Source organism: Mauremys reevesii, linkage group 13 (assembly GCF_016161935.1).
Source record: "Mauremys reevesii isolate NIE-2019 linkage group 13, ASM1616193v1, whole genome shotgun sequence".
Taxonomy (NCBI): Eukaryota; Metazoa; Chordata; order Testudines; family Geoemydidae; genus Mauremys; species Mauremys reevesii.
The window spans coordinates 12,278,310-12,347,615 of NC_052635.1; the positions used below are offsets into that span (position 1 = coordinate 12,278,310).

General features: G+C 45.7%; 2 protein-coding genes, 1 long non-coding RNA gene and 2 pseudogenes across 3 annotated transcripts; 4 read left to right on the forward strand and 1 right to left on the reverse strand.

The window, feature by feature from the left end:
* The first annotated feature begins 18,047 nt into the window (after positions 1-18,047).
* LOC120380644 lies at positions 18,048-18,979 on the forward strand (annotated as a pseudogene).
* A 2,955-nt stretch (positions 18,980-21,934) lies between these two features.
* LOC120380648 lies at positions 21,935-45,020 on the reverse strand. Its single transcript, XR_005587851.1, has 3 exons — positions 44,899-45,020; positions 42,927-42,979; positions 21,935-22,001 (listed from the first exon to the last, which is right to left on the reverse strand). It is a non-coding gene; the product is annotated as an uncharacterized LOC120380648 (long non-coding RNA).
* LOC120380647 (olfactory receptor 10AG1-like) lies at positions 22,011-26,320 on the forward strand. Its single transcript, XM_039498563.1, has 2 exons — positions 22,011-22,093; positions 25,385-26,320. Exon 2 carries the CDS (start codon positions 25,403-25,405, stop codon positions 26,318-26,320), a length of 918 nt encoding a protein of 305 aa, XP_039354497.1. The 5' UTR covers positions 22,011-22,093; positions 25,385-25,402.
* Positions 37,018-37,947, forward strand: LOC120380645 (annotated as a pseudogene).
* Positions 45,021-46,317: 1,297 nt separating the features above from the next.
* LOC120381003 (olfactory receptor 10AG1-like) lies at positions 46,318-47,244 on the forward strand. The gene has a single exon (XM_039499003.1). The coding sequence runs from the start codon at positions 46,318-46,320 to the stop codon at positions 47,242-47,244; it is 927 nt and encodes a 308-aa protein (XP_039354937.1).
* The last annotated feature ends 22,062 nt before the right edge of the window (positions 47,245-69,306 follow it).

The following is a 69,306-nucleotide window of genomic DNA, read 5'->3' on the forward strand; positions in this document are numbered from 1 at the left end:
ATTGCATCATTCATTGTTTTGCCTAAAAAGCAAGTACTGTCCAAACCCAGTCATAGATTTATTCATAGATCCAGTCAAAGATGTATTTTAGTCATTTCTGGTTTAAATTGAGATCCCTCCCCTTTATAACTCACTTATCCTCCGCTATTCCCAAGTCAAGGGTCGTTTAATTGACCCAATAGCATATCTTGAAAACTAGAGCCAGTGAACAATTTTAAGCATCATTTTCGTTCTCAGTGACCCAGAATTAGTAAAGTTTGACTACATTTATTTCAGAAGCATTTTGGCTGTAGAGCAGTGTATCAGTGATTTCAGCTGCAGTGGTCACTTAACAGAACAAAAGACTCTCTATGGAGCCTAATCAGCTCTGTCTTTAAACAGTGGTGAGGGACAGGTCCCCACCCTCTCTCTTGATGCCCTCAATCAGCACAGGATAAGTACAGTTCTACTGACCTTTACTCATACAATAAGAACAACATTTCATCCCCCTCCCCCCAGCACATTCATGTGATTTGTAACCCAACCCCAGCCAAAATCTATCACTTGGGCAACACAGCTCGGTTTGATGGATACCTAGGTAAATTAGGTGTGAATGTAAATACAATCTAGTCCTGAAGCCTTTTCCCCCAGCTCATCACTAGCTCTCAGGGAGAGCTCATTTAGACTTTGCTTACAAATCATCATTTGAAAGTATTAGGTTGGCCAACATCACCGAAATGAATGCACTGACATTGTCATAAAAAACAACAGCTGTATAAGGAAGCTAGTCTATGTTCATACTTTTCAAATCTATTATACTTTTTCAGATACATATATTTTATCATACACTGTATATGCTTTCAAAGTGTGCATTAATGTTTCAATTTCAATTCAAATTTCCAAACAGTCACTAAATTGGCATGTTTCAGAGTAGCAGCCATGTTAGTCTGTATCCACAAAAAGAACAGGAGTACTTCTGGCACCTTAGAGACCAACAAATTTATTTGAGCATAAGCTTTTGTGGGCTTCAGCCCACTTCATCGGCTGCATAGAATGGAACATATAGTGAGGAGATAAATATACAGATATAAAGAACATGAAAAGCGGGGAGTTGCGCAACCAACTCTAAAAGGCTAATTAATTAAGATGAACTGTTGTCAGCAGGAGAAAAAAAACTTTTAGAGTAATAATCAAGATGGCCCATTTAAGACAGTTTGACAAGAAGGTGTGAGGATACTTAACATGGGGAAATAGATTCAATGTGTGTAATAGCTCAGCCATTCCCAGTCTCTATTTAAGCCTAAATTGATTGTATCTAGTTTGCATATTAATTCAAGTTCAGCAGTTTCTCATTGGAGTCTGTTTTTGAAGCTTTTCTGTTGCAAAATTGCCACCTTTAAATCTGTCACTGAATGGCCAGAGAGGTTGAAGTGTTCTCCTACTGGTTTTTGAATGTTATGATTCCTGATGTCAGATTTGTGTCCATTTATTCTTTTGCATAGAGACTGTCCGGTTTTGCCAATGTACATGGCAGAGGGGCATTGCTGGCACATGATGGCATATATCACTTTGGTAGATGTGCAGGTGAACGAGCCCCTGATGGTGTGGCTGATGTGATTAGGTCCTATTATGGTGTCACTTGAATAGATATGTGGACAGAATTGGCATCAGGCTTTGTTGCAAGGATAGGTCCTGGGTTAGTGTTTTTGTTGTGTGGTTACTGGTGAGTATTTGCTTCAGGTTGGGGGGGCTGTCTGTAAGCGAGGACAGGTCTGTCTCCCAAGATCTGTGAGAGTGAGGGATCATCTCTCAGGATAGGTTGTAGATCTTTGATGATGCGCTGGAGAGGTTTTAGTTGGGGGCTGAAGCTAACAGCTAGTGGTGTTCTGTTATTTTCTATGTTGGGCCTGTCTTGTAGTAGGTGACTTCTGGGTACTCTTCTGGTTCTGTCAATCTGTTTTTTCACTTCAGCAGGTGGGTATTGCAGTTTTAAGAATGCTTGATAGAGATCTTGTAGGTGTTTGTCTCTGTCTGAGGGATTGGAGCAAATGCGGTTGTATCTTAGAGCTTGGCTGAAGACAGTGGATTGTGTAGTGTGTCCTGGATGGAAGCTGGAGGCATGTAGATAAGTACAGCTGTCAGTCGGTTTCTGGTATAGGGTGGTGTTTATATGACCATTGTTTATTAGCACAGCCGTGTCAATGAAATGGACCGCTTGTGTGGATTGGTCTAGGCTGAGGTTGATAGTGGTAGGGAAATTGTTGAAATCATGGTGGAATTCCTCAAGGGCTTCTTTTCCATGGGTCCAGATGATGAAGATGTCATCAATGTAGAGCGGGGCATTAGGGGACAAGAGCTAAGGAAGCGTTGTTCTAAGTCAGCCATAAAAATGTTGGCATACTATGGGGCCATGCGGGTACCCATAGCAGTGCCGCTGACTTGAAGGTATATATTGCCCCTAAATGTGAAATAGTTGTGGGTGAGGACAAAGTCGCAAAGTTCAGCCACCAGGTTTGGCATGTAACTAGTTCACAAAACTGGGGGGAGTGGTGTTGGAGAAATTCGGTGGGGTGTAGGGAAATCGCTGATTGTGGGATGGCTTCTGAAAGACAGCAAAAGTTGATGTAAGAATGCAGTGTCTACATCAACTCTGCATCGAGCTGACACCAGGGAAGTGGGAATGAGAGGCCAGGTAGGTAGATTTTTGTTCTCCCTATGTAGTGTGCGCAGAGGACTCCACAGCCAACAAAACAGAATCTTTAGCCAAGTTCTTTGAATAAGTAACATGTAATGTAGTATTGATCCTGAATGGGACTATGTAATGTACATTAGTATGTTAACATTTTATTGTAACGTTGCCTTAATAAAAAGTTTTAAAAATAAATAAATAAATCAAGTACCGACCAGGGTCTCCAGCCTGCACTGAAGCCTGTTCCACCCCATCCACACCACTGGTTTTAGCTGTGCTAGTGCGGATGTCTCAATCCATGCTGCAGTCACACCTCAGACTGCAATGTAGATGTTCCCTCACTGGAGTGAGGCTAGCTCCAGTGAGGGTATGTGTACACAGTATTTCAAGGCTGGCTAGGCTCGCCTGAGTGGAGTAACCTGAGTGCACTAACTCAAGCTAACCCTTGCAATGAAGACAAGCCCTTTCCCATATTCATTGTCACAACATTCTGTGAGGTAGAGAAATGCTATTAACCCCATTTTACAGCTGGGTAACTAGGTCACTGAGAGACTAAAGGAAAAAATTTCAAAAGTGCCTAAAGGTCAGATTGTTACAGGTATTTAGGTGCCTAAAAATGCACATAGACACCTACTGAGATTTTCAAAAGCACCTAAGCAAGTCTGGTGACTAACTCCCATTGACGTAAGGCCAGCTTAGTCGTTTGTAAATAAATTATGATGTCTGGGGCTTTGAAAGGGGATTAAATGGGATAGGCACCCAAATGTCTTTGAATGTGAATTGAGCACCTCCCATAGACTATTTTGAAAATTCCAGATGCAATATGCTGGCCATTTCCAAAATCTGCTCTCTTCCCATTTCATGAGTGTCGTTTGCTGGTTTATGATTACTTTATAGGAGACTTGTTGATCCTCAATATTTTTTTTAAATGCTTCATTTATTTATTTATTTATTTTTGCAATTTTGGATGAGACTATGTTTTAAAATCTCTGTACCCGTCAGTGTATTAGGATAATGTGAAAATGTGGTCTAAACTGGCAATTTCCATACCATGGGAAAGTCTGACTCATTTGTTTTCATTTTAAATCAGAACACTTTCCCCCATAAGTATCAAAATGCAAAATGTTCAAAACATTTGGTTTGGGTCAATCAAAATGAAGTTGTATTGAATCAAAACAGCTACAAGCATGGTTGAGAGCTCCTTTTGTTCAAAATATCACAAGGTGCAATCATCACTCAGATTCAGATAACTCAGAAAAGCAGACTTCGACTCCCTCAGGGAACTGATGGGCAAGGTCCCCTGGGAGAATAACATGATGGGGAAAGGAGTCGAGGAAAGCTGGCTGTATTTTAAAGAAACCTTATTGAGGTTGCAGGAACAAACCATCCCGATGTGTAGGAAGAAAAGTAAATATGGCAGGCGACCAGCTTGGCTTAACAGTGAAATCCTTGCTCGTCTTAAACACAAAAAAACAGCTTACAAGAAGTGGAAGATTGGACAAATAACCAGGGAGGAGTATAAAAGTAGTGCTCAGGCATGCAGGAGTGAAATTAGGAAGGCCAAATCACGCTTGGAGTTGCAGCTAGCCGGAGATGTTAGGAGTAACAAGAAGGGTTTCTTCAGGTATGTTAGCAAGAAGAAGAAAGTCAAGGAAAGTGTGGGCCCCTTGATGAATGAGGGAGGGAACCTAGTGACAGAGGATGTGGAGAAAGCTAGTGTACTCAATGCTTTTTTTCCTCTGTCTTCACAGACAAGGTCAGCTCCCAGACAGCTGCACTCTGCAGCACGGTATGGGGAGGAGGTGACCAGCTCTCTGTGGAGAAAGAAGTAGTTCGGGACTATTTAGAAAAGCTGGACGAGCACAATTCCATGGGGCCGGATGCACTGCATCCGAGGGTGCTAAAGGAGTTGGCCGATGAGATTGCAGAGCCATTGGCCATTATCTTTGAAAAATCATGGCAATCAGGGGAGGTCCCGGATGACTGGAAAAAAAGCTAATGTAGTGCCCATCTTTAAAGAAGGGAAGAAGGAAGATCCAGGGAAGTACAGGCCAGTCAGTCTCACCTCAGTCCCTAGAAAAATCATGGAACAGGTCCTTAAGGAATCAATTCTGAACCACTTAAAGGAGGGGAAAGTGATCAGGAACAGTCAGCATGGATTTACCAAGGGCAAGTCATGCCTGACTAACTTAATTGGTAATAAGGTAATAATTGGAGATATACCAATCTCCTAGAACTGGAAGGGACCTTGAAAGGTAATCGAGTCCAGCCCCCTGCCTTCACTAGCAGGACCATGATGAGATAACCGGCTCTGTGGATGAGGGGAAAGCAGTGGATGTGCTATTTCTGGACTTTAGCAAAGCTTTTGATACAGTCTCCCACAGTATTCTTGCCAGCAAGTTAAAGAAGCATGGGCTGGATGAATGGACGGTATGGTGGATAGAAAACTGGCTAGATGGTCTGGCTCAATGGGTAGTGATCAATGGTTCCATGTCCAGTTGGCAGCCGGTATCAAGTGGAGTGCCTCAGGGGTCGGTGCTGGGGCCGGTTTTATTCAATATCTTCATTAACGATCTGGAGGATGGTGTGGACTGCACCCTTAGCAAGTTTGCAGATGACACTAAACTGGGAGGAGTGGTTGATACGCTGGAGGGTAGAGATAGGATACAGAGGGACCTAGACAAATTAGAGGATTGGGCCAAAAGAAATATGATGAGGTTCAAAAAGGACAAGTGCAGAGTCCTGCACTTAGGTCGGAAAAATCCCATGCACTGCTACAGACTAGGGACCGAATGGCTGGGCAGCAGTTCTGCAGAAAAGGACCTAGGGGTTACGGTGGATGAAAAGCTGAATATGAGTCAACAGTGTGCCCTCGTTGCCAAGAAGGCTAATGGCATTTTGGGTTGTATAAGTAGGGGCATTTCCAGCAGATCGAGGGATGTGATCATTCCCCTCTACTCAGCACTGGTGAGGCCTCATTTGGAGTACTGTGTCCAGTTTTGGGCCCCACACTACAAGCAGGATGTGGATAAATTGGAGAGAGTCCAGTGGAGGGCAACAAAAATGATTAGAGGGCTGGAGCACATGACTTATGAGGAGAGGCTGAGGGAACTGGGATTGTTTAGTCTGCAGAAGAGAAGAATGAGGGGGGATTTGATAGCTGCTTTCAACTACCTGAAAGGGGGTTCCAAAGAGGATGGATCTAGACTGTTCTCAGTGGTAGAAGATGACAGAACAAGGAGTAATGGTCTCAAGTTGCAGAGGGGGAGGTTTAGGCTGGATATTAGGAAAAACTTTTTCACTAGCAGGGTGGTGAATCACTGGAATGGGTTACCTAGGGAGATGGTGGAATCTCCATCCTTAGAGGTTTAAGGTCAGGCTTGACAAAGCCCTGGCTGGGATGATTTAGTTGGGGTTGGTCCTGCTTTGAGAAGGGGGTTGGACTAGATGACCTCCTGAGGTCCCTTCCAACCCTGAGATTCTATGATTCTATGATTCACGATCAGTTACTGTTCAATTTTTCAGTTCTCAGACATTTTGACTTTACAAATGACACTCTGTTAACCAACAAGGCATGTACCTATGCCATGCCCAGAGTCCTATACCATATTAGAGGGTAACTCAACCAATCACCACCCTTCCTCGCCAGATAATTTGCATGCAACAATTTCATTGGTTGTATGAGGGAGATTGGATAGATAGTGGATTACTTGGCCCATGTACCACAGGACTTTGAAACCACCCACACAACAACCCAACCAGCACTCACAATAATCCCAAACACATATATCCCCTCACTGTAGCACACACCCCTCGTTCACCACTCACACAAGTCCACAGTCCATTGCAAGAATGACTATGACTCTATAGTTTGGTGATCAAGGCATTCATCCCGGAGGTAAGAGATGCAGATCTTCTCTATGACTAATTCAAATGGGTACCTTGATCACCAGACTATAGAGTCATTCTCTTTCTTTTGCCTAATGTCCATTTAATTTTTTTGTGCAAAGCTCAACAACCTCAGTAGGAAAGATTGTGGGCAAAATAACCATTTTTTCTTGGCTAAACCAAAAAATCAATTATTTCCCCAGTTCTACTTTAGGTCCCTAAATATCATTGTCATTCAATGTGAGTTAGATGAGTAACTCCCTCAGTCTCCTTTGAAAATCCAAAGCATGTTTGTTAAGCACCAAACATGGGATTCTGCCTTCAATTACACCAATTTTACACCATTGTAATTTGGCTGGAGCAATTCCATTTATTTCTGTGGTGGTACCTTGGAGAAACACTAGGGTAAGTGTGACAAGAAATTGTTGTTTGGACATGTATGTATTGGGTTTCCGGGAAACAGGGCGGGCGAAGCCCGCCCCATGCTAACGGATCCTCCCCCCAGCCTAAGGGGAGGTTCCACAGGGCCTCAGAAACCCACTAATTGCGGGGGACAACTAATAAAATAACAGGGACAGGAGTGCGGTCAAAGGGTCATAAGAAGGGAGCCTGACGGGGACACCGAGCAGAGAACCCCGGACAGCGCTCACTGCTCCTCGAAGGCGTCAAGGGAGCCAGCGGACGCCGCCCAGAGGAACTCCGCCCGGAGACGTGAACGGACTAAGGATCGGAAACAAGCCCCACAGTCGCAGGAGTCTCCATTGGCCAACCGCCTCTCCCTGGTCACGTAGATGGCCATTTTAGCCAGGGCGAGGAGGAGGTTGACCAGGAGGTCCCGCGACTTCGTGGGGCCACGGATAGGGAGTGCGTGGAGAAGGAGGTGGGGGGAAAAGTGCAGCCAGAAACGCAACAGGATGTTGGTGAGGAGCCGGTATAGGGGCTGCAGCCTGGCGCACGCTACGTAAACGTGTGCCAGGGTCTCCCTCATGCCGCAGAAGGGGCAGGTGTCTGGGACAGGGGTAAACCATGCCAAGTACACGCCCGTGCTCACGGCCCCATGGAGGAGCCGCCAACTGATATCCCCGATGGGCCTCGGGACCAGGGTGGAGTACAGGCTGGCCCACCGGGGCTCCTCACCCTCCAGAGGTGGCAAGAGATCCCGCCACTTGGTGTCGGGGCGGGACGCGAGGGTGAGGAAGTGCAGAGTGTGGAGCACGAGCACGTAGAGATGCTTCCTTAGCGCGGTTTGGAAACGGACCGGCTGCAGATTGTGCAGCCGGCTTGCGGAGAAGGGGCGGGGGGGCGGTCGGGTCCACGGGGCAGGGGCCCGATGAAGAGGTCCGGAGGGCTCGGGGTGGGGGGTGGGCGGGGCGTGCCCTCACGCAGGACCCGGTTGAGGTAGCTGGGGGTTGTGTAGCAGGGGCTCCGCGAGGAGATCCGCCCCCTCGGTGGCCGCCACGGACCTGGTTGCAGAGAACAGCTTCCAGGTCCGGAGGAGGTCCTGGTAGAAGACCGGCAGCCCAGAGAGGTCTCGCGGAAGACCCCTCAGATCGAGGTAAAGGAGCTGCCGGTCGTATCGGAGCCCTCGGAAGCGGCACAGGAAGGCATGCGCCAGGGCTCTCCATGCTGGACTACCCGCACCATAAAGGAGCCTCTGCAGTGCCTGGAGGCGGAAGACGTGGACCTGAGTGTGCAGGCACTTCAGGCCCTGCCCTCCCTCCTCCAGGGGCAGGTGGAGCACCCCTGCAGGGACCCAGTGCAGACCTAGCCAAAAGAACTCCAGAACCACCCTCTGGAGGTCGGTCAGGAACACCGGGGCTGGGACCAGGGTGTTGAGCCAGTACCAGAGCATGGACAGGACCAGTTGATTGAGCACCAGTGCCCTCCCTCGGAGGGAAAGGCACCAGAGGAGTCCTGTCCATTTCCAGAGCCGCTCCGCCACCCTGCCCTGCAAACCTTGCCAGTTCTCCAGCGGAGAGGGATGCGTGGCAGAAAGGTAAACGCCGAGATAGAGCAGCGGACCCGTGCTCCACCGGATGGCCTGAAGCGCGGGTGGGAGGGAGCTCGCCTGCCACCCGTCCCTGACCACCAGGCCAGAGGTATTGACCCAGTTGACCCGGGCGGAGGAGGCCGCCGAGTACACAGCCTGGCAGGCCTCCACCCGCGCCAAGTCGCCCGGGTCCTGGACCACGAGGAGCACATCGTTGGCGTATGCCAACAGGACCAGCCGCAGCTCCGTCTCCCAAAGCACCAACCCCGTCAACCTCCTGCGGAGGAGACAGAGGAAGGGCTCGATCGCCAGGGCGTACAGCTGGCCCAGGAGGGGGCACCCCTGCCGCACTCCCCGCCCAAAGCTGACCGGCTCGGTCAGGGTCCAGGTGAGCCTGACCAGACACTCTGCGGAAGCGTACAGCACCTGGAGAAACCCCACAAACTGAGACCCGAAGCCTAATGCCTGCAGCGAGATGGCCTTGGCTACGATCTTGTAGTCCGTGCTGAGGAGCAAGACGGGACGCCAATTCCGTAAGTCGCAGAGGTCCCCCTTCTTTGCCTGCACGAGAGAGGGAGGACCCCGCTCCACAAGGACTCGGCCCAGACGGCGACCAGGTCCGGGCCGAGGACGTCCCAGAACACGCGGTAGAACTCCACGGTCAGCCCGTCCATGCCCGGAGACTTGTTGGTTGGCATGCGGCGGAGGGCTTCCGAGAACTCGGCCAGAGAGAGAGGCATCTCTAGCCGGTCCCGGGCGCCCGCGCTGACCGTCGGGAGCCCATCCCAGAGCACTCTGCAAGCGGCAGGATCGGTCAGCTCCGGGGAGAAAAGGCGTGCGTAGGAGGTCCGGGCCCTCTCGCACATCTCCACTGGATCCGTGAGGGGGGTGCCATCCTCCGCCAGAAGGCAGGTGACGTGCTTCTTGGCCCCCCTCCTTTTCTCCAGGGCGTAGAAGAAGCGGGAGCTGCGATCCATCTCCCGAAGGAGGCGGATGCGGGATCGAACAAAGGCGCCCCGGGCCCGATGGTCTTCGAGGACCCGGAGCTCCTCCCGCTTCTCCCGGCACGCTCCGCAAAGGGATGGATCCTCGGAGCTGGCAGCCAGATGCCCCTCCAGCTCTAAGACCTCCCGCTCCAACTGCCCTATCGCCGCATCCCTCTGTCGGCTGGTGCCCCGGGTGTAGTCACGGCAGAAGAGCCGGGCACGCACCTTCCCCACATCCCACCACCGCCGCGCTGAGGGAAAGGCACGCCACTGCCCTCGCCAGGCCAGCCAGAACTCCCAGAAGGACGCCACAAAGCCCCCATCCTCCAGCAAGCTGTTGTTAAAGTGCCAATAGGCCGGCCCCGGCCTCTCCGCACAGAGAGAGGCCGTCATGGTGACAAGGTCCGAAAAAGGGGCCGGCCGGACGCTGGAGGACTGGGCCCGTGAGAGATGGAAATGTGACAAATAGATGCGGTCCAACCGAGAGCGGCACGACCGATGGGCCTCCACCCGGACATAGGTGAACGTGGAGACATCATCCGGGTGGTGGTCGCGCCAGACGTCCACCAAGGAGTGATGGGTGACAATCTCCCGGAGGACGTCCGCGGCGGCCGGGCTCTGCTCGGTCCCCGAGCGATCCCACTCCTCTAGGACGGTGTTAAAGTCCCCGCCCAGGACCAGGCACTCACGAGGATCCAAGGAGCCGAGGAAGGCGGACGCCTGCTGCATAGACGTTGACGAGGTTGACCACGAGCCCCTCCATGTGGACCCGGAGGTGCAGCAGGCGGCCCGGCACAGCCTCGGCGACCCCCAGCACCTCGGGCCGTAGGTCGGGGGAGAACAGGGTAGCCACTCCAGCCCGACGGGTTGTGAGATGGCTGAAGTAGACCCCGTCCCCCCACTCCAGCCGTCAGCTAGCTTCGGCGGCCGGATCCCTGTGGGTCTCCTGCAGGAAAACCACAGAGTACCCCCCCTCCCGAAGGAAGGAGAGCACCTGGCTCCTGCGGAAGCCCACCCTACAGCTCCGGGTGTTCAATGTGGCAAAGGTGACGAGTGCCATGAGGAGGGCTGGTGGGGATCCTCGCTGGCAGGGGCGCTCACGGACCCAGTTGGGCCGGCAAGAAAACCGTGGCCCACCCCGAAGGTGAGCAAGGAGTCACGGAATTTGCGCACCCGACGGTAAGCCGCGGCACCCTGCTTCCTGGTCCTCTTGCCCTCCCCCCATGAGGCCTCTCGTGGCCAGGAGGATCTGGTGGAAGTCCCCCCAGCACTGAGAGCAAGCGGGATCTTGTTCCGGGAGCCCCGGACATCCTCCAGGAACTCCCGCAACTCCTCTCTCAGCATATGGGGGGGTCACTGGCCTCCGGTGATCCGCCGGTGGGGCCTCTGGCGCAGCCCCGGACCCTGGCTCAGTGGGGGGCGGCGGAGGGAAGAGTGCAGCCCCTAGTGGGTCGGGACTGTGGAACTCAAAAGCCGCTCCCTGGGAGTCATCCTCCGGGAAAGGGAAGGAGACAGCTCCAGGGGCGGCAATAACATCACGGGAGGTGGAGGGGGCAGGGCTGGGGTCAGGAGTAAGGGCAGGGCTGGGGTCAGGAGCAGGGGTGGGGGGAGGGACAGAGATGGGACCCTGGGCCGCAAGAGCTGGACCATCAGTAAGTGGCTCCTCGCGGCCAGGCACGGGGGTTTGAGAGGTAGGGAGGGGGTCCCCAGTGACACCGGGCGCGGGCTCAATGGCAGGTAGAGCAGCCTCGGCGTGGAGAAACGCAGAACCCTCAGGGGGGCCCCCGCCCGGGAAGGAACTCAGTTGCCCCGCACTACCGAGGGGCACCTCTGGTAGCTCGTCTCCCGGCCACGAGGCGCCGGCCGTTGCCTCAACAGGCTCGGCGGCCAACAGCAGGGTGCCGTCTGCAGCCGGGCAGGCTGAGGAGTCCGGGGACCCTTGGAGGCAGGAGCGGACACAGCAGGAGGGATGATGGATCACGGGGAAGGGGAAGCTGGGGTGAGGTCGGCCAGGTCGAGGCCCGCTGACAAGAGGTTGTCGTCCCCCGGGGTGACTGGAGTCAGACCCAGGGCCTCGATCTCTGCAAAGATGGAGGGGAGCTCACCTCCCACCACCTCAGGGTCCTCCCCACTCGCGCCCGAGGCGATGCTCACCTCGGGTATTGCAGGGGGTACAGGTGGCAAGGGAACAGGAGGGACTTCATCGGAGGCCTCTGCAGGGAGGGACTGCGGAAGAGGGATGGTGGTACCCTCCGGTGCTGCCACATCATCCCTGGCCAGCACTGGCAGATGTGTCAACCTCTGGGGCATGGCGGAAGGCTCGGTGTCTGCGGCCCCCTTTCTGGTCTTACAGGGGGCTTCCGCCTCAGGTGGCATGGGCAGAGCCCGAGCCTTCCGCTTGCCCCGCTTACCCTGTACCCGAGTCCAGCCCTCCATGGCATCGCCTGTGGGCTGGTCAACAGGGGTTGGGTTGGGGGGCAAGGATGCCAGTTCGGGGGCTTGGAGAGGCAATGGTGGGACAGCAGGAGAGGGGTAGAGTTCCCCTGGGAAGAGCCCTCTCCCACACCCGGCAGTACCCCTACCGCACCCTCCTCCACAGGCCCCGCCAGAGTGCAGGCAGCAGAGGCAGGGCTCTGCCGCTCATCTGGGTGCCTTGGAGGACGTACCCCTGAGGCCCGAGCGGGAGCAGTGATGGGATGAGGAGGAGGAGGAGTGGCTCTGGGCACCGGGCAGGCAGGGGCGCCGGCGATGACGGGGCCGGCACCCTGCCAGGGCTCGGGGGTCCCGGGCGCCCCTCTGTGCCGGGCCAAAGGGCAGTCCCTCCGAACGTGCCCCGTCGCCTGGCAGAGGTAACACCGGGCCTCCCCCGTGGAGTAGTGCACCCGGTAATGGGCCCCCTGATAGGGGACCAAGAAAGACCCCTCGAGCGCCTCTCCGCCATGCACCGCCGGCGGCAGTTGAAGCTGCACCTGCCGGCGGAACGAGAGGACGTGACGGAGGGCGGGGTCTTTGCAGCCCAAGGGGAGAGGGCTCACCATGGAGATGGGCTTCCCCAGAGTAGAGAGGGCGGGTAACAGGGCGGCATTGGGCAGGATGGGAGGGACGGAGGTCAGGACCACTCGGACATCCAGGTCCTCCAGCGGTTCCAGGCCCTTCCCCACCGTTAGGCCCTTCTCCACCGCCTCCTGGGCGGCGGCCTCCAAGGCAAGGAAGAAGACCACCTTGCCGTACATTTTGGAGGCCGTCACGATGGCCGTGGGCCCCACCACACTCGCCAACGCCCGCACGTAGGTCTCCACGTGGGGCGAGGCGGGCACCAGGAGGCAACAGACGCCGTGCTTCCGGGTCAAGGTGGGGAACGGGCCCGGCCGCTGTAGGTGGTAGCGGAGGCGGCGGTCGGGGGAGATGACGTAGCAGCAGGCGGGGGGGCCGCCGCCACCTGGGCGTACGCTCTGGGGGCCAAGGGAGGGGCACCCGCAGTGCTGGTGGAGGGGACAGCGGGGAGGGACGCCGTGGCCGGTGGCGGGGCCGTGGCAGTGGTGGCAGGCTCTGCCATGGAGGGCTTAGTCTTCCTAGCAGGGCCCTTTCCCTTCTTATTGCCCTGGCCCTTTCCGCCGGCTGGGGGGGCTCCCCCAGAGGCGGAAGGGGCGAGGGACGTGGCAGCAGCAGAGGGCACCCCGTCGCCCGCCGCTGCCGGCGCCTCAGCGGGAGCGGTGGCAGGTGGTCTGGCAGCGGCGGTTGAGGTCGAGACTGGGGTTTTTTGGGGGGGAGCAGATGAGGGAGGGGGAGCAGGCGTTGTCCCAGGGGTCCCACCGGCCGCGTCTCCCGCCATGATGCCTCGGGAGGGAGGGAGGGAAAACACCGGAGAAAGGGGGCAGGGGGGGAAGAACAGGTCAACCACTCCTCCCTGCTAGGCTGTGGGCAGGGGAGGAGGGTGCCAAGATGGTGGGGGCAGATAGGGGGACTATCAAGGACTCGGGGGCGGGGGTCAGTCACCGACAGAGGATTGAGATCCGGCTCCTCTAGGTGCACTAGGGGAGGGGAGGGGAAACAAGAGCAATGGGGGGTGCAGTGCAATAGGGGCAAACTCAAACAGGGGAGAAGCACAAGCTCACTGATGGGGCTATGGGCACACGAGGGGAGGGGCTAATCAGGGCAAGGGACCGCAGAGGGAGGGGAGCAACCAGGTTGGGAGTGGGGCAGAGGGACCAAGGGGCTGGCTTCAGGGCTGGGGCAGGACAAACAAAGCTGCAAAGGGAGATGGGCGGGGCTGGCAAACAAACTGAAGCTGGGCTGGGGGCAAAGGCTCGGAGGGGCAAACGGGGCAGGCAACAAGGAACAAAGCTAGGGGGCCTGTTGCAGAGGGGCAGGGGTCAGTCCGGGGAAGTGGGGGGGTGCGTGCACCCACGAGCACTTGTGTAAAGTCAATGTGCTGGCTGGCTGCTGCTGGAGGCCCAAACGGTGGCAATAGGGCGTGGCAGGCCAGGCGAGCAGCTGAGTCCCAGAGGCAGGAACTGAGGCAGATGGTAAGGGGCCTGCAGGGGTGGTGGAGGGGGCAGCGGTGGTGGTGGGGGTGGGGGGGGGACACAGATGGACCAGGGGGCGGGCTCCATACCACACCCCCTGTGCCCCCACAAACACAGTCTAAACCCCCACCACTAGAGCACAGTTAAAGAGTTACTCAGTCTTTGGTAGCCCCCTCCACAGTGGTCTTCAGAGTCCTGTGCGCTCCCCAGCAGCCGGTGGTCTTCTCAGTCCTCTTCTCCCTACTCCAGGCTCCAGCAGCTCCCCAGGGCAAACTCAGCTCCAGCAGCAGCTCTAACAGCAGCAACTCCTCCTCCAGCAGCCCTGGTGGTCAGGCAGGAAGGACCCCCCCACAGGTGGTAGTTGTAGTGGTGGTGATGGTGGGGTCCTGGCTTCTCCCTCCAGAGATAGGGGAGTGGGGGCTGGCCAGAAAGCCCCCCCCCCTCACTCACTCACTCAGCAGTAGTGGCAGCAGTCCAGGAAGGAGCAGTCCAGCCAGCAGTAGCAGTAGCCCAGGAAGGGAGAAGGAGCTCCAGCCAGCGAGGCAGCCAGAGAAATGTGGGGAGCACTCCAGCCAGCAGGGCAGCCCAAGCAGGCAGAGCAGGCCCGGTAGCAGGAGGGACCCCTGCTCCTGCCCTGAGGGGTTTAAAACATCCTGGGAAGGGGCTGAGGCTCGGGAAAGCAGCTTTTAGGCTGGGCTTATTGGGGGAAGTGGCTGCAGCTGGGGCCATGCCCCTAACTGAGCCACAGGGCCTTATAAGAAGGCCAGGGAAGCCAGAAGCAAAGACAGTCTCTCTCTGCCTTCAGAGAGAGAAGGGCCTGGCTGTAGGGAGCTAGAGACTGGATACCTGAGTGAAGGTATCAGGGGGCCTGGGGTCTTCGGCGGTGGGGGGCGCCCACTACGGAGGTAATTCAGTGGCAGGGGTCCTTCCGCCCCAGGACCCGCTGCTGAAGTGCCCCGAAGACCCGCGGCACTCCCGGAGTGGAAGGACCCCCGCTGCCAAATTACCGCTGCTTTTGGCCAAAACAGATGCTTTCCAACAAAATGTGAGCACTATTGAAAACCCAGCTATACCTTTTCTACCTCAGTTAGAAAACCAAAACCACAACTCCCCCCTCCCCCCTTGTCATGGTTTTACCCTCACTTGAAACTGGGGGGTTTCAAGTTGAGGACCAGCATGTATCCCCCCACCCTAAAATCCTAGGGTAGGTCCCCTTTTTGCCGCCACCACCCGGTCAATTACATGGGCCGGGACACCCCTGTTTTCCCCCTGCCTCTTTCCAAAGATGTTCCCTGGGGAAACACAGATCAACTCACAGAGAGAGAAACTTTCCCCCTCCCCTCTCTGCCCGGAGATAAGTCTGTCTCACCACCGAGAGAGAGTTTCTTAGCCCCTCCCCCTGTATCCACAGTAGAGGGATTTAATCAAATCTTTATAAAAAGAATTTATTAGAAGAAAAACAAGAAAATACAGAATCTCTATGAGTCCAAGCTGGACACTCATAGGGTATAACCTTGCTAAGTTCTGGAGAGAATCCTCTCCCCTTCTCAGTACAAACAATACAGGCAGAATTAAGAATAATCAATAGCAAACACACAGAATTGCAAACATAGGATTATTAGATGGAGACACAAAGTACCTTTCTAATACTCACTATTTTGACTAGAAGAAATTAGTTCAGAAAGGTGGAAATTTGTAGCACACTTGATTAAAACATCTAGACTCTTATAACTCCAAACGGCTAAGAACAACACACACAGAAACAGAGGGAAAAAGTTCCCTCCTAGGAGTTTCAAATTCTCTTCCCTGATTGGTCCTCAGGTCAGGTGCCTACCAGGTACTATGTTTTAACCCTTTACTAACTACTTATGACACCCCTAATTTTAGTATCTCTTCTATGAGTCTTTTAGGTTGCACAGATTCAATGCGCAAAGGAACCTGTCTCAATAGAGAAATAAAATAACTTAAATACTCATAGCCATCAAGGTGTGGTTTCTTCAGTGTTACTAAACACACTGAGTTCTCAACTATTAGTAAATTTTAAAAAATGATGATCTTAGAATATTTTTACATGTAATTGTTTCCCCCTACATTATTGCTATTTACCCAGGCACGTTAGTGCATTTCTTCAACTTGGTCCTGTGATTACACTGCCTTGCACCTTTGTGTAGTTATTTACATGTGAGCAACATGTGCAAACACCCCGGCCAGTGGAATGAGCAGATAAGATTGAGATGGAATCATTGTGCATTCACCTTGCACTAGTGTAAATGACTGCTCGTGATTTGGGAGAGCGGGGCGTCAGCCTCCCTCGGTGTTATTCCTCTCTCCTAGGCATTATTCTAAGGAATAAATACTAGGAATTATAACATATAGGTAGAATTTTCAAAGGAACTCTTACCCTGGATTTGAGGGGTGTGCGTACCCCAGAATGCAATCAAGCTAATTGCAGCCATATTATGTGCATTCAGCACCATGTATTAATAAAATAGAACATCACATAGCATAGGGTTAATTGGAAACAGGCTTTTACAGGCAAAGTCAAAACTAGATGGCACTTTCTGCTAGTCAGAATGGGAAGAGGGGAGAGAAAGTTAATAATTGAGACTGAAAGAAAATAAGTGAACGGAAACCTTAAATTTGGGCACCTTTGCTATAGAAGTATTATTATGAGTAAGATTTTTAGGAATGTTTGTTGATAAGTAGTTTATTGGAAGTTAGGGAAAGTGGTGATTTAGCAGGGGTCACTATAAACTATTTCTTTTGTAGAAGTTAATTATAGTTAGTTATGGTGTACTTTGGAGCAGTGTTCTGAAGCCATCTTAAGAGGCGTTTTTCCTGATACCTTTTCTTCCTGGTGGGTGAACAACTGGCCATTGTGAACCTGCTGTTAATTACTCAATTCCATTCCAGATTTTAGATAAATATTTGGTATGTCCTAACCCTATTGTTTATGTCTCTGTGTGCTTAAATCTAATGAACTGCAGTATTAGATAGAACATGCTTACGTGCATTAATTTTTCATTGGATGGAACTGTCGTATTCCCATTGATTTATACCTGACTCTGCCTGGAGAGAAACAGTTAAGTTACCACTGCTATGGGTTCTGAAAATCCCAGGTAACAGAATCAAAGGATGTTATCTACCCAATTCCCATTGAATTTAACCTAGTTCTATGCCTGAAAAAGCCTCTTGCCACTTGCTAGAAGCTATCTTAGACAGAGGAATCCCCGGAATTCCCAAAGCTCAGTGTCCCTGTGCAATGAATGGAGAGAGACAGGCACCGAGGAATGGGATTCCCAAAAGCCAGAGTGCTGCATGGCCACTCACTTAAGATGCCAAGGAGCCAGGGGATGTGTCCCTAAGCCCCAGCCGCTCACAGAGTTCTGCACTTAAGTTGGGGCTGCAAGGAGCAGTTTCCTGTACAGTTAGGTGAACTCTGAGCACGCTTACCAAACCAGGCCTCACAGGTGAGCTAAGCGGAGGAATGCATGCTTTTCCCTGGTTCACGCATTGTTCTGGGGCTTAGGTGTCTGGACACCAAGAGTGAGGCGGCTGCGTGCATGCTCAGAGGAAGAAGCTCAGCTGCCTAGGGAGCTGTTACTGTAAAAACTTAGGTGTCCAGTGAATTTAGGTGCCTACAGGGTTTGGGGGCATCGTAGTGGGGGGGGTTGTGCATCCAAGTGGGGCCTGATACTGAGATTTAGGTACCTAAAATGGCACTTAGGTGTTTAAATCCTTTTGTGATGTAGCTCCTTGAGCCTGATTTCCTAACTCCAGTCAATAGGAGCTGAGGGGTCTTACTCCCACTGAGCATCAACTACCAGTGGTCTTACATTGGGTGTCCAAAAATGGGAGCGCCCAGAATCAGTGTCCACTATTGAAAATGTTTGTCGTTGGTTATATATGTGCATATTGAGAGATTCTCCCAGATTAACCAGTGAATTAATGGTTTTATTATCTTTGCAGCTGGAAAACAACAGGGGGACATGGCTAATGAGAACCACTCAGTAGTAGCTCAGTTCCTCTTCATGTCTTTGAATTCTTGGAGGTGCAAGTCTCCCTTTTCTTCTCGGTGCTGGTGTTGTACCTCGTCACCCTGGTGTTCAATGTCGTCATTATAATAATCACGGTAGTGGACCCTGCCCTTTGCTCCCCCATGTATTTCTTCCTCCAGAATTTGTCCTTTCTGGAAATTGGCTACACCTCGTCCACCATCCCCAAGATGCTGGTGAACTTCCTCTCTGAGGACACAAGTATTTCCTTCCTGGGCTGTACCACTCAGATGTATTTCTTCTCTTTCTTAGGGATCACGGAGTGCTGCCTGCTGGCTGCCATGGCGTATGACCATTATGTGGCCATATGTCACCGTCTGCGCTACACGGCCATGATGAACAGAGGTGTGTGTCTCCAGTTCTCATCTGTGTGCTGGCTCATTGGGGTGCTGCTGGCATTATGGCAGACAACTTTCATATTCACTCTGCCCTGCTGTGGACCTAATAGTATCAACCACTTCTTCTGCAACCTGCCCCTACTGCTGAAGCTGGCCTGCGCAGACATCTATGGTAACGAAGTAGCTGTTTACACCATTGCCGTCACCTTCATCATGGTCCCTTTCCTGTTCATACTGGTGTCCTACAGCCGTATCCTGCACACAATCCTGAGTATTTCATCAGCCGCGGGCAGGAGCAAAGCCTTCTCCACCTGCTCCTCCCACCTTATCGTGGTCACTTTGTTCTATGGAACTGCCATTGTGGCACCTCTGAGGCCCAAATCTAGGTACTCACTCGACAAGAACAAACTGCTTTCCTTGTTCTATATGGTGGTGTGCCCAGTGTTGAACCCTTTGATCTACAGCCTGAGGAATAAGGAGGTGAAGGGAATCCTGGGAAGGGTGATTCACAGAAAAATATTTCTTTGAAACTTGTAAAAAAAAATGGAAAAAAACCCCATATTATTGTGATAGATTTGGAGTTGCCTGTAGTAATTCATGAAAACACTGTATGATCTGTTTGTCTGAATATTGTAAAGATGTTTTTGTATTCATATATTGGGCTAATTCAATAGTTGGGTGGTCAGGAAACTACAAGGAAGATGGAGGATAGATAGTTAAGAACTCCTCAGTAAACACCAAGGACAATTAACTGAGATGTCCTTCCCCAACTGCCAGACCAGTTTTCCCAAGACTGAATCCCTCCTCTTATGAAGGGAGGGAGATCAAAGACTGAAGGAGATTAGAGAGACACACACCCTAAATAGAGGAAAAGCTAGTTTGGTGAGAGGGTTTGGGTGGAGAAATTACCCCCCCCACACACACACACACACCCCCCAAGACTTTCAGTGGTTGGGGGTTCCTGAAGGAAACTTATCCTACCTAAGGGCTTTGCCAAAGGTAGGCAAGTCTTTATGTAAGATAAACATGTGTGTAGGCCTTTAGTTGTCTTAATAATTTTCTCTAGTGTTCTGTTCTCCTACTGTTCAGGTTGGAAAATGCTTTGTTTTGAGGCAGCTGTTTTGGGACACTGTGTTCACCACTGGTCACAGCTCCATGAGGGGACACATGCTGGTATTGAGTTCAGTTGGAGCTGCTAAGTAAGCCTGGTTGATGCACAGGGTGTTGCAGCCTAGGGACCCTGGTCTGGGAATGGGAAAATCACAGGAGTCCACCCCAGAAAGATGAAGGCTCAACACCTGACACCTGGAGATGGTGCACTCAGAGCACTGTGACAGTTATTTTATTTTTTCTCTATCTTCTGACCTTTTTTACTTTTCTCTCCTTTTTTTCCATTTTTTTTATCGAATTTCTCTTTCCCCTCCTCTTTCTACCTTTTCCATTATTTTCCCTCTTTTTGTTTTTCTTCTCTTCTTTTCTTCTCCTTTTCTCTCCTCCTTCATCCCCCTCCTCTTTTCTTTTTTCCCTTTTAAGGGAAGGTTGTTGAATAAATCTGACAAACTCTTTTTGGTGGATTTTTTCATTCACTCATTTTCCCACCTTAGAAACAAGTTGAAGCACACTATAGAACTTTTAATGCACCCTAGAAGGTTCTACATGGATACTTACTGTGCAGGAGACTAGTGCAGGACAGATTTACTCTCCAGCTTGTTGTGAACCAAATGTGCCTCTAGAAAGCTGCGTTGAGGGGTTTCAACAAGAAATGGGAAAAAAATCTGTTCAAGTTTTTTGTGTTTCTGAAAAAATAACCCCAACATGTTCTGCTGAAAAAAAATTATGGAAAAAATGTCAAACTTTTGCATGGGGGTCGGGGGTATTTTGAAGCAGTTCTAGCTCTGAGTCGAACCAGTGCAATGGGAATTTTGAGCACTACCTCCAAATACTGAGGGTGACTGAAAAGAAGGGAGAAATTTTAACTAACATAGAGGTAAAGGACCGTTTTGGGGAGGGCTAGCTCAGTGGTTTAAGCAGTGGGTCTGCTAAACCCAAGGTTGTGAGTTTAATCCTTGAGGGAGCCATTTAGGGATCTGGGGCAAAAAAAATAGTTGGAGATTGGTCCTGCTTTGAGCAGGGAGTTGGACTAGATGACCTTCCAACCCTAATTGTCTATGATTATGAAATTCCGTTCTCATGATAGTTTCTCCCTACGAGAAGAGCAGAGCATGTGCATTCAATCCATATGATAATTTTGGGGATGAAAGAAAAAAAAAGAACAAATATAGACCCCAATTCATCACAGAATTTAAAAATGAATCTACTTTAAGCATGTGATTAGTCTAACTGAAGTCAGTGGGACTCCTGATGTGCTAAAGCACCTATTTGAGTGTCTTTCTGAATCAGGATCATAAAATCTACAGGAGTGTGAACAGTGTGTTACCTGCTTTGTAATGACCTTGACTTGACTGACACCACTGCTCTCCCACAGACAGTCAGATTTCCAATAACATACAACTGGAAGGAACCACAACATGTGTCCCATGCAGTGTTTGAACCTTAGAATTTCAGACCCCCCGAGCAGTGATTGGAGCATCTGGGTCAGGGCTGGTTCTGGGGCAGTGAGAAGATTCCACCAGGACCGTCCAGGGGGAGGGGGGAAGTGGGGCAATTTTCCCCAGGCTCCAGGCCCCACAGGGGCCCCTACGAGAGTTTTTGGGAGCCCTGGAGCAGGGTCCTTCACTCACTCTGGGGGCCCTGGAAAACTCTCACGGGGCCCGGGCCCCTGGAGCGTCTTCAGCTCTGGGTCTTCAGTGGCAGGGGGCCCCCACTTCATCGGTAATTTGGCGGCGGGGATCCTTCCACTCCGGGACTGCCGCGGGTCTTCGGGTCACTTCAGCGTCACGTCCCGGAGCAGAAGGACCCCCGCCACTGAATTACCACCGTAGTGGGGGCCCCCCACCGCCGAAGACCCCAGGCCCCCTGAATCCTCTGGGCAGCCCTGATTTCCACTCACTGCTGAATTTGGCTAGTGTCACTGTACAGTTCCTAGAACTATGTTTGATGCTGCTTGGATGCAGCTAATGAGACTGAGTCCCCTTGGTACCAAGCTGAGTCAGTTTCTAACACTGGTAACAGTGACCTTTGGGAAATGGATGAGCAACAACGTAACCAATGCCCTCTGCTCTGCCACTCCGTCAGCAGTGACTGGCTACCAGCACATACAGAAGTGGGGAGAGACTGATGGAAAGTTCTTCTAAAGACATGCATGTGTTTTCCAAAAGAGGTCAAAGCAGGGAGGAGGCCAGAGAGAGGAATCTGTCTTACTGGAATTGTGGACTAATAGACCTTGCTCGCATTGTGTCTTTGCTCCTGAAGGAGGTAGAACTCTCTTATTCATTTTACCAGGCCTTTTTCCCTGTTAGCTCTACCAAAAATAATATTCTTTATAGCTTGGGCTGTGTCAAAAGAAGAGGCTGAGAGACCATACCTGGCATATGTAACTTTAATATTCTTATCCTTAGTCATTCTAAGGCTCCATGAAGCAGTTCAATACCTGGTCTGACGTGTTTGACTGAGCTACAAGAAGTTATCTTTCATGACCTGAGTCTACAAAACTGATGCCCATGAGTAACTTAATTCATACAGGTAATCCTGTTGTCATTATATGAATGAGATTACATGTTTATAAACTTTACATCATCTCATGCAGCTGTTACATGCAACTCAAGATTGATAGATAAGTATAGGCTAAAGTATAGGCTAGGCATGACTTTTTTCTGTGAAAGTTTCTTTCATTGGAAAATTCTGATTGGTTGAAACCAAAATGTTCACAAAAACGTGATGACTAAACTTTTCTCAGGAAATTTTGAAAATCTCAGCCTGAAACCAAATTTTTATACCTTACTTTTTTCATGTCTCACCACGATAGATAGATAGATAGATAGATAGATAGATAGATAGATAGATAGATAGATTGTATGGGGATATTCTTTGGAATCCTGTGTTTAAATATGTGAGTTTCTTCACAGGTGTTAGTTGGTGAGTCCAAGGTGTATTTCACAGTAATTGCTGTTTGTGCGTGTTGTAATTTTTATGTGCTTGTGAAAGTCCCTAGGTATATTTATAACAAATGTGTGTTAGAAAAAATGAGAGTACATTTGCAGTGTGTGTGTGTGGGGGGGTGTATTTGTGAGTCTGGCTGTGATTGTGCTACAGGGCCTGCAAAAGTATCTTTGCACCTGTCGATGCATATGTTTTAGGAAGCGTGTGCAATGTATATGTATTGGTGTGTGTGTGTAGTGTCTCTGACCCTGTGTACATGCATGCTTTTCAATATGTTCATAAATTGCACGTTTGCTTTGTTTGTGTGTTAAAGGTAACACATTTTTGCTTAGGTCTTCCTATCAGTCAGTGTGCCCCTAAGTCTTCCTATGTATAGTTTCGTGTGCACGCAGACGTGTATTTTGTGCATTTGTGCATGAGGTTTCAAAAATAGCCAAAACAAACAATAGCCCTGTTTTAGAGATAGAGAAATGAGACAGCCAGAAATAGAACTTGTAAAATGAGATTTAATTTGATATACTAACCACGGGGCAACCTCATTGTTAGTAAAGCCAGCTTAGATTTACACCAAAATAACTGGGAGCAGACTCTGTCTCATTAAGTTATCTAGGGAGGTGGTGGAATCTCCTTCCTTAGAGGTTTTTAAGGTCAGGCTTGACAAAGCCCTGGCTGGGATGATTTAGTTGGGGATTGGTCCTGATTTGAGTTGATCCTGCTCCTGAGGTCCCTTCCAACGCTGATATACTATGATTCTATGATTCTAAGTTTCAGTGGACAGTGTTTTGCCTTTTACAGTAGAACCTCATATTTACGAACACCTCAGGAACAACAGAGGTTGTTCATAACTCGGAAATGTTCATAACTGAACAAAATGTTATGGTTGTTCTTTCAAAAGTTTATACCTGAACATTGCATACTTCTGGTTCCCAATGAGGTGTGTGGCTGACCGGTCTGTTCATAACTCTGGTGTTGGTAACTCTGAGGTTCTACTGTACTCATAAAACAGAAAAAAAAAACGTGTTTATTGATATTTCAGAAGTCATCTGGACTATTTTGGGGAATAATATTAGTCATCTGTATTAGTGTTGGCAGAAAAGTGGTGAAATTGGACAGGGAAAACAGGATTTATAAAAAAAAATATTTTCTTATACTTGTATTCATTTTTTTCAAAAATTCCTGGAAAAAATGTAAAAAAATTTTGAGATTTTTTTCAAATTTTTCTTTATGGTTCAAAATTTCAAATTTTGAAACACACCAACAATTCTATCAGCTGATCAAAACAGAGCAAAACACATTTATAAAATTTCTGAGAAATAATGTTTTTCCATTTTTTTGAAGATCTAGTATTTCCTTCATTGAGTTTTCCCCCTACAGAACTTTGTGCATTTCTTTTGTGGCCTTCCTCATATCCTTTCTCTTTTTGATTCCCAATTTCACTGTCACACTTAACATTTTAATTTTTATTTCAGTTTCAATCAATAAAGTATGTTCTACCTGAAATTCTTCAAGCACCAGAATCTGCCACCATCCTTCTCACAGAGTAAAACCTTAATGTCTGAGTAGAGATATCAGGTCAGAAGAACTACTGGAGTTAGGTGTTACTCATTGTAAGGGTGAGTGGGCAGAATCCTGGTTGGGAATTTCAAAAGTTACTAAGAGAGTTAGGCATCCATTAGGTGTTGCTCACCGAACTCATGTAGGCCTTTATGAAAATCCAGAATATATGTTTGGGGTTTGATTCCAGAAGCACTTATCCCCAGGGTATAGTGCTCACTACCATGAACGGTTCAAATCAGTCATAGATTCAGAGGCCAGAAGGAGCCATTGTGACCATCTAATCTGACCTCCTGCAATTCCTAGATTAGATCTTTTAGAAAAAATCCTGTCTTGATTTAAAAATTGTTGATGATGAAGAATCCGCTATGACCCTTGGTAGGGGATCCAATGTTTAATTACTCTCCTTTTTAAAAAAGTTAGACCTTATTTCTAGTCTGCTTCAACTTCCAGCTATTGGATCTTGATAGATATTTCTTTGTTAGATGGACAAAGTAGTTGAATTTGCTACTCATGAGTGTAGGTTAAGCATGGCCAGCATTACCTTTAGTTGGGATCGTCTTCCTGTTAAAGGGATTTGGGTGCAGTTGACATTGGGGTATTCCTTGTAAACAGGAAACCGATAAAGATAAGTAGGGGACAAATAAAAAGGATAAGTACTTCTGAAGAAAGAGACCTGGACTCTGTGGAGCAATAAATGTGCTGAAGTGAAAGAAAAAGAGGGAAAAAATGAGACAAAATGGGGAAAACTCACTTTCACATTTTACTGATTTCCCTTTTTCACCCCAATATCAAAAAGGGGAAGAGATTTTTAGAGGTATGAAATGTGAGTGAAATTAACACTTACCACTTTTTGAATCCTTTTCAGACTTTTCTGTTGGGACAAAAAGTTTTAAACAACAATAAGGTGTTTTTACTCCCAAATTTTCCTATATTTTCCCCTCACATTTTTCAACTTTTTTTGTCAAAATCATATTTTTCAGGGGGCGGGGAGTTGTTGAAAAAATGTCAACCAGCTCTAGGTAAAACCCCATCATCCTGCTCTGAAAAAACAGGATCCAGGTCATTGGACTTCAGAGAGAATCTGTGTTAGATGGTATCAGTATTAGGACTTGGACAAAAAGTTATGCAGTTCTGATTATATTTCTGTACATCTTTTAGCCAGAATATGTGACTAACCCAGTCATAAGGGCGCGGGTGTCTATGCAGGTTTCTATCTATAACATCTGAGATGTGTGATTTCACATGTGTGAGAGAGTTATAGGCCAACAATCTCCTCAGGAGACATACCCATGTCTACTGCCTTTGTTGTCTCTGCAGAGTCAATATAGCCATCCAATGGTGAGTGGAAATTACACAACGACATCTGGCTTCATCCTCTTGGGATACTCCAACCTCACAAACCTGCAGGGTTTGCTCTTCATGGTCATCTACATGGTGATTCTGATTGGGAATGGCGTCATTGTCTTGGTCACGGTGTTGGACTCTGCCCTGCACACCCCCATGTATTTCTTCCTCAGGAACTTATCCTTTGTGGAGATCTGCTACGCCTCAGTCACCCTGCCCAAGATGGTGGCCAATTGCCTGGCAGAGGATGGAAAAATCTCATTCATAGGCTGTGCTGCCCAGATGTATTTTTCATTTTTATTAGGTGGTACAGAGTGTTTTCTACTGGCGGCCATGGCCTTTGACCGCTATGTTGCCATATGTAACCCCCTGCATTACACACTTATTGTGAACAACAAGGTCTGTGCTAGTGTGGTAGCCGGATCCTGGCTTGTCAACATTCTAGTACATTGTGGGCAGACATATTTGGTATTTTCTTTGCCTTTCTGTGAGTCTCATGAAATTAACCATTTTTTCTGTGACATCCCCCCTCTGCTGGAGCTGTCCTGTGTGGACACCTTCAGGAATAAAATAGCTATGTTTATTGTAGTTCTGCTATTCATAATCACCCCTTTTTTCTTCATTGTTATTTCTTATATCAAAATCCTCAACACAATTATGAAGATGCCTTCAGCCCAGAGCAGATGCAAAGCCTTCTCCACCTGCTCCTCACACCTCACTGTAGTAACTATATTCTATGGCTTTGCTATGATTGTGTATTTAAAACCCAAGTCAAGGGGTTCAATGGACACTGACAAACTGCTTTCCCTGTTTTATACCATTATGACACCGATGTTTAACCCCTTCATATATAGTCTGAGGAACAAGGAAGTGAAAATTGCCCTAAGGAAAATATTAGGTGGAAAATGATTCCATAAAATACACCACATATTCCTCAAATAATGTTCCAGTTATCTCTTAATTATTCACAAGGCAATTCAGAACCCCTAAGATACATTTCTGATTCCTCAAGAGAGATTCTAGATTTCTGAAGATCTATTTGAGACTCCTTAGAGAGTCTACCAGACTTGTTATTGATTATTATGCATTCCATATTACACAATATTGGAGACTCTCTGACAAATTGAAAAGATTCAGTAAGACATGTTAAAACAGATACGTTCCCTATTCCTCAAGATTTGATTTGATTTTCATCTTCAACTCCATCGTGTATATTGGAAGGAACAGAGAAGAAAATACTATCTTGAGGGAACTAGCAAGTAGAAAGCAATTTCTTAATATTGTATTTGTATGTGTTCCACATCTTTTTTCTTGATAAAATGTAACAATTGCAATTAAAGTGGATTTGCTAAAGCAAACATAATTGTAATAAAATAATGTACTCTGATCAGGTAAATTTCCTTTCTTTCTTTCTTTCTTTCTTTCTTTCTTTCTTTCTTTCTTTCTTTCTCTTCATTATAGTTTCTGGAGAACTGCATTAAAGTTTGAAACGATATGTATCCTCAAATATAAGCCAATGTAAAATATGTTTTAAATGCAGACTACATGGTATCACACTAAATAAAAGATTAATTTTAAATTCACATTTCTAGGATTACAAACATTGGGTTAATTTCTTTTATCTATTTAGTATTACCTAAAAGGAAAAAAGTATTTTGGGGCTAGATTCACACAGGGATTTAGGTGCCTAAATTCCAGAATCAGGCCTTCCCAGGATTCACAAAACCTCCACTCAGCTGCCATTCAATTTTGGAGGCACTTAAACTCTCTCAGTGCCAATGTCTTTGCAGTAAAAGTTCCTGAGGCACCTATGTTTCTGCCTCTGAGAATGCACAATGCAGTTCCATGGTAGGTGTCTGGACACCCATACCCCAGACTGACACACTAACCATGGGAAGTTATGCATTCCTCCACCTAACTCACCTATAGGGCCCAATCCAGTAAGCAGCTTGTGCACTGAATGCAGCCCTGAATATATTTGGGAATAAGCTAGAAGGAACATCAGTCTGGGGCTGGAGGCTTCTGGTACGTTAACAAGTGCTGAGTAGTGAGTGCTGAGACCGAAAGGGTGAAATCCAACATGGTTTATTAAGACAACAATCCAGCAGTTGCCGCAGCAGCTTCTGATGCCAGCCATGGCACAAACACACACTTATGCTGTCTGATTCCTGATAGTTTTATAAACACACAGACTACAACTCCCAGCTCGCAATCCTGGTATAAGGATCCCCCTGTCGTAGGGGCCTCTGAACTTAATTGAGTGTATTCAGGTGAGGAAGATCATGAATGCCACAATCCAGCCCTGGAGACTACAACTCCAGTGCTGCCTTGGGGAAGAGTGAGACTCCACTTCCAGGTGTAACGGGGCTAGGGACAGGGGTATGGTAAAATGGGACCTGACCTCACCCTAAGTTATTTCAGTGGGATGAGAAGCAACCCATCTTTTAGCATGTCGGCATTACTCAGAGGAAGAGGCTGCCTGTGGGAACAGGTGGCACACCAGCAAGGCCTTGTCTACTGGGTCCCCAGAACTCTCTCGGAACGGGTTTAGGGTTGAAACCCAGTTACCAATTACAGTCCCTCTTGAGGGACATCACAGCTGCTCATGAGACACCTGCCCCCCCCCCCCCAGTTTGTGCTTGAACATTAGAGACTATTGTGAGGAAGCTTCCATATCATGTCACTCTCTTGTCAGAGCATCTCCTCCCCAGTTCTTCCTCTTACCCTCCCCTCATCAGCTCCATCTGTCAGGCGGAGTGCTCCCATTCTGTTACTAGATAGATTCCCAGTAAGTAACATACATGGGGTAGTAGCTTTAGTCTGAACTATAGTTTTAAAAAGGCACATACATAAAACACCAAATCAAATAAAACAGATTTATCTTGCTCTGGAACAGCCTGAAAATGGGAGAAAACTTGTTAGCGGGTTTCAAAATGTACCAGGCAGTGAAAAGATTTTGAAATATACTATAGCTATCCTGACACCACTTCCTACATCCACCTGAAAAGACACACTAAATTACTTACTCTATAAGAATATATACCAAAAAAACAAAACCAAAAACCAGTGTTGGTGATGTGCCCAATGTTGAACCCTTTAATCTACAGTCTGAGGAATAAGGAGGTGGAGGAAGCCCCTGGGGAGGGTGATAGACAGAAAAATATTTCTTTGAAACTTGTAAAAAAACCCATATACTTGTGATGGATTTGGAGTTGCCTGTAGTAATTCATGAAAATACTATATAATCTGTACATTTGTCTGAATATTGTAAATGTGGTTGTATATTCATTGTAGTGAGGCGGTGTGGCTGCCCACTGCCCCGGAGTGGGAAGAACCCATCCAGAGGCCGGAGTAGGCAGAGCTAGGGAGCTCTGACCCCACCCCTCAGAGGGTCAGGCGGCGACCCAGAACTATAAAAGCCGGACCTCAGAGCTCAGTAGGAGCCCAGCCACCAGAGAGAGCAGACGTCCCTAGTGGAGCCCGCGACTGGGAAGCTTCTGCGGCCCAAGGCGGCCGCCCAGACTGGCTGGGCCTGGCCTGTGCCCGCTATCCGGAGGAGTTTCCGGCCCTCCCCTGCACCTGCTATCCAGAGGAGCTGCCGGACCTGCCCTGTTCTCGCTATCCAGAGGAGTTGCCGGACCTGCCCTGTGCTCACTATCTGAAGGAGCTGCCGTACCTGCCGACCAACCCCTGCCTCGACGAACTCATGTTCCTGGACCCCCCAGAGGCCAACACCAGGACCCAGGTAGGGCCCGAGGGGGAGTGTGGAAGCAGCCCGGGGGCAGCCGACCCCAGTCTGGCTGCAGCATTACCAGAGCCTATGTCGGTGTGTTGTGGCCAGGATGCCCACTGACTAAGTAGCGGATCGTCAGCCGCTGCTAGGGCCCCGGGCTGGGACGCAGTGGAGTGAGAGGGCCTGCAGCCCCCCTGCCACCCCATTCCTGGGTGGCAGACTCCCCCTCTCACCGGCCTGAAGAGGCTGGAACCTGTTGTTCCTGCTCAGCCCTACCTGAGGGCCTGAGCCCCCTGACTCAGCGTTCGTTGCCCCGCCCTGACCTAGGGCCGAGGCTTAAAACTATTGTTGCTTCTCAGCCTTGCCTGAGGGCCTGAGCATCCTGACTCAGCGTTCGTTGCCGCGCCCTGACCTAGGACTGGGCTTAGTCCTGTGTACTGAGATTGCTCAGCCCTGATGGAGGGCCAGAACCCAGACTTCGTGGGGTTGCCCCGCCCCGAGCTGGGGCCGGGCTAACCGTATTTCGGCCGGCTACAGCAAGGGCTAATGAGGGGAGACCCCCTAGCCGGACTAAATCCCCGGAACCAACGGGGTGTAGTGAGCCGGCGTGGCTCCCCACCGGCCCGGAGAGGGTTGAGCCCCGGCAAACTCTTGTACATTCATATATTGATTTAATTCAACAGCCGGGTGGTTGGGAAACTACCAGGAAGATGGATGACAGCCCATTTAATAGCTCCTCAGCAAAGACCAAGGACAATTCACTGAGATGTCCTTCTCCCACCCATGCTGGGCCTGCCAGACTAGTTTTCCCAAGACTGAATTCCTCTCCCTATGAAGAGCGGAAGATCAAAAGACTGAAATAGATTTAAAGAGACACTCTCCCTGAATAAAGGAAAGGCTAGATTGATGAGAAGGTCTGGTTGGAGGAAGTGCTCCCCCAGACCTTCAGAGGTTGGGGGTTTCTCCAGGAAGCTTAGCCTGCCTAGGGGCTTTTCCAAGGGTAGGCAAGTCTTTAGATAAGATAAGTATGTGTTTCAATGCGTGCTAGGAAAAGAAAATACACATACATCACATCCACATCAACCCTTTATATTTTTTCCTCGTTCCTTCAGAAATGGCATCAATCACTTGTTCAACAACGCACATCATTATTAGCAATTTCTTGTTTTCCCACCATATTGCAGAGCACTCTCTTATGTCTGTCCCAAAGAGACTAAATAAGCCCAGTTCCTACAGCCACTCCTGGTAAGTCATGTGCCTCAGCCCACTAATAATTTTTTGTTGCCCTCCACTGGAATCTCTCCAATTTGTCCACATCCTTTCTGTAGTGGTGGCAGCCCAAGAATGGATGCAGTACTCCAGATGTGGCCTCACCAGTGCCAAATGGAGGGGACTAATCACTTCCCTTGATCTGCTGGCAATGCTCCTACTAATGCAGCTCAATGTGTTGTTATCCTTCATGGCAACGGGAGCACGCTGTTGATTCATATCCAATTTCTCCACTGTCCACTGTAATCTCCAGGTCCTTATCTGCAGAATTACTGCTTAGCCAGTTAGCCCACAGCCTCTACCGGTGCATGGGATTCTTCTGTCCTAAGTGCAGGACTCTGCACTTGTCATTGTTGAACCTCATCAGATTTCTTTTGGCCCAATCCTCCAATTTGTCTAGGTCCCTCTGGACCCTATCTACTTCCCCCCCACTCCGAGCTTAGTATCATCAGAGAAAATCCCATCATCCAAATCATTAATGAAGATGTTGAACAAAATTGCTCCTAAGACCGACCCCTGGGGCACTCCACTTGATTCTGTCTGCCATCTAGACATTGATCACTACTCATTGACCCAGATGATCCAGCCAGTTTTCTATCCACCTTATAGTCCAGTCATCCAATCCATACTTTTTTAACTTGCTGGCAAGAATACTGTGCGAGACCATATCAAAAACCTTGCTAAAGTGAAGGTACATCCCACATCCACTACTTTTCCCATGTCCACAGAGCTAGTTATCTCATCATAAAAGCAATCAGGTTGGTCAGGTATGACTTGCTCTTGGTGAATCCATGTTGACTGTTCCTGATCACCTTTCTCTCCTTCAAGTGCTTCAAAATGGATTCCTTAAGTACCTGCTGCATGATTTTTCCAGGGACTGAGGTGAGACTGACCACTCTGTAGTTCCTCATATTCTCCTTCTTCCCTTTTTTAAAGATGGCCACTACATTAGCCTTTTTCCAGGTGTCCGGGACCTCTCCTGACCACCACAAGTTTTCAAAAATAATGGCCAATGGCTCTGCAATCACACCAGCCAACTTCCTCAGATTGGATCCAGACGTATGGACTTGTGCATGTCTGGCTTTTCTAAATAGGCCTTAACCTGTTCTTTCTTCACTGAAGGCTGCTCACCTCCTCCCCATACTTTGTTGCCCAGTGCAACAGTGTGGGAGCTGAACTTCTCTGTGAAGACTGAGGCAAAAAAAAGCATTGAGTACTTCAACTTTTTCTGCATCTTCTGTCACTAGATTGCTTCCCCCATTCAGTGAGGGTCCCACACTTTCCCTGACCTTCTTGTTGCTAACTTACCTGTAAAAACCCTTCTTGTTACCCTATACATCCCTTGCTAGCTGCAACTCCTATTGTGCTTTGTCCTTCCAAATTACAGCCCTGCATGCTCAAGCAATATTTTCATACACCTCCCTATTCATCTGTCCAAGTTTCCACTTTTTGTAAGCTGCCTTTTTGTGTTTAAGCTCACTGAAGATTTCTCTATTAAGCCAAGCTGGTCTCCTGCCATATTTGCTATTCTTTCTGCACATCAGGATGGTTTGTTCCTGTGCCCTCAATAAGGCTTCTTTAAATAAAAGCCAGCTCTCCTGAACTACTTTCCCCCTCATATTAGCCTCCCAGGGGATCCTGCCCATCAGCTCCCTAAGGGAGTCAAAGTCTGCTTTTCTGAAGTCAAGCGTTCATATTTTGCTACTCTCCTTTCTTCCATTTGTCAGGATCCTGAACTCACCCATCTCATTATCACCGCTGCCCAGGTTCCCACCCCCTTCTACTTCCCCTACCAATTCGCTCCAAATAATTTACAAGTACGAATTTCAAGCAAATAATCATTTGTGCTAACCCCCCTGACACATCTAGGAGTTATGGACACTATCATGAATCCTTAGGGATTATCTGCCAGCCTCCCAAAATTTCTAGGTAGCAAACTTAAAACAAACATAAGGAAGTACTTTTGCACACAACACCATTGGTCTGACCTAGTATGGCCATTCTTGTATTCTTATGCTCTTATTTTTGCTCTCTTTCTCTCTGGTGCAGTCAGCCTTTCATTATTTAGCCAGAGTGGAACAGATTCAACCAGAGAAACTGAGGAAGCACCCATCTTTTGGAAAAATGTGCCACCCCTCCTCCATTCTTTCACCCCATCATGACTAGCCATTTATTGGATGTGTGCGGAGCTAGCTTTGATTTATGCTGCTGTGAGTGAGAGAAAAAACATGCTAAATTATTTGTATTAGGCTCGCCTGAGTGGAGAAACCTGAGTGCACTAACTCAAGCTAACCCTTGCAATGAAGACAAGCCCTTTCCCATATTCATTGTCACAACATTCTGTGAGGTAGAGAAATGCTATTAACCCCGTTTTACAGATGGGTAACTAGGACACTGAGAGACTAAAGGAAAAAATTTCAAAAGTGCCTAAAGGTCAGATTGTTAAAGGTATTTAGGTGCCTAAAAATGCACATAGACACCTACTGAGATTTTTAAAAGCACCTAAGCAGGTCTGGTGACTAACTCCCATTGACGTAAGGTCAGCTTAGTCGTTTGTAAATAAATGATGATGTCTGTGGCTTTGAAAGGGGATTAAATGGGATAGGCACCCAAATGTCTTTGAATGTGAATTGAACACCTCCCATAGACTATTTTGAAAATTCCAGATGCAATATGCTGGCCATTTCCAAAATCTGCTCTCTTCCCATTTGATGAGTGTCATTTGCTGGTTTATGATTACTTTATAGGAGACTTGTTGATCCTCAATATTTTTTTAAAATGCTTTATTTATTTATGTATTTATTTTTGCAATTTTAGATGAGACTATGTTTTAAAATCTCTGTACCGGTCAGTGTATTAGGATAATGTGAAAAGGTGGTCAAAACTGGCGATTTCCATACCATGGGAAAGTCTGACTTATTTGTTTTCATTTTAAATCAGAACAATTCCCCCCCTAAGTATCAAAATGCAAAATGTTCAAAACATTTGGTTTGGGTCAGTCAAAATGAAGTTGTATTGAATCAAAACAGCTACAAGCATGGTTGAGAGCTCCTTTTGTTCAAAATATCACAAGGTGCAATCATCACTCAGATTCACAATCAGTTACTGTTCAATTTTTAAGTTCTCAGACATTTTGACTTTACAAATGACACTCTGTTCACCAACAAGGCATGTACCTATGCCATGCCCAGAGTCCTATACCACAGTGATATTAGAGGTAACTCAACCAATCACCACCCTTCCTCGCCAGATAATTTGCATGCAACAATTTCATTGGTTGTACGAGGGAGATTGGATAGATAGTGGATTACTTGGCCCATGTGCCACAGGACTTTGAAACCACCCACACAACAACCCAACCAGCACTCACAATAATCCCAAACACATATATCCCCTCACTGTAGCACACACCCCTCGTTCACCACTCGCACAAGTCCACAGTCCATTGCAAGAATGACTGACTCTATAGTTTGATGATTAAGGCACTCATCCCGGAGATAAGAGATGCAGATCTTCTCTATGACTAATTCAGATGGGTACCTTGATCACCAGACTATAGAGTCATTCTCTTTCTTTGGCCTAATGTCCATTTAATTTTTTTGTGCAAAGCTCAACAACCTCAGTAGGAAAGATTGTGGACAAAATAACCATTTTTCTTGGCTAAACCAAAAAATCAATTATTTCCCCAGTTCTACTTTAGGTCCCTAAATATCATTGTCATTCAATGTGAGTTAGATGAGTAACTCCCTCAGTCTCCTTTGAAAATCCAAAGCATGTTTGTTAAGCACCAAACATGGGATTCTGCCTTCAATTATACCAATTTTACACCATTGTAATTTGGCTGGAGCAATTCCATTTATTTCTGTGGTGGTACCTTGGAGAAACACTAGGGTAAGTGTGACAAGAAATTGTCGTATGGACATCAAAGGTTGTTTCTGAGATCATAATCTGGCACACAGACATTAGTTGATGCCTTCGTGATTTAGATGATCGGAGAGCAGAATCAGGTCAAAATTGTTCAGAGCGGGTGATCAGAAAATAGTTTGGTTTGGTTTTTATTAAGAGAACTTTGATGAAAAAAAGCAAATATTTTTGTTTCTGTTAAAAATTGGGTGGCTTTTTTTTTTTACCAAAATCCCCTGAAAACAAGAAAACTGATTTTTTTTTAAACTTTGGGCAACTGAACTTTTTTGGCTGAAAACTGAAACATTTTTGGTTAAAACTGAAATGCTTTTGGCCAAACATTTTCAGGTTAGGGGTTTCTATTTTCCAAAACAGATGCTTTCCAACAAAATGTTAGCACTATGGAAAACCCAGCTATACATTTTCCACGGATTCAATGCGCAAAGGAACCTGTCTCAATAGAGAACCGGTCTCAATAGAGACATAAAATAACTTAAATACTCATAGCCATCAAGGTGTGGTTTCTTCAGTGTTACTAAACACATTGAGTTCTCAACTATTAGTAAATTTTAAAAAATGATGATCTTAGAATATTTTTTGCATGTAATTGTTTCCCCCTACATTATTGCTATTTACCCAGGCACGTTAGTGCATTTCTTCAACTTGGTCCTGTGGCTACACTGCCTTGCACCTTTGTGTAGTTATTTACATGTGAGCAACATGTGTACCATCTCGATGTGCAAACACCCCAGCCAGTGGAATGAGCAGATAAGATTGAGATGGAATCATTGTGCATTCACCTTGCACTAGTGTAAATGACTGCTCGTGATTTGGGAGAGCAGGGCGTCAGCCTCCCTCAGTGTTATTCCTCTCTCCTAGGCATTATTCTAAGGAATAAATACTAAGAATTATAACATATAGGTAGAATTTTCAAAGGAACTCTTACCCTGGATTTGATGGGTGTGTGTACCCCAGAATGCAATCAAGCTAATTGCAGCCATATTATGTGCATTCAGAACCATGTATTAATAAAATAGAACATCACATAGCATAGGGTTAATTGGAAACAAGCTTTTACAGGCAAAGTCAAAACTAGATGGCACTTTCTGCTAGTCAGAATGGGAAGAGGGGAGAGAAAGTTAATAATTGAGACTGAAAGAAAATAAGTGAACGGAACCCTTAAATTTGGGCACATTTGCTATAGAAGTATTATTATGAGTAAGATTTTTAGGAATGTTTGTTGATAAGTAGTTTACTGAAAGTTAGGGAAAGTGATGATTTAGCAGGGGTCACTATAAACTATTTCTTTTGTAGAAGTTAATTATAGTTAGTTATAGTGTACTTTGGAGCAGTGTTCTGAAGCCATCTTAAGAGGCATTTTTCCTGATACCTTTTCTTCCTGGTGGGTGAACAACTGGCCATTGTGAACCTGCTGTTAATTACTCAATTCCATTCCAGATTTTAGATAAATATTTGGTATGTCCTAACCCCTATTGTTTATGTCTCTGTGTGCTTAAATCTAATGAACTGCAGTATTAGATAGAACATGCTTACGTGCATTAATTTTTCATTTGATGGAACTGTCGTATTCCCATTGATTTATTCCTGACTCTGCCTGGAGAAAAACAGTTAAGTTACCACTGCTATGGGTTCTGAAAATCCCAGATAACAGAATCTAAGGATGTTATCTACCCAATTCCCATTGAATTTAACCTAGTTCTATGCCTGAAAAAAAGCCTCTGGTCACTTGCTAGAAGCTATGTTAGATAGAGGAATGCTCCCCTCATGTTACAGGACAGGGAGATCCAGGCTGACAATCTTAGAACTAGCCACTGATTTTAAGTGCTTCAGGTTTTGGACATTCAATTTGGGACACCAGGGACTAGATTTGCAGAGGGCATTAGGCACCTAGACAATCCCCGGGATTCTCAAAGCTCAGTGTCCCTGTGCAATGAATGGAGAGAGACAGACACCGAGGAATGGAATTCCCAAAAGCCAGAGTGCTGCATGGCCACTCACTTAAGATAGCCAATGGGAGACGCCAAGGAGCCAAGGGATGTGTCTCTAAGCCCCAGCCGCTCACAGAGTTCTGCACTTAAGTTGGGGCTGCAAGGAGCAGTTTCCTGTAGAGTTAGGTGAGCTCTGAGCACGCTTACCAAACCAGGCCTCACAGGTGAGCTAAGCGGAGGAATGCATGCTTTTCCCTGGTTCACGCATTGTTCTGGGGCTTAGGTGTCTGGACACCAAGAGTGAGGCGGCTGCGTGCATGCTCAGAGGAAGAAGCTCAGCTGCCTAGGGAGCTGTTACTGTAAAAACTTAGGTGTCCAGTGAGTTTAGGTGCCTACAGGGTTTGGGGGCATCGTAGTGGGGGGGGGGGTTGTGCATCCAAGTGGGGCCTGATACTGAGATTTAGGTACCTAAAATGGCACTTAGGTGTTTAAATCCTTTTGTGATGTAGCTCCTTGAGCCTGATTTCCTAACTCCAGTCAATAGGAGCTGAGGGGTCGTACTCCCACTGAGCATCAACTACCAGTGGTCTTACATTGGGTGTCCAAAACCTGAAGCACTTAGGCCCAGAATCAGTGTCCACTATTGAAAATGTTTGTCGTTGGTTATATATGTGCATATTGAGAGATTCTCCCAGATTAACCAGTGAATTAATGGTTTTATTATCTTTGCAGCTGGAAAACAACAGGGGGACATGGCTAATGAGAACCACTCAGTAGTAGCTCAGTTCCTCTTCATGTCTTTGAATTCTTGGAGGTGCAAGTCTCCCTTTTCTTCTCGGTGCTGGTGTTGTACCTCGTCACCCTGGTGTTCAATGTCTTCATTATAATAATCACGGTAGTGGACCCTGCCCTTTGCTCCCCCATGTATTTCTTCCTCCAGAATTTGTCCTTTCTGGAAATTGGCTACACCTCATCCACCATCCCCAAGATGCTGGTGAACTTCCTCTCTGAGGACACAAGTATTTCCTTCCTGGGCTGTACCACAGATGTATTTCTTCTCTTTCTTAGGGATCACAGAGTGCTGCCTGCTGGCTGCCATGGTGTATGACCATTATGTGGCCATATGTCACCGTCTGCGCTACACGGCCATGATGAACAGAGGTGTGTGTCTCCAGGTCTCAGCTGTGTGCTGTCTCATTGGGGTGCTGCTGGCATTAGGGCAGAGAACTTTCATATTCACTCTGCCCTACTGTGGACCTAATAGTATCAACCACTTCTTCTGCAACCTGCCCCTACTGCTGAAGCTGGCCTGCGCAGACACCTATGGTAACAAAGTAGCTGTTTACACCATCGCTGTCACCTTCATCATGGTCCCTTTCCTGTTCATACTGGTGTCCTACAGCCATATCCTGCACACAATCCTGAGTATTTCATCAGCCGCAGGCAGGAGCAAAGCCTTCTCCACATGCTCCTCCCACCTGATCGTGGTCACTTTGTTCTATGGAACTGCCATTGTGGCCCATCTGAGGTCCAAATCTAGCTACTCACTTGACAAGAACAAACTGCTTTCCTTGTTCTATATGGTGGTATGCCCAGTGTTGAACCCTTTGATCTACAGCCTGAGGAATAAGGCGGTGAAGGGAACCCTGGGAAGGGTGATTCACAGAAAAATATTTCTTTGAAACTTGTGAAAAAATGTAAAATGTAAAAAAATGTAAAAAAAACCATATTGTTGTGATAGATTTGGAGTTGCCTGTAGTACATAAGAACATAAGAACATAAGAAAGGCCGTACCAGGTCAGACCAAAGGTCCATCTAGCCCAGTATCTGTCTACACAGTGGTGGCCCATGCCCAGGTGCCCTGAGTGAGACTAACAACAGATCAAGAAGTCTCTCTCTCTCTCATCATCTCCATCCCTCTGACAGACAGAAGGGAGAGGCTAGATTCTTATCTTACCATCTAATAGCCATTTGACTTTAGCCACTTGAATTTATCAGTCCCATCCAGTCCCCTAAACAACATTGTAGTATTCTAGCCTCCCTCACCTCTCAGGTTCCAGGAGTTCCACAAGTTGACTATGAAGAAGTGAAGATTTTTTTTTTTTTTTAAAACCTGCTGCCTATTTTTTTTTTTTTTTTGTGACCCCCTATTTGTATTGTGGGAAAAAAATAAATAACTTTTTCAATTCCACTTTCATCTTTCCTCATGATTTTATATACCTCTATCATGTCCCCCCTTCTTCTCTTTTTTCCACTCTGAAGAGTCCTGCCTCTTTAATCTTTTTCCTCATATGGGACCTTCTCCCTCCTAATCATTTTTTTTAGTTTTTTTTTTCTTTTTTCTTTCTAGTGCTAGAATATTTTTTTGAGAGAGAGGAGACCTATTACACAGTATTCGAGATGTACCATGGATATATTATATATATATATATATATATTATATTCTCTCTCCTCTCTATCCCTTTTTGATTCCTTCCATCCTTTTTGTTTTTTGACCGCCTTTTTTGCTACATCTTCTGCAGACTATCACACATCTTCAGATCCAACTTTCCTCCCTTTTCTTTTTCTGTTGCCCCCAAGTTATTGTAGCTGTTGTATATTTGTATGTTGTATGTTTTTTTTTTTTTTTATTTATGCACATTTAATTTCATTTTTTTTTTGTTGCCCATTTGTTGCCCAATCATCTTGTTTTTTGAGATCTTTTTGTTCTTCTTTTTAATCTTTTATACTCTTCTTTTTGAGTAGTAGTTTTCTGCTTGCTGCCTTGCCACTGCCTCACTGTTTCTTTCTTCTCCAGATCATTTGAATATAAAATGAATAGGAGGACTGACCAATAGGGGACCCACTAGGTTACCCCTCTAGTTACTGAGAATTTACTATTAATTCTACTTTGTGTTCCTCCCCTTTCCCTTCCTCTCAATCCATGGACCTTTCTTTAACCAGTTCATGATCCATGAATTTACGTTATTTTTATCCCTTTGGTGAGGACCTTGGACCTTGAAAGGACCTTGTCAAAGTATCTAAGTACTGGTCCCCTTGTCCATGTGTTTTGTCCTGTCATCCAAATAATTTAGTAAATTAGAACTTAGACTTTATTTCCCTTTAGACACGATTTCCTTTACAGAAACCATGTTTATGTGTGTTCTATGTTTTTTTCTCTTTGTTTTGTTTCCAACTAATTTACTATTGTTTCTACGTTAGACTTACGGTCTGACGTTAGACTTACCGCCCTGTAATTGCCGGTATGGCCCGACATTTTCCTTAAGCTGTGGCATTAGCTTGCTTCCAGTTATTGGGTACCGGGGATTTTGGTTAAGGTTTCATTACAATAACTTCACATTCCAGTTGGTTCATATTTGAGTTCTTCCAGAACTCTGGTCAGTGACTTGTCAGTGTTGAGTTTATTATAATCCCAAAACCTCCTCTAATTGACAGTTCCTCAGATCTGTCTTCAATCTGTGAGATCACCTCACAAAAGCTCAGGTCAAAAAGAATCCTCGCTCAGGCAGCCGTGAAGACTGACATCCTCAGCCGTGAAGACCAGTTTAATTCATGAAAACACTGTAGGATCTGTTTGAATATTGTAAAGATGTTTTTGTATTCATATGTTGGGCTAATTCAATAGTTGGGTGGTCAGAAAACTACAAGGAAGATGGAGGACAGCCCAGTTAAGAACTCCTCAGCAAACACCAAGGCAATTAACTGAGATATCCTTCCCCAACCCATGGTGGGCCTGCCAGACCAGTTTTCCCAAGACTGAATCCCTCTCCCTATGAAGGGAGGGAGATCAAAGGCTGAAGGAGATTAAAGAGACACACTCCCTGAATAGAGGAAAAGCTAGTTTGGTGAGAGGGTTTGGATAGAGAAACTATCCCCCACCAAACACACACGCACACAGACCTTCAGTGATTGGGAGTTCCTGAAGGAAGCTTAGCCTACCTAAGAGTTTTACCAAAGGTAGGCAGGTCTTTAGGTAAGATAAACATGTGTGTAGGCCTTTTCTCTAGTGTTCTGTACTCCTACTGTTCAGGTTGAAAAAGACTTTGTTTTAAGGCAGCTGTTTTGGGACACTGTTCACCACTGGTCACAGCTCCCTGAGGGGACACGTGCTGGTACCGAGTTCAGTTGGACCTGCTGAGTAGTCCTGGTTGATGCACAGGGTGTTTCAGCCTAGGGACCCTGGTCTGGAAATGGAAGAATCACAGGAGTCCACCCCAGAAAGATGACGGCTCAACGCCTGACACCTGGAGATGGTGCACTCAGAGCACTGTGACAGTTATTTTATTTTTTCCTCTATCTTCTGACCTTTTTGACTTTTCTCTCTCTTCTTTTTTTTATTTTTTTTAATTGAATTTCTCTCTTTCCCAGCCTCTTTCTACCTTTTCCATTATTTTCCCTCTTTTCCTTTTTTCTCCTCTTCTTTTCTTCTCCTTTTCGCTCCTCTTTCATTCCCCCTCCCCTTTTCTCTTTTCTCTTTAAAGGGACAGGACTGGCTCCAGGCACTAGCCCAGTAAGCCGCTGCTTGGAGCGGCCAGCGATGAGGGGTGGCACGTCCGGGTCTTTGGCGGCGGGTCCCTTGGTCCCTCTTGGAGTGAAGGACCAGCTGCCGAATTGCTGCCGAAGACTGAATCGATGGTGGTAGAGCTGCAGATCGCGATCATGGCTTTTTTTTTTTTTTTTGCTTGCTGCTTGGGGTGGTAAAAGCCCTGGAGCCAGCCCTGTTAAGGGAAAGTTGTTGAATGAATCTGACAAACTCTTTTTTGGTGCATTTTTTCATTCACCCTGCTTAGAAACAAGTTGAAGCACACTATAGAACTTTTAATGCACCCCACAAGGTTCTACATGGATATGCAGAAGACTAGTGCAGGACAAATTAATACTCCAACTTGTTGTGAACCAAATGTGCCTCTAGAAAGTTGCCTTGAGGGGTTTCAACAGGAAATGGAACCATTTTTTCTGTTCAAGTTTTTTACGTTTCTGAAAAAATAACCCCAACATGTTCTGCTGAAAAAAATTATGAAAAAATTTCAAATTTTTGCATGGGGGTCAGGGGTATTTTGAAGCAGTTCTAGATCTGAGCCAAACCAGTGCAATGAGAATTTTGAGCACTACCTCCAGATACTGAGGGTGGCTGAATAGAAAGTTTAATTTTCTCCCAACATAGAGGAAAAGGACCATTTTGGGGAGGGCTAGCTCAGTGGTTTAAGCAGTGGTCTGCTAAACCCAGGGTTGTGAGTTTAATCCTTGAGGAGGCCATTTAGGGATCTGGAGCAAAAAAAATAGTTGGGGATTGGTCCTGATTTGAGCAGCGGGTTGGACTAGATGACCTTCCAACCCTAATCTTCTATGATTGTGAAATTCAGATCTCATGATAGTTTTTCCCTACGAGAAGAGCAGAGCATGTGCATTCATAGAATCATAGAATCTCAGGGTTGGAAGGGACCTCAGGAGGTCATCTAGTCCAACCCCCTGCTCAAAGCAGGACCAAACCCAACTAAATCATCCCAGCCAGGGCTTTGTCAAGCCTGACCTTAAAAACCTCTAAGGAAGGAGATTCCACCACCTCCCTAGGTAACCCATTCCAGTGCTTCACCAACCTCCTAGTGAAAAAGTTTGTCCTAATGTCCAACCTAAACCTCCCCCTCTTCAACTTGAGACCATTACTCCTTGTTCTGTCATCTTCTACCACTGAGAACAGTCTAGATCCATCCTCTTTGGAACCCCCTTTCAATCCATATGATAATTCTTGGGGATGAAAGAAAAAAAAAGAACAAATATAGACCCCAATTCATCACAGAATTTAAAAATGAATCTACTTTAAGCATGTGAAGTCAGTGGGACTAATTGAAGTCAGTGGGACTCATGACGTGCTAAAGGCTCAGCACCTATTTGAGTGTCTTCCTGAATCAGGATCATAAAATCTACAGGAGTGTGAACAGTGTGTTACCTGCTTTGAAATGACCTTGACTTGACTGACACCACTGCTCTCCCACAGACAGTCAGATTTCCAATAACATACAACTGGAAGGAACCACAACATGTGTCCCATGCAGTGTTTGAACCTTAGAATTTCAGACCCCCCGAGCAGTGATTGGAGCATCTGGGTCAGGGCTGGTTGTGGGGCAGTGAGAAGGTTCCACTCACTGCTGAATTTGGCTAGTGTCACTGTACAGTTCCTAGAACTATGTTTGATGCTGCTTGGATGCAGCTAATGAGACTGAGTCCCCTGGTACCAAGCTGAGTCAGTTTCTAACATTGGTAACAGTGACCTTTGGGAAATGGATGAGCAACAATGTAACCAATGTCCTCTGCTCTGCCACTCCATCAGTACATAGGGAAGTAAATAGGGAAGTGGGGAGAGACTGCTAGAAAGTTCTTCTAAAGACATGCATGTGTTTTCCAAAAGAGGTCAAAGCAGGGAGGATGCCAGAGAGAGTAGTGTGTCTTACTGGAATTGTGGACTAATGGACCTTGCTCACATTGTGTCTTTGCTCCCGAAGGAGGTAGAACTCTCTTATTCATTTTACCAGGCCTTTTTCCCTGTTAGCTCTACCAAAAATAATATTCTTTATAGTTTGGGCTGTGTCAAAAGAAGAGGCTGAGAGACCATACCTGGTATATGTAACTTTAATATTTAATATTCCATGAAGCAGTTCAATACCCAGTCTGACGTGTTTGACTGAGCTGCAAGAAGTTATCTTTCATGACCTGAGTCTAGAAAACATGAGTTACTTAATTCATGCAGGTAATCCTGTTGTCATCATGTGAATGAGATTACACATGTTTATAAACTTTACATCATCTCATGCAGCTTTTACATGCAACTCAAGATTGATAGATAAGTATAGGCAAAAGTATAGGCTAGGCATGACTTTTTCTGTGAAAGTTTCTTTCATTGGAAAATTCTGATTGGTTGAAACTCAAATGTTCACAAAAACGTGATGACTAAACTTTTCTCAGGAAATTTTGAAAATCTCAGCCTGAAACCAAATTTTTATACCTTACTTTTTTCATGTCTCACCACGATAGATAGATAGATAGATAGATAGATAGATAGATTGTATGGGGATATACTTTGGAATCCTGTGTTTAAATATGTGAGTTTCTTCACAGGTGTTAGTTGGTGAGTCCAAGGTGTATTTCACAGTAATTGCTGTTTGTGCGTGTTGTAATTTTTATGTGCTTTTGAAAGTCCCTGGTTATATTTATAACAAATGTGTGTTAGAAAAAATGAGAGTACATTTGCAGTGTGTGTGGGGGGGGTGTATTTGTGAGTCTGGCTGTGATTGTGTTACGGGGCCTGCAACAGTATCTTTGCACCTGTCGATGCATATGTTTTAGGAAGCGTGTGCAATGTATATGTATTGGTGTGTGTGTGTAGTGTCTCTGACCCTGTGTACATGCATGCTTTTCAATATGTTCATAAATTGCACGTTTGCTTTGTTTGTGTGTTAAAGGTAACATATTTTTGCTTAGGTCTTCCTATCAGTCATTGTGCCCCTAAGTCTTCCTATGTACAGTTGCGTGTGCACGCAGATGTGTATTTGGTGCATTTGTGCATGAGGTTTCAAAAATAGCCAAACAAACAATAGCCCTGTTTTAGAGATAGAGAAATGAGACAGCCAGAAATAGAACATGTAAAATGAGATTTAATTTATACTAGCCACGGGGCAACCTCATTTTTAGTAAAGCCAGCTTAGATTTACACCAAAATAACTGAGAGCAGACTCTGTCTCATTACGTTATCTAGGGAGGTGGTGGAATCTCCTTCCTTAGAGGTTTTTAAGGTCAGGCTTGACAAAGCCCTGGCTGGGATGACTTAGTTGGGGATTGGTCCTGCTTTGAGTTGATCCTGCTCCTGAGGTCCCTTCCAACCCTGATATTCTATGATTCTATGATTCTAAGTTTCAGTGGACAGTGTTTTGCCTTTTACAGTAGAACCTCATATTTACGAACACCTCAGGAACAACAGAGGTTGTTCATAACTCGGAAATGTTCATAACTGAACAAAATGTTATGGTTGTTCTTTCAAAAGTTTATACCTGAACATTGCATACTTCTGGTTCCCAATGAGGCATGTGGCTGACTGGTCTGTTCATAACTCTGGTGTTGGTAACTCTGAGGTTCTACTGTACTCATAAAACAGAAAAAAAAATGTGTTTATTGATATTTCAGAAGTCAACTGGACTAATTTGGGGAATAATATTAGTCATCTGTATTAGTGTTGGCAGAAAAGTGGTGAAATTGGACAGGGAAAACAGGATTTATAAAAAAAATGTTTTCTTATACTTGTATTCATTTTTTTAAAAAATTCCTGAAAAAAATGTAAAAAATTCTTGAGATTTTTTACAAATTTTTCTTTATGGTTCAAAATTTCAAATTTTGAAACACACCATCAATTCTATTAACTGATCAAAACAAAGCAAAACACATTTATAAAATTTCTGAGAAATAATGTTTTTCCATTTTTTTGAAGATCTAGTATTTTCCTTCATTGAGTTTTCCCTCTACAGAACTTTGTGCATTTCTTTTGTGGCCTTCCTCATATCCTTTCTCTTTTTGATTCCCAATTTCACTGTCACACTTAACATTTTAATTTTTATTTCAGTTTCAATCAATAAAGTATGTTCTACCTGAAATTCTTCAAGCACCAGAATCTGCCACGGTCCTTCTCACAGAGTAGAACCTTAATGTCTGAGTAGAGATATCAGGTCAGAAGAACTACTGGAGTTAGGTGTTACTCATTGTAAGGGTGAGTGGGCAGAATCCTGGTTGGGAATTTCAAAAGATATTAAGAGAGTTAGGCATCCATTAGGTGTTGCTCACCGAACTCATGTAGGCCTTTATGAAAATCCAGAATATATGTTTGGGGTTTGATTCCGGAAGCACTTATCCCCAGGGTATAGCACTCACTACCATGAACGGTTCAAATCAGTCATAGATTCAGAGGCCAGAAGGAGCCATTGTGACCATCTAATCTGACCTCCAGTACAATACAGACCTAGAGTTCTCCTAAAGCAATTCCTAGATTAGATCTTTTAGAAAAAATCCTGTCTTGATTTAAAAATTGTCAATGATGAAGAATCCGCTATGACCCTTGGTAGGGGATCCAATGTTTAATTACTCTCCTTTAAAAAAAAAATTAGACCTTATTTCTAGTCTGCTTCAACTTCCAGCTATTGGATCTTGATAGATATTTCTTTGTTAGATGGACAAAGTAGTTGAATTTGCTACCCACGAGTATAGATTAAGCATGGCCAGCATTACATTTACTTGGGATTGTCTTCCTGTTAAAGGGATTTGGGTGCAGTTGACATTGGGGTATTCCTTGTAAACAGGAAACTGATAAAGATAAGTAGCGGACAAATGAAAAGGATAAGTACTTCTGAAGAAAGAGACCTGGACTCTGTGGAGCAATAAATGTGCTGAAGTGAAAGAAAAAGAGGACAAAAATGAGGGAAAACTCACTTTCACATTTTACTGATTTCCCTTTTTCACCCCAATATCAGAAAGGGGAAGAGATTTTTAGAGGTATGAAATGTGAGTGAAATTAACACTTCTCACTTTTTAAATCCTTTTCAGACTTTTCTATTGGAACAAAAAGTTTTAAACAACTATAAGGTGCTTTTACTCCCAATTTTTCCAATTTTTCCCCTAACTTTTTTCAACTTTGTTTTTGTCAAAATCATATTTTTCAGGAGGTTTTTTTGTTGAAAAAATGTCAGCCAGCTCTAGGTAAAACCCCATCTTCCTGCTCTGAAAAAAACAGGATCCAGGTCATTGGACCTCAGAGAGAATCTGTGTTAGGTGGTATCAGTATTAGGCCTTTGACAAAAACTTATGCAGTTCTGATTATATTTCTGTACACCTTTTAGCCAGAATATGTGACTAACCCAGTCATAAGGGTGCGGGTGTCTATGCAGGTTTCTATCTATAACATCTGAGATGTGTGATTTCACATGTGTGAGAGAGTTATAGGCCAACAATCTCCTCAGGAGACATACCCATATCTACTGCCTTTGTTGTCTATGCAGAGTTAATATAGCCATCCAATGGTGAATGGAAATTACACCACGACATCTGGCTTCATCCTCTTGGGATACTCCAACCTCACAAACCTGCAGGGTTTGCTCTTCGTGGTCTTCTTGGTCATCTACATGGTGATTCTGATCGGGAATGGTGTCATTGTCTTTGTCACAATGCTGGACTCCGCCCTGCACACCCCCATGTATTTCTTCCTCAGGAACTTATCCTTTGTGGAGATCTGCTACGCCTCAGTCACCCTGCCCAAGATGGTGGCCAATTGCCTGGCAGAGGATGGAAAAATCTCATTCATCGGCTGTGCTGCCCAGACGTATTTCTCATTTTTATTAGGTGGTACAGAGTGTTTTCTACTGGCGGCCATGGCCTTTGACCGCTATGTTGCCATATGTAACCCCCTGCATTACACACTTATTGTGAACAACAAGGTCTGTGCTAGTGTGGTAGCCGGGTCCTGGCTTGTCAACATTCTGGTACATTTTGGGCAGACGTATTTAGTATTTTCTTTGCCTTTCTGTGAGTCTCATGAAATTAACCATTTCTTCTGTGACATCCCCCCTCTGCTGGAGCTGTCCTGTGTGGACACCTTCAGGAATAAAATTGCTTTGTTTATTGCAGTTCTGCTATTCATAATCACCCCTTTTTTCTTCATTGTTATTTCTTATATCAAAATCCTCAACACAATTATGAAGATGCCTTCAGCCCAGAGCAGATGCAAAGCCTTCTCCACCTGCTCCTCACACCTCACTGTAGTAACTCTATTCTATGGCTCTGCTATGATTGCGTATTTAAAACCCAAGTCAAGGGGTTCAATGGACACTGACAAACTGCTTTCTCTGTTTTATACCATTATGACACCGATGTTTAACCCCTTCATATATAGTCTGAGGAACAAGGAAGTGAAAATTGCCCTAAGGAAAATATTAGGTGGAAAATGATTCCATAAAACACACCACATATTCCTCAAATAATGTTCCAGATATCTCTTAATTATTCAGAAGGCAATTCAGAACCCCTAAGATACATTTCTGATTCCTCAAGAGAGATTCTAGATTTCTGAAGATCTAGTTGAGACTTCTTAGAGAGTCTACCAGACATGTTATTGATTATTATGCATTCCATATTACACAACATTGGAGACTCTCTGACAAATTGAAAAGATTCATTAAGACATGTTAAACCAGACATGTTCCCTATTCCTCAAGATTTGATTTGATTTTCATGTTCAACTCCATCATGTGTATTGGAAGGAACAGAGAAGAAAATACTATCTTGAGGGAACTAGCAAGTAGAAAGCAATTTCTTAATATTGTATTTGTATGTGTTCCACATCTTTTTTCTTGATAAAATGTAACAATTGCAATTAAAGTGGATTTGCTAAAGCAAACATAATTGTAATAAAATAATGTACTCTGATCAGGTAAATTTCCTTTCTTTCTTTCTTTCTTTCTTTCTTTCTTTCTTTCTTTCTTTCTTTCTTTCTTTCTCTTCATTATAGTTTCTGGAGAACTGCATTAAAGTCTGAAACGATATGTATCCTCAAATATAAGCCAATGTGAAATATGTTTTAAATGCAGACTACATGATATCACACTAAATAAAAGATTAATTTTAAATTCAAATTTCTAGGATTACAAACATTGGGTTAATTTCTTTTCTCTATTTAGTATTACCTAAAAGGAAAAAAGTATTTTGGGGCTAGATTCACACAGGGATTTAGGTGCCTAAATTCCAGTATCAGGCCTTCCCAGGATTTGCAAAACCTCCACTCAGCTGCCATCCAATTTTGGAGGCACTTAAACTCTCTCAGTGCCAATGTCTTTGCAGTAAAAGTTCCTGAGGCACCTATGTTTCTGCCTCTGAGAATGCACACTGCAGCTCCATGGTAGGTGTCCGGACACCCATACCCCAGACTGACGCACTAACCATGGGAAGTTATGCATTCCTCCACCTAACTCACCTATAGGGCCCAATCCAGTAAGCAGCTTGTGCACTGAATGCAGCCCTGAATACGTTTGGGAATAAGCTAGAAGGAACATCAGTCTGGGGCTGGAGGCTTCTGGTACGTTAATAACTGCTGAGTAGTGAGTGCTGAGACCGAAAGGGTGAAATCCAACATGGTTTATTAAGACAACAATCCAGCAGCTCCAGAAGCAGTTGCTGCAGCAGCATCTGATGCCAGCCATGGCACAAACACACACTTAAGCTGTCTGATTCCTGATAGTTTTCTAAACACACAGACTACAACTCCCAGCTCGCAATTCTGGATCTTTCAACACCACATTTCCCTGTGTTTTAAGAACAAACCCAATATTACAACAGTAATAATAATCTCATAACTTGTTTATGGATCCCTCTGTTGTAGGGGCCTCTGAACTTAATTGGGTGTATTCAGGTGAGGAAGATCATGAGTGCCACAATCCAACCCTGGAGACTACAATTCCAATGCTGCCTTGGGGAAGAGTGAGACTCCACTTCCAAGTGTAACGGGGTTAGGGACAGGGGTATGGTAAAATGGGACCTGACCTCACCCTAAGTTATTTCAGTGGGATGAGAAGCAACCCATCTTTTAGCATGTCGGCATTACCCAGAGGAAGAGGCTGCCTGTGGGAAGGGGTGGCACACCAACAAGGCCTTGTGTACTGGGTCCCCAGAACTCTCTAGGAACGGGTTTAGGGTTCAAACCCAGTTACCAATTACACTCCCTCTTGAGGGACATCACAGCTGCTCATGAGACACCCCCAGTTTGAGCTTGAACATTAGAGACTATTGTGAGGAAGCGTCCATATCGTGTCACTCTCTTGTCAGAGCATCTCCTCCCCAGTTCTTCCTCTTACCCTCCCCTCATCAGCTCCATCTGTCAGGCGGAGTGCTCCCATTCTGTTACTAGATAGATTCCCAGTAAGTAACATACATGGGATAGTAGCTTTAGTCTGAACTATAGTTTTAAAAAGGCACATACATAAAACACCAAATCAAATAAAAAAGATTTATCTTGCTCTGGAACAGCCTGAAAATGGGAGAAAACTTGTTAGTGGGTTTCAAAATGTACCAGGCAGTGAAAAGATTTTGAAATATACTATAGCTATCCTGACACCACTTCCTACATCCATCTGAAAAGACACACTAAATTATTTAGTCTATAAGAATACATACCAAAAAAACAAAACCAAAAACCAATGTTGGTGATGTGCCCAATGTTGAACCCTTAATCTACAGTCTGAGGAATAAGGAGGTGAAGGAAGCCCTGAGGAGGGTGATAGACAGAAAAATATTTCTTTGAAACTTGTAAAAAAAACCCATATACTTGAGATGGATTTGGAGTTGCCTGTAGTAATTCATGAAAATACTATATAATCTGTATGTTTGTCTAAATATTGTAAATGTGTTTTTATATTCATTGTAGTGAGGCGGTGTGGCTGCCCACTGCCCCGGAGGGGGAATTGCCCATCCGGAGGCTGGAGTGGGCAGAGCTAGGGAGCTCTGAGCCCACTTCAGAGGGTCAGGCGGCGACCCGGAACTATAAAAGCCGGACCTCAGAGCTCAGTAGGAGCCCAGCCGCCGGAGAGAGCAGACATCCCTAGTGGAGCCCGCGACTGGGAAGCTCCTGCGGCCCAAGGCGGCCGCCCAGACTGGCTGGACCTGCCCTTTGCCCGCTATCCAGAGGAGCTGCCGGAGCTACCCTGCGCCCGCTATCCGGAGGAGTTGCCAGACCTGCCCTGTGCTCGCTATCCGGAGGAGCTGCCGGACCTGCCGACCAACCCCTGCCCCAATGAACTCATGCTCCTGGACCCCCCAGAGGCCAACACCAGGACCCAGGTAGGGCCCGAGGGGGAGTGCGGAAGCAGCCCGGGGGCAGCCGACCCCAGTCTGGCTGCAGCACTGCCAGAGCCTATGTTGGTGTGTTGTGGCCAGGGTGCCCACTGACTAAGTAGCGGAGCGTCAGCCGCTGCTAGGGCCCCGGGCTGGGACACAGTGGAGTGAGAGGGCCTGCGGCCCCCCTGCCACCCAACTCCGGGGTGGCAGACTCCCCCTCTCCCCGGCCTGAAGAGGCTGGAACCTGTTGTTCCTGCTCAGCCCTGCCTGAGGGTCTGAGCCTCCTGACTCAGCGTTTGTTGCCCCACCCTGACTAGGGCCGAGGCTTAAAACTATTGTTGCTGCTCAGCCTTGCCTGAGGGCCTGAGCATCTTGACTCAGCGTTCATTGCCGTGCCCTGACCTAGGACTGGGCTTAGTCCTGTGTACTGAGATTGCTGAGCCCTGACGGAGGGCCAGAACCCAGACTTTGCGGGGTTGCCCCGCCCCGAGCCGGGGCCGGGCTAACCGTATTTCGGCCGGCTACAGCAAGGGCTACTGAGGGGAGACCCCTTGGCCGGACTAAATCCCCGGAACCAACGGGGTGTAGTGAGCCGGCGTGGCTCCCCACCGGCCCGGAGATGGTCGAGCCCCGGCGAACTCTTGTACATTCATATATTGAGTTAATTCAATAGCCGGGTGGTTGGGAAACTACCCAGGAAGATGGATGACAGCCCATTTAATAGCTCCTCAGCAAAGACCAAGGACAATTCACTGAGATGTCCTTCTCTCATCCATGCTGGGCCTGCTAGACTAGTTTTCCCAAGACTGAATTCCTCTCCCTATGAAGAGCGGAAGATCAAAAGACTGAAATAGATTTAAAGAGATACTCTCCCTGAATAAAGGAAAGGCTAGATTGATGAGAAGGTCTGGGTGGAGGAAGTGCTCCCCCAGACCTCCAGAGGCTGGAGGTTTCTCCAGGAAGCTTAGCCTGCCTAGGGGCTTTTCCAAGGGTAGGCAAGTCTTTGGATAAGATAAGTATGTGTTTCAATGCGTGCTAGGAAAAGAAAATACACATATATCACATTCACATCAACCCTTTATATTTTTTTCCTCGTTCCTTCAGAAATGGCATCAATCACTTGTTTAACAACACATTATTAGCAATTTCTTGTTTTCCCACCATATTGCAGAGCACTCTCTTATGTCTGTCCCAAAGAGACTAAATAATCCCAGTTCCCACAGCCTCTCCTAGTAAGCCATGTGCCTCAGCCCACTGATCATTTTTTGTTGCCCTCCACTGGACTCTCTCCAATTTGTCCACATCCTTTCTGTAGTGGTGGCGGCCCAAGACTGGATGCAGTACTCCAGATGTGGCCTCACCAGTGCCAAATGGAGGGGACTAATCACTTCCCTTGATCTGCTGGCAATGCTCCTACTAATGCAGCCCAATGTGTTGTTATCCTTTGTGGCAACGGGGGCACACTGTTGACTCATATCCAATTTCTCCATTGTCCACTGTAATCTCCAGGTCCTTATCTGCAGAATTGCTGCTTAGCCAGTCGGTCCCCAGCCTCTACCAGTGCTTGGGATTCTTCTGTCCTAAGTGCAGGACTCTGCACTTGTCATTGTTGAACCTCATTAGATTTCTTTTGGCCCAGTCCTCCAGTTTGTCTAGGTCACTCTGGACCTTATCCTTACCCTTCAGCATATCTACCTCCCCCCGCCCCAGCTTAGTATCATCAGAGATAATCCCATCATCCAGATCATTAATGAAGATGTTGAACAAAATTGGTCCTAGGACCGACCCCTGAGGCACTCCACTTGATTTCGTCTGCCAGCTAGACATTGATCACTACTCATTGACCCAGATGATCCAGCCAGTTTTCTATCCACCTTATAGTCCAGTCATCCAATCCATACTTTTTTAACTTGCTGGCAAGAATACTGTGCGAGACCATATCAAAAACCTTGCTAAAGTGAAGGTATATCACGTCCACCACTTTTCCCATGTCCACAGAGCTAGTTATCTCATCATAAAAGGCAATCAGGGTTGGTCAGGTATGACTTGCTCTTGGTGACTCCATGTTGACTGTTCCTGATCACCTTTCTCTCCTTCAAGTGCTTCAAAATGGATTCCTTATGGACCTGCTGCATGATTTTTCCAGGGACTAAGGTGAGACTGACCACTCTGTAGTTCCTCATATTCTCCTTCTTCCCTTTTTTAAAGATGGGCACTACATTAGCCTTTTTCCAGGTGTCCGGGACCTCTCCTGACCACCACAAGTTTTCAAAAATAATGGCCAATGGCTCTGCAATCACATCAGCCAACTTCCTCAGATTAGATCCAGACCTATGGACTTTTGCATGTCTGGCTTTTCTAAATTGGCCTTAACCTGTTCTTCTCCACTGAGGGCTGCTCACCTCGTCCCCATACTTTGTTGCCCAGTGCAGCAGTGTGGGAGCTGAACTTCTCTGTGAAGACTGAGGCAAAAAAAAGCATTGAGTACTTCAACTTTTTCTGCATCATCTGTCACTAGATTGCTTCCCCCATTCAGTGAGGGTCCCACATTTTCCCTGACCTTCTCGTTGCTAACATACCTGTAGAAACCCTTCTTGTTACCCTATACATCCCTTGCTAGCTGCAACTCCAATTGTGCTTTGTCCTTCCAAATTACAGCCCTGCATGCTCAAGCAATATTTTCATACACCTCCCTATTCATCTGTTCAAGTTTCCACTTTTTGTAAGCTTCCTTTTTGTGTTTAAGCTCACTGAAGATTTCTCTGTTAAGCCAAGCTGGTTGCCTGCCATATTTGCTATTCTTTCTGCACATCAGGATGGTTTGTTCCTGCGCCCTCAATAAGGCTTCTTTAAAATACAGCCAGCTCTCCTGAACTCCTTTCCCCCTCATATTAGCCTCCCAGGGGATCCTGCCCATCAGCTCCCTAAGTGAGTCAAAGTCTGCTTTTCTGAAGTCAAGCGTTATATTTTGCTACTCTCCTTTCTTCCTTTTGTCAGGATCCTGAACTCACCCATCTCATTATCACCGCTGCTCAGGTTCCCACCCACTTCTACTTCCCCTACCAATTCGCTCCAAATCATTTACAAGTATGAATTTCAAGCAAATAATCATTTGTGCTAACCCCTCCTGAAACATCTAGGAATTATGGACACTATCATGAATCCTTAGGGATTATCTGCCAGCCTCCCAAAATTTCTAGGTAGCAAACTTAAAACAAACATAAGGAAGTACTTTTTCACACAACACCATTGGTCTGACCTAGTATGGCCATTCTTGTATTCTTATGTTCTTATTTTTGCTCTCTTCCTCTCTGGCGCAGTCAGCCTTTCATTATTTAGCCAGAGTGGAACAGATTCAACCAGAGAAACTGAGGAAGCACCCATCTTTTGGAAAAATTTGCCACCCCTCCCTCATTCTTTCACCCTGTCATGACTAACCATTTATTGGATGTGTGTGGAGCTAGCTCTGATTTATGCTGCTGTGAGTGAGAGAAAAAACATGCTAAATGATTTGTATTAGGAACATCGGGATTATGAGGCTGGATAACACCCCAGGTCAAGATAGTCCAGTATCCTGTCTATGACCGGTGCCAGCACAAGACATTTCAGAGGAAGTTGTGAGCATTCTACATTGAGGAGATGTGGGATAATCTGCCTCCTGGCTCTCTCTAGTTTGAGATTGGCTTAAACACTGAAACATGAGGTTTTCTATCCCTTTCAGAATTGTTGTTACCATTAATTATGAGACCCATGAAACATATTTGTACAAATAACAGAGAACAGGAAAGTTTTTATCCATTTGAAAAAGGCAACAAAATAAACCCGAGAACCTATGGATCAAAGAGGTGTCTCTTCAATTATGTCCAAAAGTCAGATGTTTGAATAAAGGCAGAGCCCTTCTGTTTGCCTTGGAGACCATTTAAGGATTGGTATCCAAAGACCTTTCCAGGATGTGCACGCAGTATAATTCAATTTGTATCTCATGGAGAGTGGTAGGGTCAAAGTTAAGGAGAGCCAGTTGATGGAAAATGCCATTGCAATGAAGATCTAAAGTTACACCTCCCTGAAGAACAGGCCGTGAGTCAGTTTAAATTCAGGCTATTTATCCAAAAGTCCTTCCTTTGTCTGTTGGCCTCAGGAGAATCTATTCTATGTGAGCATCTCCAGATGGTGGTATCTCTCTGGAGGTGTTGCAACCTAAGTGAATTTGCCTAATCACTCCCCACTCTTCTTAGTTCCTGGGGGGATGTAGTCACCCTTCCCTGTGGAATTACAGACAGTCTTTGGTCCACAGTGATACATAAACATAACACAGAAAGATCTCACAAAGATATTCTAGGAAATTGTCAGATGTGTCATACCAATTGTTTATACAATGCCTTGCACAGTGGGGTCCTGGTCCATGAAGGGGATTCCAACACAGTACAACAACAACAATCATTATAATAATTAATTAATACTTCTGTGCCTCACAGTGTAAGTTGCAAAACTGAGGCTCAGATTTTTGAAGTTATTTATGGGGAGCCGCACTCAGCATTGCAATGTCTAACTCATTTTGGAGCTTAAATCACATTTTCAGAAACGATTTTGGTATTTAGGAGCCAAAACACCATTGACAATTTATGGGGTGTTGGCTCCAAATGGCCTTTTGAAAATGAGATTTTTGCTCCTAAATCAGTCAAGAGTTGCAACACTGAGTGCAGCAACACCTAAAGACCTTTAAAAATCTGAGAATAAGTTTTTTAATATTTGCAATGTGTTTTGAGGCCCTTGGAAGATTATTATTATTGTTAGTAAAATATCAACTTTTATATTCATATTTTCACCTTTGCACTAAATGTGCAATCCAAATCTTTTGCAAAGCTGTCATTGATTTCCATGTGGTTTGCATTAAGCCCTGTCTTCATAGGAAAGTTTTGTGCCCATGTTAATAAAGTTCCATAATCATTTGGCTAAGCTGTTTGCAAACCACAGAGAGATAGAGTGTCCTCAGAGAACAGGGATATTACAACCTTCAAAACACTCAAGGCATTCATTCTTCCCTCATTTCCGTCCATCCGGCCACTTTATTAGACATTCACCTTCTTTATGAAACATTGCTTTCCTTGTAATCCTTCTCAAGGCCTCTTTGACCTTCTTGTTCCTCAGGCTGTAGATGATGGGGTTGAACATGGGAGAAACCACTGTATAGATCAGGGAAAACATTTTGTTTAATTCTGGTAACTGGCTTCCTGTTGGAGCCTCATAGACCATAATGACAGTCCCATAGAAAACGTTAACGACTATGAGATGTGAGGAGCAAGTGGAGAAGGCTTTTTGTTTCCCTGTGGTGGAAGAGATCTTCCAGATGGTCAATATGATCTTGTAATAAGAAGCCAGAGTTAGTGAGTGTCTATACATGACAGTTATAGCTGTCATGTATAGACAAAATCACAGAATCATAGAATCATAGAATCATAGAACTTAAGATCAGAAGGGACCATTATGATCATCTAGTCTGACCTCCCGCAAGATGCAGGCCACAAAAGCTGACCCACCCACTCCTGAAATAATTCTTTCCCTTGACTCAGCTGTTGAAGTCCCCAAATCCTGATTTAAAGACTTCAAGTAGCAGATAATCCTCCAGCAAGCGACCCCTGCCCCATGCTGCGGAGGAAGGCGAAAAACCTCCAGGGCCACTGCCAATCTACCCTGGAGGAAAATTCCTTCCCGACCCCAAATATGGCGATCAGCTGAACCCCAAGCATGCGGGCAAGACTCTCCAGCCAGACACTCAGGAAAAGACTTTCAATATCCCAGCATTGACCCTCAGTACTAATTACCAGTGGTGGCACGTTATTGACCTATTGACTAAATCACGTTATCCTATCAAACCATTCCCTCCATAAATTTATCAAACTTAATCTTAAAGCCAGAGAGGTCCTTCGCCCCCACTGTTTCCCTCGGTAGGCTGTTCCAGAATTTCACTCCCCTGATGGTTAGAAACCTTTGTCTAATTTCAAGCCTAAACTTCCCGACTGCCAATTTATATCCATTTGTTCTCGTGTCCACATTAGTACTGAGCTGAAATAATTCCTCTCCCTCCCTGGTATTTATCCCTCTGATATATTTAAAGAGAGCAATCATATCTCCTCTCAACCTTCTTTTGGTTAAGGAAAACAAACCGAGCTCCTCAAGTCTCCTTTCATACGACAGGCTTTCCATTCCTCGGATCATTCTAGTGGCCCTTCTTTGTACCCGTTCCAGTTTGAATTCATCCTTCTTAAACATGGGAGACCAAAACTGCACACAGTACTCCAAATGAGGTCTCACCAACACTTTGTATAACGGGACTAGCACCTCCTTATCTCTACTAGAAATACCTCGCCTAATGCATCCCAAGACCGCATTAGCTTTTTTAACGGCCACATCACATTGCTGACTCATAGTCATCCTGCGATCAACCAGGACTCCGAGGTCCTTCTCCTCTTCCGTTACTTCCAACTGGTGCGTCCCCAGCTTATAACTAAAATTCCTGTTAGTCATCCCTAAATGCATAACCTTACACTTCTCACTATTGAATTTCATCCTATTACTAATACTCCAGTTTACAAGGTCATCCAAATCTCCCTGGAGGATATCCCGATCCTTCTCTGAATTGGCAATACCTCCCAACTTCGTGTCATCCGCAAACTTTATCAGCCCACTCCTACTTTTGGTTCCAAGGTCAGTGATAAATAGATTGAATAAGATTGGACCCAAAACCGAACCTTGAGGAACTCCACTGGTAACCTCCCTCCAACCCGACAGATCACCTTTCAATATGACCCGCTGCAGTCTCCCCTTTAACCAGTTCCTTATCCACCTCTGGATTTTCATTTTGATCCCCATCTTTTCCAATTTAACCAGTAATTCTTCATGCGGTACCGTATCAAATGCCTTACTGAAATCAAGATATATTAGATCCATTGCATTTCCCTTGTCTAAAAAATCTGTTACTTTCTCAAAGAAGGAGATCAGGTTGGTTTGGCATGATCTACCTTTCGTAAAACCATGTTGTAATTTGTCCCAATTGCCATTGACCTCAAGGTCCGTAACTACTCTCTCCTTTAATATTTTTTCCATGACTTTACATACTACAGATGTTAAACTAACAGACCTGTAGTTACTTGGGTCACTTTTTTTCCCCTTCTTGAAAATAGGAACTATATTAGCTAATCTCCAGTCAAACGGTACAACCCCCGAGTTTAGAGATTCGTTAAAAATTATCGCTAATGGGCTTGCAATTTCACTCACCAATTCCTTTAATATTCTAGGATGAAGATTATCCGGGCCGCCTGATTTACTACCGTTAAGCTGTTCAAGTTTGGCTTCTACCTCGGATACTGTAATTTCCAACCCCGCACCTTCATTCCCATCAGTCACTCTGCCACTATTCCTAAGCCCTTCATTAGCCTCATTAAAGACCGAGGCAAAATATTCGTTTAGATATTGTGCCACGCCTAGCTTATCCTTTATCTCCACTTCGTTTACAGTTTTAAGCGGTCCCACTTCTTTCTTGGTTTTCTTCCTATTTATATGGCTAAAAAACCTTTTACTATTGGTTTTAATTCCCTTCGCAAGGTCCATCTCTACCCGGCTTTTGGCCTTTCTAACTGCATCCCTACACCCTCTGACCTCAATAAGGTAGGTTTCTTTGCTGATCCCTCCCATCTTCCACTCCTTGTATGCTTTCTGTTTTTTCTTAATCACCCCTCTGAGACACTTGCTTATCCAGCTCGGTCTAAAACTGCTACCTAAGGACCGTTTTCCCTTTCTCAGGATACAGGCCTCTGACAGCTCCTGCAACTTCAACCTGAAATAATCCCAGGCGTCTTCCGCCTTTAGATCCCTAAATATGTTAGTCCAATCCACTTCCCTAACTAGTCACCTTAATTTAGTAAAGTTAGCCCTTTTGAAATCGTAAACCTTAGTCTCAGATGCAATTTTGTTTATCCTTCCATTTATTTTGAACCGAATTAGCTCATGATCACTCGAGCCAAGGTTGTCCCCTACAACCATTTCCTCAACAAGGTCCTCACTACTCACCAAAACCAAATCTAAAATGGCATCCCCCCTCTTTGGTTCAGCTACTACTTGATGAAGGAATTCATCAGCTATCACGTCTAGGAAAAGCTGAGCCCTATTATTATTACTATCATTTGTTCCCCAATCTATATCCGGGAAGTTAAAGTCTCCCATGATCATACAGATCCTATTAGTATTTACCTCCTTAAAAACATTAAAGAGTTCTCTATCCATATCCAGGCTAGATCCCGGCGGTCTATAGCACACCCCAATCACTATCCCAGGGGAGGCTCTAGTAGTTTTCTTCCCTAATGTGACCATTGCCCAAACAGACTCCATATTATCCATTCCATTACTAGTTATTTCATTACAGTTTACCTCATTATTGACATACAATGCTACTCCCCCACCTTTACCTTTGTTTCGGTCTTTCCTAAACAGCACATACCCTTCCATACCTGTACTCCAGTCATGACTACCGTTCCACCATGTTTCGGTTATTCCTACGATATCCGGTTTCAATTCTCGGACCAGGAGCTCCAATTCCTCCATTTTGTTACCTAGGCTTCTCGCATTGGTGAACAAACATCCTAATTTTTGCTGTTTGGCTTCTCTCACCTTTGTTACCCAATTTGATAGGGACACAGTACCACCAGTATGACCTATTGGTCTAGTATCCATCCCCCGCCTCTTCCTTACGTCCAAACCCCTCCCTCTGGCTATATCCGTTCTTATCCTGTTGTCCTCCCTCTCAATGTTTAAATTTGGCGTGGAGAGTGCCTGGACATCTCCCAACTGTCTCCCCCCAATACCTAGTTTAAAGCTCTTTTGATCAGATGAGCCAGCCTCCCTCCTAGAAGTCTATTTCCTTCCCTACTCAGGTGGAGCCCATCCCGTGAGAACAGTTCTCTGTCCCCGAAAGCCTCCCAGTGCCCATACATCCCAAAGCCCTCCTTATAGCACCACTCCCTGAGCCAACTATTTATCATCACAATCCTATCACCCCTTTGTCGCCCTTCCCTAGGGACAGGTAGAATCCCACTGAAGATCACCTGAGCCTCAATTTCCTTGAGCGTCTTACCCAGCCTGGCATAGTCTCCCTTGATTCTCTCCAGCGAGAATCTAGCCATGTCATTCGTTCCTACATGAAGGATGATCAACGGGTTCTTACCTGCTCCTTTTAGGATCCTTTTCAACTGCAGGTCCACATCCCGTATTTTAGCGCCCGGTAGACAGCACACCCTTCTGTTCTCCGGATCGGCCCTGGTCACAGGCCTGTCCAACCTTCTCAGTATGGAATCCCCAATCACGTAGACCTGCCTTTGCCTGGTGACAGTGCGGTCTGCTGACCTATCCCCCGTTCCCCCTGGTTGCAAGCTCCTTCCATTCCTATCATCCCTTATAGTCCCCCTTAAGCCATCCTGCATCCTCCTGGGGGCCAAAGTTGGTGCTGTCTCCATCGACTCCTCCCCTCTTTCTATAGGACTAGCCACTATTCTCTTCAAAGAAACAGTCAATTTCATTGGATGCACAAAAAGGTAACCAGAATGTCCACACCAGTGTTATCAGAGGAGCCAAAAACCCAGTTACCCAAGACCCAACTGCCCCCATTTACTTCTTCCTGGGGAACTTATCCTTCTTGGAGACCTGCTACACCTCCGCCATCCTGCCCAGGATGCTGGCCAGTCTCCTGACTGGGGACAGAACAATCTCATTTAGTGGCTGCATTACACAATTGTATATCTTTGGTTTTCTGGTATCTACAGAATGCCTTCTCTTATCTGTAATGTCTTACTATTGGTATTTAGCAATGCTGTTTTTATGAATGGAAGGTTCTGTCTGCAGTTGACTGTTTGCTCTTGGGTAAGTGGATTTCTGGCTCCTTTGCCAACAGTGTTACTAATGTCACAATTAACATTCTGTAGCCCCACTGAAGTTAGCCATTTATTTTGTGATTTAAGCCCAATATTAAAACTGACCTGCAATGACACCTTCATGCTGGACATTACTGCTTTCATACTCATCTTCATACTCACACTGTCTCCATTTTTATTGACCCAGCATCGTGTTTCCATCCTGTTTTTCACCACCATCCTGGGGATCCCTTTCTCCACCGGGAGACAAAAGACCTTTTCCACCTGCTCCTCTCATCTCATTGTGGTGACAATTTTCTATGGGACGCTAGTCGCTGTGTATCTCTTAATAGACTCTAATGCACTGTGGGACCTGAAAAAGATGTTCTGTGTTTTCTATGGAGTCCTGACTCCATTGGTCAATCCCTTTATATACAGCCTAAGAAACCAGGAGGTAAAGCAAGCCTTGCAAAAAGCTGTCCTTAGATTTTTTTTCTCTTTTGCTGTTAACCTAAGTGATTAATGGAAAACAAATTAACTGGATTTTTTAAAAGTGATTAATTGTAGTTTTAATCACACTGTTAAAAAATAATAGAATACCAATTTAAATTTATTATAAATATTTTAGGATGGCTTTCTACATTTTCAAATATATTGATTTCAATTACAACACAGAAAAAAAAGTGTACAGTGCTCCGTTTATATTTCAACAAGGCCATGAGAACTTTTATTCTCACTCTCAGGTGACATTGTAAATAAGAAGCAGGCAGCATTATCTCCCATAAATGCAAACAAATTGTCCTAGAGGCTGAACAAGAAGTAGGACTGAGTGGGATTGTAGGCGCTCAAGTTTTACATTGTCTTGTTTTAGAGTGCAGTTATAGGTAAAGAAAAAAATACATTTGTAAGTTGAACTTTCACAATGATTGCACTACAGTATTTGTATGGGGTGAATTGAAAAATACTATGTCTTTTGTTTCTTTTTTGCAGTGCAAATATTTGTAATAAAAAATAATTATATAAAGTGGGGATAAAGTGCCAGCATGATTGTCAAAGGCCTGGCATTTCCAATTGCACTCATCCATGGGAAAAGCTGAATGATGTAAAATGTGATATTATTAATGGGCTCACATTAGCTCTGAGTGACAATGGGTTAGGACATAAGATCAAAATTCAATTGTGCGTGACTCTTTGGGCCTCATTTTGACTCATCTGAATAGCCCCTTAACTTCAGTGGAAGTTTGCCTGGGTAAGAATTCAGCAAGATCCTGAATATTGGGCACTGACTTTTACAAGGATTTGGGGGTCTCCATGTATAAGCGGGGAAGTGGTTGCACAATTGTGGGGAACTTTCCTGGTTTCTGTATGACCCTGGTGGAATTGGGTGGTGAAAGGCTCTGAGTCCCTGCCACAACTCCCTTTACCTTCATACCTGATCTTGAGGATTTCCCTTTCTCTATCCCATGCATTGGAGTCTTCCTAAACCCAATAAAGGTGGGCCCAGGATTCCGGGAGGGGCCTAATCCCCCATCTTGTGGTGGGTCACTCAGAACAAGAGCTAAGGTGACCCTACTCTGTGGTACTCTATCCTCACCAGCCACTTCCTTTACCCCGTGAATGCTACTTTGAGTTTAAACCACATTTAATGTATTAAACAGAAACTGTAAAAAATAAGGGAAAATTTACAAGATTAAATGATCAAGAAACTCCACATGATGAGCCTGGAGAACACCATTAACAATAGTCTCTGGAATGAACTCTGAAATTAACAGCCTATTCCTTACACGTACCAGGCCTCCTTCCAGGGCCCTGAATGTGTTACGATGATACTGCAGGTAAGACACGTGCTCAGGTGATGGCTACACATCCTCAGGTGTGGAAAGGTGGGACCTTCCTCCTCACTATAAGCCCCGCATCGTGTTTGCATCCCCCTCTTCCTAGCCTGGCCTTCAAAGCCCTCTTGTCTGGCATTGGCTCCCTCTGCTGGGCCCGCCCTAACCACACCTCATTCTCCCTAGCCACTCACCACTTTGCTTGCAATATAACAGACCTTCTGTTATCATGGTTCTGGTCAGGTGGTTCCCCACCATAGCTCAGTTCTGGCTCACCATTGGTGTGGCCTGTCTCTGCTGCTCCAGCTCTCTAGCTCTGGGCTACTGTAGCCTGTTTTTTAATGATTGATAATTTTTCTTGGGTTAATACTAGTTGATCAAGCTGGGGATAGGAGGGTTCTTGTCCAGGAATCAGACACAAACGAAGTAAAAATGATGAATTTAATATATTGTGGGGATCACCTGTGTGCACAGCACAAATGCTCACACTGAGGGCAAAGCAAAGTCTTAGCCACTTTTATTTGCACATTCAGTAAATACCAGAAAGTGCCAAACCACATAAATAGCAGTAATATAACCTTAGGGATATTCTTAGTATTATTCCCTGCATATGCTCAGATACATGTATACTCACACCCTTCCTTGGAGAGCTGGTGGTAAGAGACAAAGGACCGACCCTATTCCCAGCAAGCCAAATGAGTCCGATGATCCATACCTTAATGCCCAAAGGTCGGCGATACATGATGACGTCTACTGATGAAAGCTCATTGGTTCCTACCTGGGGCGCTGGCTTCTTATAAGATCTGGGAGACTGTAACAAATCTTCATTACAATGCCCAGCCTCCATGTCCATATGTAACTTCCTCACCCTAACAATATTGAGGTGCCTTCATCCTACAGCTTGACTCATTAATGCCTTTTAGCTCATTCCAATATATGTCAACTATTGCGAAGGCAAGTTTGTGATTAAACATCTGCCAACAATTTTATCCTAAAATATCCAGCCCAGTATCAGTTCAGTTTTGCTATGGTTGCCCAGTCTTGTTATGTACCAATTCCCCTCTTAAGCAAGTGATTCCCAGTTCCCAAAATCTAGGGTAACTGTTGAGTCATTTCATCTATGCTGGGTTCTAGGCCTATGCTTCACTTATGCTAACCTAATCAAGGCTGATCTTTTACAGGACATAGCCCTGTAGGTTACAGGCATGACTGCTAAGTAAAATAAAATGCTATGGTAGCTCTATGGGCTGCTGCACTCTCCATCCCATACCTTATTCTGCCCTGGCAGGCCCAGCTCAGATGTAAGATGGGTCCTGGGCTCTTGACTCCCTCATCTGCCTGCCTGCCCTGTCAGGGCAGCTGACTTGGTGTGCTGGCCTCTCCTTAGATCCCCTGGGCACCTGTCAGTCAAAGCAACCGGATGCTTCTTTGACCTGTAAGGATTTGGGGGGCTGCAGCCTGGGTCTTCAAAGCCTGGGGTGGCCAATATTACCACAGTGCCACTGGAAGGCCATGCAGAGGCCTAGTCAGGGAGTGCTGTGGAGAATAAATGCCGTAGGAAGTACCACCCACCAGACCCGGAGTGACAGTACTCAGTGGCCCTCTCATTGGCCAAATGCCCCTACTTAACCACAGGGGTTACTCCAGGAAGTTGTCTGGGCAGCCTTATAGGCCTTGGCTTGCTACTATGGTGGACTTTGCTTCATCTCCTGATCTTTGGCCTCTGACTCTGGCCTGACTTCGATCCTGATTCTTGTCTCACAATCCTAACCTGGAGCTACCTCTGATCTTTGGTCTCCGAGCCCAGCCAGACTCTGACCTTGACTGTTGGTTACAGGACCTGCCCTCTGTCTATGGCCCAGAGATGCCTATCCCTGGTGGGCAGACCTAAGCCCAGCTGCAACTACTGGGCAAGACCCAGGGCCGGCTCCAGAGCCCAGCGGGGCAAGCACCCGCCTGGGGCGGCACTTTCCCGGGGGGGCGGCAGGCTGGGCCGGTGGACCTGCCGCAGTCATGCCTGCGGGAGGTCCACCGGAGCCCCGGGAGCAGCGGACCTCCCGCGGGCATGACTGCGGAGGGTACGCTCGGCCGGCGGCTCCAATGGACCTCCCGCGGGCATGACTGCGGACGGTTCGCTGGTCCCGCGGCTCGGCTGGACCTCCCGCAGGCATGACTGCGGCAGCTCAACCGGAGCCGCCGGACCAGCGAACTGCCCGCAGCTGCGGGAGGTCCAGCCGAGCCGCGCGACCAGCGGACCCTCCGCAGTCATGCCCGCGGGAGGTCCGCTGCTCCCGCGGCTCGGGGGCGCCTCCCGGCCATGACTGCTTGGGGCGGCCGAATTTGTAGAGCCGCCCCTGGCAAGACCACCTACATCTCAATCCCTTATAGCCCCTTCCCCTTTCTGCTGGTATTGGGAGAGACCCAACCAAACAGAAACAATGAGTTTCTGGAAGGGGCCAACAGCCCTCTTATACATAAATGGTTGTCAAGGAGATCATATGTCGGAGAGGCTCCTCCCAGGCTATTGCAGAACTGAGGAGGAGCAATGGCTGGCTACTAAGAGATGCAAACCCCTGTTCTTGAGTGTGGTACATGAGAAAGCAGAAAGGTTGGTGAGAAAACAGAACTAGCTAGAGGCCCTGTTCTTCATTCCTGCCCCAGTGTACAACACCATTTGAATTATCCATTTGTTGTGGTGGGAGGATCACACCCCAGGAAGGGCTGGGATATGAAGGCAGAAAGAAGATACTCAGCATTCTGGAAGAGGAAGAGAGAAAGGAAACATCTCCCTTCCCTTTTGCCTGTGGGAAGATTGAGGGAGATCCTGAAATTTTGAAGAAGAGAAGTAATAGCTAAGAGGTAATGATGATCTAACAACAACATAGCTATTGGAGATATAGTAGCAATGGATCTGCTCTCTAGTGTGAAATGAGGATGATGGAGGGTCACCTAGAAGCATGGTACACCTGATGCTGCATCGGCGTGTCAACATCACATTACAGCAGCATAATCCCATTCTACAGCACAGTTGCTGCAAAGTAAAGGCTCAGGATCCCTAATACACATATGGTGTTTAGTCTGTGGACCAAGAGACTGGTCCTCTGCTATTCCAGTAGCCACAGATTGAAGCTGTCCTTTCTACATCCCATCCCTGTAGCAGATGTAGCAGAAAACCTTGCATTGTTCTATACGGCTGACCTCTTTGCCGGTTGTTACTAAGGGTGGCTTAGGTTTCCTGGCAACGTGACAGCAGAGTCCCTTTGGGGAGAATTCTCATGTGGTCACCAAAGCACATAAAGGTGATTGCAATACAGCACATGGAGAATCGTGACGTGAAAGAGACATTTTTGTTTATGCAGGTGAATGAGGCAGGAATCTGTATAGGGACATTAAAAAAGTGAAGAGGAAGAAGAAGACATTTCTATTCAAGTGTCATTCTCTTATCACTTACCCCAGTTTTATAAACGTGCATCTCAATTGACTTCAGTGCAGTTATTTCTGATCTATGCTGGGGTAAGTGAGAGGGAATTTGTTTCCTGATTCACTCTTTAAAAGCTTTAAATCTTCATTTAATTTCCAATGTTAATTCAGTTACTGTAATGAACGCTTAAGTGTACATCTTGCTTGCTTGCTTTCTATTTTACTGAGTTTTTCTCTGGAAAACAGATAAAAATTCAGAAGAACAGAATGGTAAAGGAATTGAATGGGAGCAAAGAGAAAGGAGGGATGTGTAAGGAAGGGGGACTAGGAATTAATAAAAGGGTTATTAAAAATTTAGAGCTAACCTTTTAAGTTTGTCTGAGGTCCCTCTTCTTTGAAATGTTACCCACCCTTTAGCAGCCAGATTAGGCAAGTTGTTGGTGCAATCTTCTATCCCCAAAGGCAATCTGCTTACCTCTTCACTAGGAGCTCAATGCCCTTGCAGCTGAACAAGTGTAATGTGCAAGGCTGTGTGTTAAAAAGCTGAAAAATGGCTGAAAACTTTGCAGACCGTAAATCCCAGTAATAGTTGAACCTGTTCATAATCTAAAGAGAAAGAACTCTAAACCATTCTTGGAGCTGTTTCCATCACTTTGCACAAACTCAACAGACTGTCTAGGCTGCTGAGTGAGGTTTGAGGATATTGTGTGTGCCATTGGTTGTGTTGATTTGTGTGGGGGTTGTGTTGTGCTGAAAGGTTTGTGTGGATGTGTGCTGTAGTGAGGGGCTATGTGTGTTTGGGGTTAATGTGTGTGCTGGTTGTGTTGTTGTGTGGGTGGTTGTGTTGATTTTTCAGCCTTCTTCATGTAATGTTATTAGCTCTCTTTCCCTGCTGACTGGGGGAGCTACACTTTCCTACATGTTCTCATGTTCCTAATGTACTTATAATTCTTCTCCTTCCCAATTATGTCCTTTGCTGGTGAAACTCATTTTTGCTTTAACCTTTCTGATTTTCTCCCTATATGTGTGCCCTATTCTTTTGTACTGATCCTTTGCAATTTGTCCACATTTCCACCATTCGTAGGATTCCTTTTTGATTTTCAGCTTTAATAGGCTTTAGAGTGACACACAGAATGGCAATCCTGGAATATCGTTACATGGATTTTAATTTCAGACAAGTCAGTTATGATCAATGTTTGGCATTTGATAAAAGCCCACAAGAATTGTATTTGTTTGGCTTCTCTGTGGGTACAGTAATATTTAAATTTTAACCTAAATCACACTGAAAATCTCTGTCTGTGCCAATTAGGTGAATAATTCCCATTGTAACACCTTTAAACATTTCAAAAACCCCAGCTCCTTCATTCTGGCTTAAGTCAAAATTCCAAAATTGATTCATTTCCTTCTGGATGGCTCCATACCCAGAATTACATGTCCCCACTCTGTGTGAGTCATGCCCTTGCACCCAGTAGAAAATTGCAATGTTCCCTAACTATGGCATAAACAACTGAATAAGCGTGTGGGTGAGAGAGAGAGAGAGAGAGAGAGAGAGAGAGAGAGAGAGAGAGAGTACACGTTCCAAAGTCTTCATTTGCATGCTGAAATGTTGGGTGGTTCTTGGGTGGTTGATTGTGTTGGAGCTAGAGCATAAATAGGACTTGGCCAAGAATTATGTTCTAGATTATTTCTGTAGTTACGTTGAATATATCAGCAACATCTTTTCATATTTCCACATATGTTAGGTCACTAGATCCTATTATGAAATTTCAACTCTACCAGGATTTTGGCAACAGCAGTGGGGTTACAAAAAAACTGGAGGCTCAAATAACTGAAACTATGAAAATGGTGATTTCAGCAGCAGACTTCTAATTATCATCAGAAGCCTTATCAGTGAATTTAGAAATCAGCAATCCCTGTGATGGGTCTGTTCAATTTTTTATTTTTTATTATTATTATTATTATTATTATTATTGAATATGCCTGCGGGTTTCTTTACTGGTGCAGTTTCAAGTTTCTACCAATGGGAAAACTATAACAGCCCCACCAAGTTCCCCTCTCTGAATGAAGGCTGGTCTGTTGTGATTGGATCCAAGCATACAACCCCATGTACTGCTGAGCCCTCTGGAACTGAGTGGTGATGAGTCACTGTTCCTAGACGTGGGTCTCTCGGCACTCCCATTGTTTCACCAGTGGTGAGCCATTCAGGGTTGATGGCCCTTGATGGTGGTGTCACTGTTTTGCAGACACAGCTTCCCCATGATCTATTACTAATGGAGTTACTCAGGGATCAGTTTTGGAACCAATCTTATTTAATCTTTTTATTACTGACCTTGGCACAAAAAGTGTGAATGTGCTAATAAAGTTTGCGGATGACACAAAGCTGGGAGGTATTGCTAACACAGAGAAGGACTGGGATATCATACAGGAAGATCTGGATGACCTTGTAAACTGGAGTAATAGTAATAGGATGAAATTTAATAGTGAAAAGTGCAAGGTCGTGCATTTAGGGAGTAATAACAAGAATTTTAGTTATAAATTGGGAACACATCAGTTGGAAGTAACAGAGGAGGAGAAGGACCTCGTAGTATTGGTTGATCACAGGATGACTATGAGCCGCCAATGTGATATGGCTGTTAAAAAAGCTACTGCAGTTTTAGGATGCATCAGGCGAGCTATTTCCAGTAAAGATAAGGAGGTGTTAGTACCATTATACAAGGCACTGGTGAGACCTCATCTGGAATACTGTGTGCAGTTCTGGTCTCCCATGTTTAAGAAGGATGAATTCAAACTGGAACAGGTACAGAGAAGGGCTACTAGGATGATCCGAGGAATGGAAAACCAGTCTTATGAAAGGAGACTGAAAGAGCTTGGCTTGTGTAGCCTAACCAAAAGAAGGCTGAGGGGAGATATGATTGCTCTTTATAAATATATCAGAGGGATAAATATTAGGGAGGGAGAGGAATTATTTAAGCTTAGTACCAATGTGGACACAAGAACAAATGGATATAAACTGGACACTAGGAAGTTTAGACTTGAAATTAGACGAAGGTTTCTAACCATTAGAGGAGTGAAGTTCTGGAACAGCCTTCCAAGGGGAGTAGTGGGGGCAAAAGACATATCTGGCTTTAAGACTAAGCTTGATAAGTTTATGGAGGGGAGGGTATGATGGGATAGCCTAATTGTGGCAATTAATTTGGCAACTGATCTTTGATTATCAGCAGGTAAGTATGCCCAGTGGTCTGTGATGGGATGTTAGATGGGGTGGGATCTGAGTTACTGCAGAGAATTCTGTCCTGGGTGCTGGCTGGTGAGTCTTGCCCACATGCTCAGGGTTTGACTGATCGCCATATTTGGGGTCGGGAAGGAATCTTCCATCAGGGCAGATTGGCAGAGGCCCTGGAGGTTTTTCACCTTCCTCTGCAGCGTGGGGCATGGGTCACTTGCTGGGGGATTCTCTGCAGCTTGAGGTCTTTAAACCACAATTTGAGGACATCAGAGACTCGGACATAGGTTATGGGTTTGTTACAGGAGTGGGTGGGTGAGATTCTGTGACCTGCGTTGTGCAGGAGGTCAGACTAGATGATCATGGTGGTCCCTTCTGACCTTAAAGTCTATGAGTCTATGAGTCTATTACATGTTTCCTGCTATAAAAGAGGTGATGTCATGCACAATGATGGTTGCAATTTGAAATCGCATTCATTAAACCAAATGTAAATAACTGGACAAAGACATATTCCCCAAACTGTCACAGCAACCTTAGACAAGGAAGCATTAGGAGTGATCCTTAATCTCTCTCTCCAGGCATCCTCTATAACATATTTAAAATGTCCAAAGGGCCTATCCACAAGTTTAGGTGCATGAATACTTTTCAAAATCTGGTCTGTAGGCAATTTTGAAAATGTTACCCATCAATTTTAGGTGTGGTATAGCAGTTAAAAAGAAGGATGCATATTCTTGCAGAGAAATGAACATACTATGTACTTTGCTTTGGAACAGACTTAGGAGAGAGCTTTCTGTGATATGATGGGAAAAC

Excerpts from the sequence above, each read along its gene's own strand:
- LOC120380647 (XM_039498563.1), top strand. The coding sequence starts at position 25,403 with ATGGTGAGTGGAAATTACACAACGACATCTGGCTTCATCCTCTTGGGA.
- LOC120381003 (XM_039499003.1), top strand. The coding sequence starts at position 46,318 with ATGGTGAATGGAAATTACACCACGACATCTGGCTTCATCCTCTTGGGA.